Source organism: Podarcis raffonei, chromosome 10 (assembly GCF_027172205.1).
Source record: "Podarcis raffonei isolate rPodRaf1 chromosome 10, rPodRaf1.pri, whole genome shotgun sequence".
Taxonomy (NCBI): Eukaryota; Metazoa; Chordata; class Lepidosauria; order Squamata; family Lacertidae; genus Podarcis; species Podarcis raffonei.
The window spans coordinates 64,958,130-65,015,091 of NC_070611.1; the positions used below are offsets into that span (position 1 = coordinate 64,958,130).

General features: G+C 47.2%; 2 protein-coding genes across 3 annotated transcripts; one reads left to right on the forward strand and one right to left on the reverse strand.

The window, feature by feature from the left end:
- The first annotated feature begins 14,182 nt into the window (after nucleotides 1-14,182).
- LOC128422081 (sulfotransferase 6B1-like) lies at nucleotides 14,183-27,309 on the forward strand. Its single transcript, XM_053405651.1, has 6 exons — nucleotides 14,183-14,453; nucleotides 18,329-18,513; nucleotides 20,399-20,525; nucleotides 24,032-24,126; nucleotides 25,900-26,083; nucleotides 27,052-27,309. Exons 1-6 carry the CDS (start codon nucleotides 14,309-14,311, stop codon nucleotides 27,168-27,170), a joined length of 855 nt encoding a protein of 284 aa, XP_053261626.1. The 5' UTR covers nucleotides 14,183-14,308; the 3' UTR covers nucleotides 27,171-27,309.
- Nucleotides 27,310-32,240: 4,931 nt separating this feature from the next.
- CMAS (cytidine monophosphate N-acetylneuraminic acid synthetase) lies at nucleotides 32,241-49,089 on the reverse strand. Of its 2 annotated transcripts, none has more exons than XM_053405707.1 (8): nucleotides 48,819-49,081; nucleotides 46,861-47,003; nucleotides 45,965-46,120; nucleotides 40,763-40,896; nucleotides 38,702-38,796; nucleotides 35,570-35,741; nucleotides 33,703-33,856; nucleotides 32,241-32,517 (listed from the first exon to the last, which is right to left on the reverse strand). In XM_053405707.1, exons 1-8 carry the CDS (start codon nucleotides 49,028-49,030, stop codon nucleotides 32,321-32,323), a joined length of 1,263 nt encoding a protein of 420 aa, XP_053261682.1. In that variant the 5' UTR covers nucleotides 49,031-49,081; the 3' UTR covers nucleotides 32,241-32,320. The 2 variants fall into 2 exon arrangements, with proteins under 2 accessions (XP_053261682.1, XP_053261683.1); XM_053405708.1 differs by lacking the exon at nucleotides 32,241-32,517 and adding an exon at nucleotides 33,308-33,339 and having other exon boundaries at nucleotides 48,819-49,089.
- Between the last annotated feature and the right edge of the window lie 7,873 nt (nucleotides 49,090-56,962).

Sequence of the window (56,962 nt, forward strand, 5' to 3'; positions counted from 1 at the left end):
TGCCCTACCTTTTGCCAACCTGGACTATGGCTGTAGACACTGGTAGAAAATGACGCTGTGGTCTGTTTTCGCTCACTCACGACTCTGTTTTTTGCTTGTGGACCATCGCTTCATGCTCATTGGGCTCAACCGATATATCAGCGCCGAGAACAATCATTTCCAGCTGCTTCCCCACCACATATGAATCACTCCTGGTCTGACAGAATGATATTTCTTTCAAGAGTATCTTTCAAGGCTTGAGGAGGCATTGCAAAGCTTTTTAAAAAAGAAAAGGCAAATGTAAGTAGAGAAGTGATTAAAATATGCGATCATTTAAATAATGTTGATATAGCAAGAAGGATGCATTTTCAATCATCTCTGTGTGTTTGATGACACAGAACTCTTTCTGATGTATTTATGCAACTCTCTCTAAGTGCCAGCTTCCTTCAACAGTGGGATGAATCTCAGCTGCCTACATTTTAGTTTCACATATAGCCTTCCAACAGTTTGGATTTCAGAGTCTGATCTGGTCTGAGACATCATGCGTCTCCTTGGGTAAACCTGTAGCACCTCATCCTATTTAAAATTTATATATATATGGGGAATGTTGCCTGTTTGTTGATGGAAACAATGAACCGTTGACCATTTGAAGTATGTGAAATGGGGTGCAATCCACAGGCCAGGAGGAGCATTGAAATACAGTTTGCCCAGTTTCCAGAATGTGTGCCAGGAGAGCAGGTGTGGCGTTTGCCTCCTAGGATGGGTCATAAGGAAAGGGTTAAAATAGGTGTGATGTGATTGGCCAGTGAGAATGCAAGGGGGGAATAAAAGTTGAGGTTTGGGAGTTGAGAGTTGAGGCTTGGGAGTTGAAGAAGGAAGAGGGAGGTTTAGGTGTGGGTTGGTAGAGTTGTATTGTGAGAGAGTGAGAGGAATTGTTAGGTGGAGTCAGATAAGTAGTTGGGAATAATCAGTTTGAAGTTGTTAGGAACTAAGATTAAGAAACTGTCAAGAAAAACTAACTGAAACCATAAGCTTGTTCCTGCATTTAAAAATAAACTTGATTATTTGTTTATGTTAACAACTGACTGGACTCCATGTGTCCCCGTGAGATACGGGTTGGTGGCAGCGGAAAAAGCAATCGCAGTGGCGGCACAGGGCCATTAGACCGTCAAACGTCCGGGGGCCTTGTGTGTGATCGTCACAGCGGGGAACTTGCATTTTTTTAGATAAGAAAAGAATTCAAATGAAGGTGACCATAAGCTGTGTCAGTGTTTGTAAAAGAAAAAGTTCTGACCTCCTTTTCACTCCTTTTTCTAGTCCTCAGACCTTAGTTGGCACAAAGAGTCCGTAAGAAAGAGTACTTTGCAGAATGCTGCTTTTATTCTTAAAAAGTCTCCTTCTCCAACCACGACCGACAGCTTTATACACACACCAAACGCAACCAGCTTTCTACCGTACAACCAACCCACACCACACCACACTAACATTAACCACTCTATATATACAGGTACAATTTGGTGAAAGGTTGCACGAGTCATTGTAGGCCGCTGACTCATGCTGGCTCAGTTCTTTTAGCATTAAAGAAACAGCGGCCAATTTTTAGCCGTGACAAGCTGTGAGTCAGTGCGATGCAGCAGTGAAAAAGGCTAATACTATTCTAGGGTCCATCAACAGTCCAGAGCAAGGGAAGTAATAGTACTGTTCTATTCTGCCTTGGTCTGCGCATGCGCAAGCAGCGAAACCCAGAAGTAACGCGCTCCGTTACTTCCGGGTTGCCACGGAGCGCAACTCGAACGCGCTCAACCCGAAGCGCATTCAACCCAAGGCATGACTGTAACTTGGTGAGCTCCTGATCATTCCCCAGTAATAGAAAATGTATGACCTCCAGCTCTGGTTTTCATTTGGGGATACAGAGTTGATCTAGAAATGGCTGACAGAGATCAGCATATGGTTTACAATTAAGAAGCATATGTGATAGGGTTTCCACCAGGTGCTCTTCACATGGGCAAGTTCTTTCTCCTTCCACCCTGCCTGAGAACCTTCCCCAAAGGAGTTTTGATGGATTTGGGTTTTTCCTTTGCAGGGGTTGGGCGGAAAAGCAGAGTAAGAAAAATTGACCCCCTGCAATGCAGGGACCAATGGACTCTTGTATGTAATTTTCCTTCCCATGGCATCAGTCCCTTTGCTCAATGCTGGTAGTGCAACAGTCCTTTCAAGCAAGACAAATTGCGCCTCCTTTCACCCTATGGAGGTTTGGGGAGTGGGGTGAGCACAGCGCAAACCTCCTACTGATCTGCTTCTCAAGAGCTCTTTGAGAGAGAAGTTGCTGCAAAAGTGACTCATTCTGTAATTGCCTCATGCACTTAATCCACCCCCCTTGAAACTATTCATTCAGTACCTCAGGCAGCGCCATCCCAGCGAGGTGGCATGTGTTTTAGCATCGACTGGCTGAAAAGAAATAAAAGCCAAACCTCATATGCTCTCGCAACCTTTCAATGCCTCCTAATTCCTCGGTTGTACAAAGGAAAAACACTTCCCGCTTGCCAGCGGCATGCCAAGCCATGAAAATGGATCATAATAGCACACTCAGTGCCAGCCATTAAAGCATTTACTCTGCTGTTTGCCCTTAAACACTCCCATGTAGTTAACAGCACAGGCCTTGGCTTCAGGAAGGCTCCGTTTGCGATGGGGAGAACCTCAGGAAGCTGCCACATAAGGAGTCAGAAACATTGGCCCATCCAGCGCAGCATTGTATCAAAGGAGCAAGATCTCTGCAGGATTTCAGGGAGGGTATTTCTCCCAACCCTACCTGGAGGAACAGAGGGGTTGATCCCGGGATCCTCTGCATGCAATGAAGATTATCTGCTGCTGAGCTAGGCACCAGCGACTTCTTCCTCCCAGCACTAAATACCCAGCCACAGGATTGCCAAAACAGAGGGTTTGTTTTGTGACTCCATTACTTCAGATGGCAAGGACAACTCAGGGCCACCGTTCAAAAAGTGATGAGGTCCAGCACTCTTGAGATGTCAGGTTAACAGCATCCTCAGAACAGACACTCCTTCAGAGACCTGAGCAATGGCATAAGAGGCATTTATAATATTTTAACTAAGATTTATATATTGCAGTATTTGAAGCAAGAATTTGGTAATATTACAGGTTATGAAAATTATTCTTTTCTTTTCTTTTTTCTTTTCTTTTTCTTTATATCTTCTATTTTTCCTTTCCTTTCTTTCTTTTTTTATTAGTTTTCATTTTGGAAAATATGTACATAAGTGTGTTTACAGTGTTACGTATTGTTCTTTGCTTAATTTCTATTTCTTGAAAAATTTAATAAAATAAAAATAAAAAATAAAAAAGAGAGGCAATGACTGAGTACATAGAATCGTGGAATTGTGGAGTTGGAAGGGGACCCCAGGGGCATCTAGTCCAACCCCCTGCAATGTAGGAATCTGAACTAAAGTATCCATAACGGATGGCCAGCCAACCTTTGCTTAAAAACCTCCAGTGGAAGAAAGTCCACTACGCCCCAAGGGAGTCCATTCCACTATTGAACAGCTCTTACTGTCATAAAGTTCTTCCTGTTAGAATTCCTGCTCCGTGATTGCAGTCATGGGATTTTTGTCTATCACATGACGGTGTATGTTTTGACTCCACAGAGTGGGAAGTGACGGAGATAGGATGTTTGTGTTACTGTGTTCCGTGAAGTGGGACTATTGTCCTTTGTTCTTTTTCTCTTTGCTGTCTGATGCTAGAGAGAGGGAGCCATGTTGCAGTGCTCCGTGTGTGTTTATATGTAAATAAATTAGATTAGCCAAAATGCTGGGGTTCTGTTACGCAAGTGCGCAAACTCTGCTGATCCCTAAACGTGCCAGTGTCTGTTGGCATCGGTCGCTGTCATGTTTGGGCTGAAGAAAGCTTTTGAAGCTCCCGAATGATCGACCAGGAGAGAGAGAACATGCCAGTCGGGCATGTGTCTCTGCCAGGGTCCTACTCGAGTGTAGGCTGAACTCCTGACACTTCTTGGTGTTTAGTGGAATTTCCTTTCTTGTAACTTGGAGCCACTGTTTCAAGTTATGGTACAGAACGGCTTGGGTCTCATCCATCCTACTTCTATTTAAAAGGATCACAAGTGGGTCAGGAAGGACCTTTGCTAAAGGATGTGGAGAGCTGTTGCTTGTTGGAGTAGACCAGGATGGCTAACCTATGCTCCCTGAAATGTTTTTTGGACTGCGACTTCCATCACCCCGTCCATTGACCCTTCTGGCTGGAGCTGATGGGAGTTGGACCCTGACAACGTATGAGGGTCTGTTGGTCAGCCACCCCTGGAGAAGACTCTACTGAACTAGAGGGACCAATGAGCTTGGGGTAGAGTAAGGTAGCTTCCTACAATAGCCCAGAGATCTTCTCTCCCTCCTGCTTCTCTCTGACATCACAGCAGCTAAGCCAATCACAAGCAGTGCATTATAATTTAGATAGGGGCTGTCTCTGGGTGGGGTGGGGGGTCTGATAACCCCACACTTCCCTCAATGCTGGGTTAATATTCTGATCAATTGCCGAGTGAGATATGCACCTCGGTGAAATTGCAATGACTCTGTGATGCACCATTAAGAAAACCATCTTACTGGTTTTCTATGCCACAGTAGTCACAAGGAAAGAGATCGAGAACAGGCATGGGTCCATTGGTGAGTAAAGAGGGAGCTGTTGTGATGTAATTGTGTCTCTGCTCCTAACACATCTGTCAGAGGAGAGCCAGGTTGTCACAGGAAACGCCTCCCCAATCATTCAGTTTGTACAAACTTGACACACACACGACATATGCTACGCTTCTGTTATAAATTCATAGAAAATCAACCATACATCAGATCTGCACCGTTCCACTTTTATTTTACTCCATGAAGGAAGGACTACAAAATGGGGAAGGTTTGATACAGGCCAGCCATAATCCCTTGAGCATACCAGCACATACACAGGAGCCCTGCCCAGTTGCTATGCCAGCCCTGATGGTCCTTGACAGAAGACCATCAGGGTCACAAAGAACTTGCATATAGGAGTGGATTCAGCACGGACTGGAACGAAGGACAATGATCAGATCTTCCCTCTGGGGGCAGGAAACTGCAAACTCCCTTTTGCCCTCTGGAAATGACTCATGGGGAGGGGGAGAGGAGGAACCAGCCAGGTGACAAGATACTCAGGTTACCTCCACAACTCCTCTCTTGACCCCTCCTTTTTGTGATGTGTCAATGATGTAGTCATGATGTAGTTGTGATGTAGTTCTAGGGGTGTAGTTTGGGGGATTAGTAACTAATAAAAGTTGGGGTCTTCTTTTGTTCTGGGCTTCCATTTTGTTTCACCTGGTGGCGGGTGGGAGTCCTGTCGCGACAGTCTTCAATAAAGACCAAGCCTACTGGCTGCTGTTTTGCTCTGGTATTCCTGGCTGGTGTCCTTGTTTTTTTGTCCAAGGGAGCCCTCGGATTTCTCAGTTAACAAGGTGAAATACAGATGAGATTTGTCTCATCTCGATCTCCTTCCTGGCTCGACACACTGCAGGGAACATTGAAGATGTTGGCGGCAATTGATCAGAACTAAGGAAGGAGCCTCTTGATGAATCGGCCATGCTTGTTTACCAGAATAAAGTCGCCTGCTTTGTCCTGCGCAGCTGCAATTTCACAGTGGGGGAAGACATAGGTCAAATGAACCCGGTCCTGCCTTTGGAACCGCATCAGCCACAAACGACACACCAATGTGGTTCGCCTTCAAACAAGAAGAAGGAAAGCAGGGGGGAACTTTGTGTGGTCAACTCCCATGCCAGATTTTCCTTTGACATTTCCCCCCTCTACATCATTTCCATGTTGTGTGTCAGGCACATGAGAGTGCTGTGAAAGAGCTCCTGTTGTTGTTGTTTAGTCGTTTAGCCGTGTCCGACTCTTCGTGAACCCATGGACCAGAGCACGCCAGGCACTTCTGTCTTCCACTGCCTCCCACAGTTTGGTCAAACTCATGCTGGGAGCTTCGAGAACACTGTCCAACCATCTCATCCTCTGTCATCCCCTTCTCCCATCAGGGTCTTTTCCAGGAAGTCTTCTCTTCTCATGAGGTGGCCAAAGTACGGGAGTCTCAGCTTCATGATCTGTCCTTCCAGTGAGCACTCAGGGCTGATTTCCTGCAGAATGGATAGGTTTGATCTTCTTGCAGTCCATGGGACTCTCAAGAGTCTCCTCCAGCACCATAATTCAAAAGCATCAATTCTTCTGCGATCAGCCTTCTTTATGGTCCAGCTCCTAGAATGCTGCAAAGAAAGGGGGAAAAAACCCTCATCCAAATCTACAACTGAATAACTAAACTCTTATCTGTATACATCACAGAGGAGTGTGCCCACTGCATCTCTGTATGATGCCTTGGCCTGACTGCATTTCCAACTTCCCTGGGCTAGGAGAGGTTGCCGAACTGTAATTCCCAGAATCCCTGATTATTGGCCATGCTGGTTGGTCTCAACAACGTCTAGATTTACAGGCAGGCAAACTCAGCCCTCTAGAGATTTTAGGGCTACAATTCCCATAATCCCTGACCACTGGTCCTGTTAGCTAGGGATCATGGGAGTTGTGGTCCAAAACATCTGGAGGGCCGAGTTTGAGGAAGTCTGACCTAGAAGGTCACAGGTTCTCCTAGACTGAGACTGCAGGAAGAGGTTGTAAGTGTGGGACGGTTGCTTCTTTCCCTCTCTCCCTCCTTTCTCCTTTTACAAAGTTTCAGGGTTCCCTAGGTCTTCTCCATCTCAAATATGGATAATGTCATTTTGGCCCCATAATGGTCCACACTAGGAACACGAAATTCACTGTTAGCATGAAGGCTGCCCCAGCCAAAGTAGGGAAATGGTTCGTTTTCCTATTTCCTGCATATGAAAGTGCATTATATATGGGGAAATTGCTTTGCAGAAGATCGCCCACAAAGATGTTTATGTTCAGAGAAATTTGCACTAAAATAGACAAATTCATGCTTCCTTACTCAACAATAGTCCTTGACCACTTTGAAAATAAGGCTGGAGTGAATTTCATTTTTTAAAAATCTTTCCTCTTTAGATAGTTTTTAATTTATTTTCTCATTAATTCAAAGATTTAGGCAGAGGCCTTCTTGGTAGTGGTGCCCACCCTGTGGAACGCCCTCCCATCAGATGTCAAGGAAATAAACAACTATCTGACTTTTAGAAAACATCTGAAAGCAGCCCTGTATTGGGAAATTTTAAACGTCTAATGTTTACATTTTTAAAAATGTGCTGTAAGCTGCCCAGAGTGGCTGGGGAAACCTAGCCGGATGGGCGGGATATAAATAATAAAATTATTTTTTTTATTATTATTCATAGAATTGCTCATCTGGAAGGAACTCCAAGGGTCAAGTAGTCCAACTCCCTGCAGTGCAGGGATTACAGCTAAATAAATCCCTGAAATATGGCCAGCCAACCTCTGTTTAACACACACACACACACACACACACACACACACACACACAGGGTTCAGCACCTTCCAAGGCAGTGTACTCCACTGTTGGACATCTCTTACCATCAGAAAGTTCTTCCTCATGTTAGTTGGAATCTCTTGTAACTTGGATCTGTTAGTTTGGGTCCTACCCTCTAGAGCAGCAGAAAACACATCTTCCATGTGACCACCCTTTAGATATTTGAAGATGGCGGTCATATCACTTCCCAGTCTCCTCTTCTCCAAGCTAAACATTCCTAACTCCATCATAAGGCTTGGTTTCCAGACCCTTGATCATCTTGGTTGCCCTTCTCTGCCCATGTTTCAGCTTGTCATCATCCGTAAATTGTGGTGCCCAGGACTGGACACAGTATTTCAGGTGTGGTCTGAATAGGCTGAATAGAGTGGTACTATTGCTTCCTTGAGCATACAGTGATATCTTGGTTCTCAAACTTAATCCATTCCAGAAGTCCGTTCCAAAACCAAAGCGTTCCAAAACCAAGGCGCCCTTTCCCATAGAAACGGATTAATCCGTTACAGACTTTTAGAAACAACCCCTAAAACAGCAATTTAACATGAATTTTACTATCTAAAGGGATGCGGGTGGCAATGTGGTCTAAACCACTGAGCCTAGGGCTTGCTGATCGGAAGGTCGGTGGTTCAAATCCCCGCGACGGGGTGAGCTCCTGTTGCTCAGTCCCAGCTCCTGCCAACCTAGCAGTTCGAAAGCATGCCAGTGCAAGTAGATAAATAGGTGCCGCTCTGGCGGGAAGGTAAACAGCATTTCTGTGTGCTGCTCTGGTTTTGCGAGAAGCAGCTTAGTCATGCTGGCCACATGACCCAGAAAAACTGTCGGCGGACAAACGTCAGCTCCCTTGGCCAGTAAAGCGAGATGAGCACTGGAACCTCAGAGTTGTTCGCGACTAGACTTAACTGTCAGGGGTCCTTTACCTTTACCTTTTTTTTACTAGCTAATGAGACCATTGAGCCATAAAATGAAAGCAATAATCAATGTACTGTACTATAAAATAAATAAGACAGTATTGTATATGATAAAAAAGTTATAATTTTTTCTTACCTGCACGGATGATAGTTGTTGTTTGGATGGAGGGCTTTTATCCATTTCCGCAGTTACACAATCAATCAATCAATCAATCAATCAGTAGCTGAACTGGGTTCCACACAGTCACAAAACAAATTAACTGGAAAAGCCTCAAAAACAAAAACGCAAAATAAATAGCAAAAACAAAAGTGCCAAATTCTGTACAGCGGTACCTTGGGATACAGACGCTTCAGGTTACAGACGCTTCAGGTTACAGACTCCACTAACCCAGAAATAGTACCTCAGGTTAAGAACTTTGCTTCAGGATAAGAACAGAAATTGTGTGGCGGTGGCGTGGCAGCAGTGGGAGGCCCCATTAGCTAAAATGGTGCTTCGGATTAAGAACAGTTTCAGGTTAAGAACGGACCTCCAGAACGAATTAAGTTCTTAACCTGAGGTACCACTGTATTTAAAAAAGATTCCCTTTTCCTTAACAACAGTTGCTAAGACTGCCCAGAGTGGTCTCACCTTTAACTTCTTATATTTAAGGTAAAGGTAAAGGTACCCCTGCCCATACGGGCCAGTTGTGACCGACTCTAGGGTTGTGCGCTCATCTCACTCAAGGGGCCGGGAGCCGGCGCCATCCGAAGACACTTCCGGGTCACGTGGCCAGCGTGACGAAGCTGCACTGGTGAGCCAGCACCAGTGCCGCACACGGAAACGCCGTTTACCTTCCCGCTATAAAGCGGTACCTATTTATCTACTTGCACTTAGGGGTGCTTTCGAACTGCTAGGTGGGCAGGAGCTGGGACCGAACGATGGGAGCTCACCCCGCCGCGGGGATTCGAACCGCCGACCTTACGATCAGCAAGTCCTAGGCACTGAGGTTTTACCCACAGCGCCACCCGCGTCCCATGCCACCCGCGTCCCATTTCTTATATTTAGTCACTCCCTATTTTCTCTCCGGCCTTTATGAAACATGACATCTGAAACAGAGACAGTAAACAAAGATCTCATCACAAACTCGTGTGGATAAACATACGTCATCTGCTATAACCGAGAGCCTGTCAACACCACCAGCAGATGAGTGTTGGGTCCCTCTGACGCTCAATGGATCTATAACGGTCCCGTAATAGGCATGTCTAAGCTCAAGATGTTTTCCATCAGCAAAACAAGAGTCACTCGAAGCTCCTATTTCCCCTCCACTTCTGGCGCTTTCCATAATATTTCAGCCGCCGATACCTGCCAGGTTCCACACCTGGGAGCAAGTATACCTGTCAATTGTAATCGAAGCCATGTGGCGGATCTGCTTGGGAGCAGATGTTCCTTGCCTCCATCCTTCAAACAGAAACAGTCGCCGCTGTGCTGTAAGCCTGTGGCAAAATTCTGCAGACGTGGCGTTGCTCAAAGAGCTGCTTTTACTTCCTTCCCTCCTTTTGCTTTGCTGAAGCTCAGTGAACCAAACTGTGGTCTCGGTAGGGACAGCGTCATGGATTAAAAGGGTGTAAAACTGTGGAGTAAAATGGAGCCTAACTCCAAAACTACGAGGCCCATTATTAGTGTGGCCAGCGGCATGTATGCAAGCAGGTGGCCTGACCACAGGGAACAGTAAAGGTAAAGGGACCCCTGACCATTAGGTCCAGTTGTGATTGACTCTGGGGTTGCGGCACTCATCTCGCTTTATTGGCCGAGGGAGCCGGCGTACAGCTTCCGGGTCATGTGGCCAGCATGACTAAGCCTCTTCTGGCATACCAGAGCCGTGCACGGAGACACCGTTTACCTTCCCGCCAGAGCGGTACCTATTTATCTACTTGCACTATGACGTGCTTTCGAACTGCAAGGTTGGCAGGAGCAGGGACCGAGGAACAGGAGATCACCCCGACATGGGGATTCGAACCGCCGACCTTCTGATCGGCAAGTCCTAGGCTCTGTGGTTTAATCCACAGCGCCACCCACATCCCACACAGGGAACGGTAAGAACCACATAAAGGGGAAACTGATGACTGACGGTTAAATTGAACTAACAACTCCCTATAAGGTACAAGGAGGGTTCTGACATGTATAGTACAAAACGGATTGAGTAAATTGTATTTCCTGGGCTACTGCTGGATGTGAGATGGTGAAGTGATGGGGTGGCAGGAAGTGGTTGGATGGACAGCTAAGATGCTGTATATTTGTCTTTTTTAAAAAAAACACACCAATTTTTTATTTGATTTTTCAAAACATAAACATACAACAACAAAATGAATTCTGAATCTAATTATCGAGATTACTCTGAATCTCCTGACTTCCCACCATCCCTTCCATGGGTCCCATTGATCCTATTTTCAATTGCATATCAATGCTTCTCCAGTTGTTGTTTTTTAGAACGATGACAAACCTAGACAGCATCTTAAAAAGTAGGGACATCACCTTGCCAACAAAGGTACGTATAGTTAAAGCTATGGTTTTCCCAGTAGTGATGTATGGAAGTGAGAGCTGGACCATAAAGAAGGCTGATTGCCGAAGAATGGATGCTTTTGAATTATGGTGCTGGAGGAGACTCTTGAGAGTCCCATGGACTGCAAGAAGATCAAACCTCTCCATTCTGAAGGAAATCAGCCCTGAGTGCTCACTGGAAGGACAGATCCTGAAGCTGAGGCTCCAATACTTTGGCCACCTCATGAGAAGAGAAGACTCTCTGGAAAAGACCCTGATGTTGGGAAAGATGGAGGGCACAAGGAGAAGGGGACGACAGAGAACAAGATGGTTGGACAGTGTTCTCGAAGCTACCAGCATGAATTTGACCAAACTGCGGGAGGCAGTGGAAGACAGGAGTGCCTGGCGTGCTCTGGTCCAGGGGGTCACGAAGAGTCGGACACAACTAAACGACTAAACAACAACAAAGGTTATCTATACATTATGTTACATTACAAGTGTGTTTAAAATCCTGCTAATGTTTTGACCTGTTTACATTAATTTTGTATATACGTTATAAGCATTTCCCATTCTTTTTGAAATTTCTTGTCTTCTTGGTTGCTGAGCTTCCCAGTTAGTTTTGCCATTTCGGCATAGTCCATCAATTTGGTTTGCCATTCTTCTCTGGTCTGGGTTGTTTCTTCCTTTGATCTCTGGGCTAGTAACATCCGAGCGGCTGTTGTCGCATACATGAACAGTTTCCTCTGGTCCTTTGGGAAAGATGCTGTATATTTGTCTATATAAATTTGTCCTGATGGAAACGCTCTTGCAGACTCCTTGGACTCTTTCCTGTAATAAAATCTTCTTGATTGGGAATTTGATGTAAACCTCCATACTTGAACCCCTACAAGGGAATTGCCCCACCATAGGAGGTGTTCTGAACGTTCCCTGATTCTGCTTTAATGGAGACTCTTCATTTTATTTAAAAATGTCTCAGGTATAAGAGTGATGCATACTTACAATTTATTTATTTATTTTAAAGCACGGCTCAATATCAGAGCTTTGGGAAATTCTGGCCTAGTGCAGTTTTAGGGACACAATTCATCTCCTTCTTCCTGAAAGAGGAGATTATGGAATTCACCTGAATCCAGAAGTGAAATTGCCCTGGCATTGTAAAGCTACTGTTCTTTATCTCAGACTTCACACATATTTCCTCCTCCGTTTAGTACATTATGCAAAACTAATGGGAACACGGTGGCATGATTGCAGTATTGCAGATTAGCAAGTGTCTGATTAGGATGAAGACATCTCATTGAACTGAATGCCCTTCCATCAGACTTTCTCCAACTTTTTGACGTTGGCCCCAACTTCTAAGCTTACCCTACCTTCTGGGGCCCCCAGAATTTGGCACCAACAACCTGCTTCACTGGAAGGGAAGAGAGGAATTGCAGGACAAATGCCAGGAAATGTAGGCTTAAAAGCAGGGCTTTTTTCCCCAGCTGGAACTCAGTTCCAGCACCTCTCAGGAGGGCACCATTGCCATTCTAACAAGAGAGGTGTTCATGATGAGTTCTGGCACTTCTTTTTCTAGAGAAATATCACTACTTAAAAGATTGTGCTTCAGATTCTCCAAGTGTCCCTATTTTCCAGGGATAGTCCTGAATTTACAGAAGTCATCCTGGTTTCTGATTTGATCCCAGAATGTCCCGCTTTTCCTTAAAGGTAAAGGGACCCCTGACCATTATGTCCAGTCGTGGCCAACGCTGGGGTTGCGGTGCTCATCTCGCTTTATTGGCCGAGGGAGCCGGCATACAGCTTCCGGGTCATGTGGCCAGCATGACTAAGCCGCTTCTGGTGAACCAGAGCAGCGCACAGAAACACCGTTTACCTTCCCACCGGAGCGGTACCTATTTATCTACTTGCACTTTGACGTGCTTTCGAACTGCTAGGTTGGTAGGAGCAGGGACCAAGCAACGGGAGCTCACCCCATCGCGGGGATTCGAACTGCCAACCTTCTGATTGGCAAGTCCTAGGCTCTGTGGTTTAACCCACAGCGCCACCCGCATCCCCCCGCTTTTCCTTAGGATGTCCCAATTTTCATCAGAGAAATGTTGTAGGGTATGGTAGGAAGTCCCTATGGAGTTATCCGACCCCTGAGCCATATGAAGGCAGCCCTGTATAGGGAAGTTTGAAATGTTTAGTAATAATAATAATAATAATTTATTAAAATACAATAATTCATCAAATATTAAAAGCTTCCCTAAACAGGGCTGCCTTCAGATGTCTTCTAAAAGCCAGGTAGATGTTCATTTCCTTGACATCTGGTGGGAGGGTATTCCACAGGGCGGGTGCCACTACCGAGAAGGCTGTCTGCCTGGTTCCCTGTAACTTCGCTTCTCGCAATGAGGGAACCGCCAGAAGGCCCTCAGTGCTGAAACACATGTATGTTTTTATATATATTGGAAGCTGCCCAGAGTAGCTGCGGCAACTCAGTCAGATGGGCAGAGTAGCAGCAGTAATAATAATAATAATAATAATAATAATAATAATAGAAGAAGAAGAAGAAGAAGACATCCTTCTTTTCATCAGAGAATTGTTGGAGGGTAGGCTCCTATCCTCGCTGACTAGGGATGGGCAAAATTGGCAGTTTCAGTTATCTATGCTGCTTATTTTTTTCATTGAGATCTGCCCTCAGTGCTATCATGGGCAGCAGTTACATCCTTTGAACTTAGGAAAATACTTCGTATTGACTCCATTGGGTCCATCTAACTCCATACTGTCTGCACTGACTGGCAGCATCTCTCCAGGCTTGGAGATGCTGGGGGTTGAGCCTGGGACCTGCCTACTCAAAGCAGGTGCTGTGCCACCAAGCTACGACCCTGCAGGGGAGTGTGCTTGCCACTGGGCACCGCAAATTCTCCAACTTCATTTCCTCCTTCAGGATTTACTGTGACGGGAGAGAACACAGTGCATTTCTACAGAGCTATGGTGCTATTAAGGACACACACACACACACACATGCTCATTAGGAACTCATTAACCTCCTGAGACAACACGCCACTCACACCGAGAGTCCCATTTGTTAATGAGTGCACCGCAATCATTTGTGCAATTACAGTCCTGGTTATTTTCCACTGTTGCGTTTTCGCTCATTTCTGTGCCAGAAGCCAAGTTTCAGTGAACCACCTCCCGGATTTGCTATTTATCTGGATAACCTTTCTGTTCCTTTGCATTTATTGTAATCCATAAAGATAAGCCCCCAAATGCCTCTTCGAGATGTTACAAAGTGCATAAATGGGTCTTTTCCAGCTCCTTTCTTGCTCAGTCGCTGCTAATAATTGCTCGGCTGGCCAGAGGTTTCCTTCTCTCCTGGTTTGGGAAGAAGCGTCCAGTTCAACTGAGACCACCCCCGAGACACCAGATGTCGTCGCGCAGTGAAGACGATCTCATGCACACTTTCAATGGCATCACTTTCACCATCAGGACTTCGCCTGAGCTCTTGAAATCCCTGGACACATTTGACGCTAGAGAAGACGACATCCTTTTGGTTTCGTACCCAAAGTCTGGTAAAGTCTCGCTTGATTCGGAATGGGGAAAGAATCCTAATCTACGCCTTCTTATTCCAGGCTTAGTTAACTAGAACAAGAAATTCTGTGTGAGCGAGAGAGAGAGAAGTGGAGAAGAGAGGAAGGGGAATTGAGATCCAAGCTTGACTTAACTCTGAGAAGCGATACAAAAACTAAACCAGAGAGAGCTGTGGTGGTCTCGTTTGTTTATTTATTTAAAGCATTTACATGCCGCTCTTTTGCCAAAAAGCCTTCCCGGTGCAGCTTACAAGAATCAGTAGTGAGACAGTCCCTACTCCTCACGCTTACAATTTAAAATACACGGCACGTGAGGAAAAAGGAATGGGGAGGGAGGAGGAAAAATGCAGGTTGTTACACCTGTTCTTAAGGTTACAGTTCTTATAATATAGTCCTATATAGTTCTGTTTACAGGAATACTGGCTGTCTTTGAGAGTACCCCCTAAGTCTCAATCAGATCTGGTTTTTGATGATTCGTGGTGGGATCACGAGACCAGTAGGGCTGGTAGTTACTGTGCAAAGTATCCTTGGTATTGACTCTGTATTTGTTGTGAACCCTCTAGAAAGGGTTGTTTTTTTTAAAAAAAAAACCTTGACTTTTCTCCCCCACCACAACCCCTGGCATGACTGGATTAGTCAGCTGGAAGACTTAATTGCTTAGTAAGTGTGCAATTAATCAACTCAAACATTAATGGGCAGCTTTAAGGACTCATGAGTTAATCATGCAAGTCATTGGCCTCGCTGTCAATTGTCGGAAGCGATTAACAAACTTTGTTCATAGAGTCAATCAATGACTCCATGATGACAACACTCTACTTCCACTGGGTCAGAGACACAATGCTTTTCCAGTTTCTGAGCATTGCTGGTACAAAGATTGCTGTTGCGCCCAGGATGTGCTATTATTATTATTATTATTAGTAGTAGTAGTAGTAGCTTCCCATAAGTAGCTCACTGGCCACTGTGAGAACAGGATGCTAGGTTGTTGTTGTTTAGTCGTTTAGTCGTGTCCGACTCTTTGTGACCCCATGGACCAGAGCACCCCAGGCACTCCTGTCTTCCACTGCCTCTCGCAGTTTGGTCAAACTCATGCTGGTAGCTTTGAGAACACTGTCCAACCATCTTGTCCTCTGTCATCCCCTTCTCCTTGTGCCCTTCATCTTTCCCAACATCAGGGTCTTTTCCAGGGAGTCTTCTCTTCTCATGAGGTGGCCAAAGTATTGGAGCCTCAGCTTCAGGATCTGTCCTTCCAGTGAGCACTCAGGGCTGATTTCCTTAAGAATGGATAGGTTTGATCTTCTTGCAGTCCATGGGACTCTCAAGAGTCTCCTCCAGCACCATAATTCAAAAGCATCAATTCTTCGGCGATCAGCCTTCTTTATGGTCCAGCTCTCACTTCCATACATCACTACTGGGAAAACCATGGCTTTAACTATGCGGACCTTTGTTGGCAAGGTGATGTCTCTGCTTTTTAAGATGCTGTCTAGGTAAGATGGGCTAAAAGAGTGTTCCCCAAACTTGGCCCTCCAGCTGTTTTTGGACTACAGTTCCCACCATCCCTGACCACTGGTCCTTCTAGCTAGGGGTGATGGGAATTGTGGTCCAAAAACAGCTGGAGACCCAATTTGGGAAACACTGGGCAAAAGCATAACATGCTAAAGGCCAGGTAGAATAATTGATGGCAGTATATATGTTCATTCTTCTTGTCCTGAAGTAGTCTTGGAGGTGTGGGAACAGCCTTTAAAAAAAGATTCAGCAAAGCAGGTTTGCATGAGTACACCAACCATGAGGTGCAGTGAGGCCTCAGGGAGCCAGTGTGGTGTAGTGGTTAAGAGCAATAGACTTGTAATCTGGGGAACTGGGTTCGTGTCTCCGCTCTTCCACATGCAGCTGCTGGGTGACCTTGGGCTAGTCACACTTCTTTGAAGTCTCTTAGCCTCGCTCACCTCACTGAGTGTTTGTTATGGGGGAGGAAGGGAAAGGAGATTGTTAGCTGCTTTGAGACTCCTTAGGGTAGTGATAAAGTGGGATATCAAATCCAAACTCCTCCTCTTCTTCTCTTCTTCAGGGCGGCAGGTTCCCAATGATAGGTCCTGCTCACTGATGAGGCAAGGTGTGCTGCCTCTGCTGCCCGAGCTTGTGGGATTTCAGCAAGATCTTGCATGAGATCTTGTGAGATTTCTCATAATATCCTGCCAGAAGATAACTTTGGGTTAGCAAATATTAGAAACTAAAAAACAGTAAAGGTAAAGGTAAAGGGTCCAGTCGTGACTGACTCTGGGGTTGCGGCGCTCATCTTGCTTTATTGGCCAAGGGAGCCGGCGTACAGCTTTTGGGTCATGGGGCAGCATGACTAAGCCGCTTCTGGTGAAACAGAGCAGCGCACGGAAACACCGTTTACCTTCCCGCTGGAGCGGTACCTATTTATCTACTTGCACTTTGATGTGCTTTCAAACTGCTAGGTTGGGAGGAGCAGGGACCGAACAACGGGAGCTCACCCCGTCATGGCGATTCGAACTGCCGACCTTCTGATTGGCAAGTCCTAGGCTCTGTGGTTTAACCCACAGCACCACCCGCGTCCCTAATAAACAGTAGTATTTAGATAATATTTGGGATACGAAGGGAAAATGCAGAACTGTCTTCAGAACTGTGCCGGACAATAAATTAGCTGCCACCCACACAGATAAGAAAGGCACGGCAGTGGGGTTGCTGTGAGGCTTAAAAATGGCAAATTGATGTGGAGAACTGAACTCAAAAGAGTGGAAAAATGAGGAACGGATAGAAACTGAAACTGACAGATCTACCTCTTCCTTGCTAATTCTGAGCTATTGCAAGTGACTTGCAAGGTTCCTTTTGTACAGTAATTTTGAGGAGCACCCTCACGGGCACTGCGGTTTGAGGAATGCTCTCCTCCTGCCCCAAGTGGGGCGGGGGTGTTTAGGAACCATATCCCTTCCCAGTTAGGACAGGATGAGCTCCCACTATCAGTAAACGTACAGGGAGCCCTTTAAAAACCAAAGAGCCTGCAAAACCTTGCTTCTTTCTCTTGTGGAGCAAATTCCAGCATTCAGTATTTCCCCCCTTCTCTTCTTCAGAAATGAAATCAACCAGATCCAAAGTTGTTAGTCAAACAAACCCATCCTTTTACTTCTGGTTTCATCAGCTTCATTGCTCTTTAGAGAGGAGCATCTTCAATCTGTCCTCAATCTGCCTCAATCTGGAGGCAATTATTTCTTATCCTTGGCAATTAGACTGTTTATGGTCCTCCTGTGTACATAACCTCCATCACCCAGTTTATCAAGCCATATATATTCAACACTTTGCCGGTACAGTGGTACTTTGGGTTACATACGCTTCAGGTTACAGACTCCACTAACCCAGAAATATTACCTCAGGTTAAGAACTTTGCTTCAGGATGAGAACAGAAATCGTGCTCTGGCAGCGCAGCGGCAGCGGGAGGCCCCATTAGCTAAAGTGGTGCTTCAGGTTAAGAACAGTTTCAGGTTAAGAACGGACCTCCGGAACGAATTACCGTATTTTTCACTCTATAAGACGCACCAGACCACAAGAAGCACCTAGTTTTTGGAGGAGGAAAACAGGAAAAAAAAATATTCTGAATCTCAGAAGCCAGAACAGCAAGAGGGATCGCTGCGCAGTGAAAGCAGCAACCCCTCTTGCTGTTCTGTCTTCTGGGATAGCTGTGCAGCCTGCATTCACTCCATAAGATGCACACACATTTCCCCTTACTTTTCAGGAGGGAAAAAGTGAGTCTTATAGAGCAAAAAATACGGTAAGTTCTTAACCTGAGGTACCACTGTATTGTTCATGCTTTCCCCCCTTTCTTTTCTCCTTTCTCACAGGCACTCACTGGCTGGCCGAGATCCTCATGCACCTCTATGCACCCAGAGTGTCTTTAACATCTCCGATTGAATTTGGAGATCTTTCCAGACTGGACCAACTGGACCGTCTTTCAGGCAAGAGAATCATTCCAACCCATTTGGACGGCAGCATGCTGCCACCCGCTTTTAAACTCAAGCAATGTAAGGTGAGATATGGGCACGGTATTATTTCAGGCACTGGGGAGGAAATAATAATAAAAAAAGGTTCCCGAATGAGCCTCCCAGTGAAATCTGGTAGGCAGCCCTGGTTTTGCATCTTGATCTCAAAATGATATTTTTACAAGCCGCCCCAAACTCTGCCGAGCAGTGCATGAGATTCCTCGGGTCTCGGTCCTCAACCAGGGTCTGTGCCTCTTCAAAAGACTCTAGGGTGCTCATCCCGCTTTATTGGCCGAGGGAGCCGGCGTACAGCTTCCGGGTCATGTGGCCAGCATGACTAAGCCGCTTCTGGCGAACCAGAGCAGCGCACGGAAACGCCGTTTACCTTCCCGCCAGAGCGGTACCTATTTATCTACTTGCACTCTGACGTACTTTCGAACTGCTAGGTTGGCAGGAGCAGGGACAGAGCAACGGGAGCTCAACCCATCGTGGGGATTCGAACTGCCGACCTTCTGATCACCAAGTCCTAGCTAGGCTCTGTGGTTTAACACACAGCACCACCCGTGTCCCTTTTTTACTCAGGGTAGACCCATTGAAATGAATGATCTGGGGGCTGGACTAGATGTTTGCTGGGAAGGAATGGGGCAGAATTCAATGGGGTGCTGTGGAGGTGAGAAGCAGAGGCACTGGACTAGATGTTTCTCGTGATCCCTTCCAACTCTACAATTCGATGAATTGATGATTCTATGATCAGGACTAAGGGCTCAGCCATACTTCATTTTGTGCCCTGATTTGTAGGCGCACACCTGTGCTTTCAAGGGTCTGAGTCAGGTCACTCTGCTTTCCATGGGAAAAACCTGCCGTTTACTGCTGAATCGGAACAAACATAAACCCGCAAAAACCCTGATTGACATTTGTTCCAATTCAGTGATAAACAGTAGGATTTCTTGGTGGGACGAAAAACCCAAATGCTTGGACCTGTCGCTGAGAAGCATGCGCCTGCACGCACAACTTGTGGTACAAAAGGAAGTCTGGATGAGCCCTTATCTACGATCAATCGTTTCAACAGGTCTGCATTGAATAAAACTTATCTCTGCTGTGATTTGGGGGGAAGACAGTAGCTCAGCAGTAGAATTCACACTTTGCCTTGCAGGAAGTCCCAAGATGAATTCCTGGCAGCTCCAAGTCTCCAAAACTCACCGCTAGTCAGTATAGCCTTCGGCAACCTGGTGCTCTCCAAATGTTTTGAACTACAACTCCCATCAGCCCCTGCCAGTATGGTCATTGATTGGGGATGATGGGACTTGTAGTCAAACAACACAAGGTTGGTGTGTGTGTGTGTGTAGAGATCATATTGAGCACTAGCTGGTGGCTGGTGCGCCTTGGGATCAATATGGCAGATGCTAGGCAGGGGTCTGCAAGGTTTACCTCGCCTGGGCCGGTTCACTCCAGCGGAGATCCCTCCATGGGGTGGATCACGTGCACCCCCACGATTTCTGGTGTCTACAACTGCGCAAACGCAATTTCCAGCATCTGTGCATGCGCAGACAAGATTTGCGGCGCTACGGAAGCGAGTCCCCGCACCTTGCTTAGATGCGCTGGCTGGTTTAGTGCAGCGTGCAGGGACTCACTGAACGGGCGGCTCGGTTCGTTGGCTGCTCACGGGCTGGTTAAACGACCCCTGTGGGCCGTTTGTGGGCCATGGGCCTTAGGTTGCCTACCCCTGTGCTAGGGAGACCAGGAAATGGTGGCTCCCTAGTCAATTTTAAGCAGATCTACTCCTTGACTGGTTGTAAGAAGGCAGGCAGGTGGGGCATTGAGAGTGGTGGGGGCAATGCCCCATTCACTCTGAGGAGCTTCCCATTGGCCTGACTTGGTAATAGAGCACCTTTGGATTTCACCGCCTTATTAATGTGTTGTCTTCGTTTGCAGGCTATCTACATCATCAGAAACCCAAAAGACATTGCGGTTTCCATGTATCATTATTACAGAGACAATCCAAACCTCCCCACCATCGATTCCTGGCCTGTTTTCCTGGAGATGTTCTTAAGAGGAGACGGTAAGAAGACTGAATAGCACCTTTCCTCTCTCTCGCCTTGCAAATTCTAGTGCATAGTGACAACCCCAAGTGAAAATAATACGAATTTCCCCTCCGTGGTGGCTGCCTGTATTGCTGCAAATGAGAGAGTAAGTTAAATGCTTCTGAAGACCAGTTGTGGGAAACCTCTGGAAGAGCGAGTGCTCTTGTGCTCAGATCCTGCTAACTGGTTTCCCACAGGCATCTGGTTGGTCAAGGTGAGAACAGGATGCTAGACCAGGTGGGCCATTGGCCTGATCCAGTAGGTGTTCCTTATGCTCCTGTTTTCCCAAGAGATCATCAGCTGGATTATTGGCTTCTGTTTCCCGCTTGCTCCCCAGAAGCTCCAAGTCCTTAGAGGGTTTTTGGACTTGTATATGTAGAAACCCCCTACCTTTTGTTGTTTAGTCGTGCCTGACTCTTTGTGACCCCATGGACCAGAGCACGCCAGGCACTCCTGTCTTCCACTGCCTCCCACAGTTTGGTCAAACTCATGCTGGTAGCTTTGAGAACACTGTCCAACCATCTCGTCCTCTGTCCTCCCCTTCTCCTTGTGCCCTCCATCTTTCCCAGGGAGTCTTCTCTTCTCATGAGGTGGCCAAAGTATTGGAGCCTCAGCTTCAGGATCTGTCCTTCCAGTGAGCACTCAGGGCTGATTTCCTTCAGAATGGAGAGGTTTGATCTTCTTGCAGTCCATGGGACTCTCAAGGGTCTCCTCCAGCACGATAATTCAAAAGCATCAATTCTTCAGCGATCGGCCTTCTTTATGGTCCAGCTCTAATTTCCATCCCCCTACCTTAGGTTGGTTATTTTGGAATGCCAGATCCAAGTTCTGAAGACCACAAGGCAGACACTCTGATTGCAGCTGCATTAACCCTCGGCTGAGGTCAAGGGCATGAGGCTCTGGTTCCTGTTATCAAAACATTGGTCACATCATTTTACTGTATGGCTGTAAAAAGAAAAAGGAAAAAAAGTTCCCACAAAGCTGGAGATCCAAAGATCAACCGAGCAACAAATTGAATTGGTGTCATTAACAAAGGAACGCAAATTGATGCTGTGATTTGTAGGATAAGGATCAAAATAGTAATTTGAAGTGTGACTTGAGATGCCTTCCTTTCTTCCTTTTTGTACCTTCGCTGTCCGTGATTGACTTAAAAGCAATAAGTGGACTTTAGCTGGATAAGACAACCGGTCCATTTAAGGCAGAGTTGGGGAATTTTTATTTTTATTTATTAAATTCCTATGCTGCCCTTCACCTGAAGATCACAGGGTGGTTTGCAATATAAAAACACAAAAATACATGCCGTAAGTACAAACAGAAACAATAGTACCCCTGCCCACAATATTATTATTATAGATGCTGCTGAACTCCAGTTCACATCAACAACAGCCAATGGTAAGGGATGATGGGAGTTGTAGTCCAATTGCATCTGGAAGGCTGCAGGTTCCATATTCTTGCCTGAAGGATTGGTAACTGTTCACAGCAACAGAGAAAGTGTAAAGGGCAGGGGAATCTTTGGGCCTCTAGATGTTGCTGTGCTATGATTTCAATCTGGCCCAGACAGTATGGATAATGGTAATAATAATAATAATAATAATAATAATAATAATAATAATAATAATTTATTATTTATACCCCACCCATCTGGCTGGGTCACCCTGGGCGGCTTCCAACAAAGTATTAAAATACAGTGGTCTGTTAAACATTAAAAGCTTCCCTGAACAGGGCTGCCTTCAGATGTCTTCTAAAAGTCTGGTAGTTGTTGTTCTCTTTGACATCTGGTGGGAGGGCATTCCACAGGGCGGGTGCCACTACCGAGAAGGCCCTCTGCCTGGTTCCCTGTAGCTTTGCTTCTCGCAATGAGGGAACCGCCAGAAGGCCCTCGGTGCTGGACCTCAGTGTCCAGGCAGAACGATGGGGGTGGAGACGCTCCTTCAGGTATACTGGGCCGAGGCTGTTTAGGGTTTTAAAGGTCAGCACCAACACTTTGAATTGTGCTCGGAAACAACATCATTAGTCCAACAACATCTGGAAGGTGACATGTTCCTCACTCTTGTCCTAGACTATAGGACAAGACTTTTTATTTTTATCTGTCTCTCCTCTCTGGTGGATTGAGTGGGTGAGACCAATAGCGAACCCAATGGTCAAGAAGGCAGTTTCTACACGTGCCGTAGAGGGAAGTCAAGGGCAGATGGGGCTCATCAACCTGGCAAGAGAACTCATCTAGGAGAAGGAAATCCTGACCCCAAACATCCACTGCCTTGTGGAATATCTTCGGGAAAAGAATAGGCTAAGGAGTATAAACCCTACACAAATCCGGTGCAGAGTCCAGAAGAAGAAGAAGAAGAAGAAGAAGAAGAAGAAGAAGAAGAAGAAGAAGAAGAAGAAGAAGAAGTTATTATTTATACCCCACCCATCTGGCTGAGTTTCCCCAGCCACTCTGGGCGGCTCCCAATCGAGTGTTAAGAACAATACAGCATTAAATATTAAAAACTTCCCTAAACAGGGCTGCCTTCAGATGTCTTTTAAAAATAAGATAGCTGCTTATTTCCTTCACATCTGTTGGGAGGGCGTTCCACAGGGTAGGTGCCACTACCGAGAAGGCCCTCCGCCTGGTTCCCTGTAACCTCACTTCTCGCAATGAGGGAACCGCCAGAAGGCCCTCAACGCTGGATCTCAGTGTCAGGGCTGAATGATGGGGGTGGAGACGCTCCTTCAGGTATACAGGACCAAGGCCGTTTAGGGCTTTAAAGGTCAGCACCAACACTTTGAATTGCGCCCGGAAACGTAATGGGAGCCAATGTAGGTCTTTCTGGACCAGTGTTATATGGTCCCGGCAGCCACTCCCAGTCACCAGTCTGGCTGCCGCCTTCTGGATTAATTGCAGTTTCTGTGTCACCTTCAAAGGTAGCCCCACATGGAGCATGTTGCAGTAATCCAAGTGGGAGATAACTAGAAAAAGGTTGGATGGCACCTTGTACGCCTCCTTCCGGCAACTCCTGCAGCCAAGCTGGTGCCAAACGTCTTGCTCTGCTTTCCTTTGAATCACAGGTCGAGAGGGGAGTCTTGTCGTCTGGTATCCCAAGACCTCCATACACACTGACAACACAGCAATTTGACTTCACCCTCAGAGGTTCACTCCATTGTCTCTCGAGACAAACAGATGCCAGCAACCTCTCTGACTGGGTACTGAATGCATGACAGCCTGAAAGAAGCCAAAATTTGACTGTGGCTATACATAATCTTTAGGAGGGCCTATCTTCCTCTTGTATGAGAATTTCACTCCATCCTTCTGGCTGTGCAGAGTTCATGGAAATTTATGTATTTATTTTATTACATTTACACTCAACCTTTCCTCCATTTTTCTCCCCTCCCCCATTTTATGTTCACGACAGCCCTGCGAGGTAGGTTAGGCTGAGTGGGGGATTTGAACACTGGTCCAGCAAATGCCTCCAATAATAATCTCATTTTTGCTCTCCCTTCCTAGTTGTTTGTGGGTCCTGGTTTGATCATGTCTTAAGCTGGGAGAAACACACCGATGACAAAAACACTCTGTTCTTGTTCTACGAAGACATGAAACAGGTAAAACTAAAATCTGCCTTTTTCCCAAGTAGGAAGAGAAAAGCAAGGCAAATCTAAACTCAGCAAACGCCTAAATTCCCGTGAAAGTTAAATTTATGATGCTCAGGTAGCAAACAGTTAAAAGACATTTATCCCACCCTTCCTCCATAAAAGATCAGAGTAGCATATGTGATCCTGCCTCTACTTTGACCTGAATTGGGAGCAGGTGGCGCTGTGGTCTAAACCACTGAGCCTCTTGGGCTGGCTAATCAGAAGGTCGGCGGTTCGAATACCCGCAACGGGGTGAACTCCCGTTGCTCTGTCCCAGCTCCTGCTAACCTAGCAGTTCGAAAGCATGCCAGTACAAGTAGATAAATAGGTACCACTGCAGCAGGAAGGTAAACAGTGTTTCCGTGCACTCTGGCCTCCGTCACAGTGTCCCGTTGCGCCAGAAGCGGTTTAGTCATGCTGGCCACATGACCTGGAAAACTGTCTGTGGACAAACGCAGGCTCCCTCGGCCTGAAAGCGAGATGAGCGCTGTACCCCATAGTTGTCTTTGACTGGACTTAACTGTCCAGGGGTCCTTTCCTTTAACTTTTTGTTACTTTGACCTGAACAACAACCTTGCGAGGTATGTTAGCCCCAAAGGTTACCCAGTGGGGTTTGTGGCCGAGTAAGAATTTGAACCCAGATGTCCTTTATTAAATGCCAACATAGCATCCTGAGAGGGAATAAATGTGGAATGTTTTGTCCCCCCACTCATATGTCCTTGCAAGGTAAATAAATGTAACGGGACCCCTGACCATTAGGTCCAGTCATGACCGACTCTGGGGTTGGGGCGCTCATCTCGCTTTATTGGCTGAGGGAGTACAGCTTCCGGGTCATGGGGCCAGCATGACTAAGCTGCTTCTGGCAAACCAGAGCAGCTCATGGAAACGCCGTTTACCTTCCCGCCGAAGTGGTACCTATTTATCCACTTGCACTTTGAGGTGCTTTCGAACTGCTAGGTTGGCAGGAGCTGGGACCGAGCAACGGGAGCTCACCCCGTCGCGGGGATTCAAACCACCGACCTTCTGATCGGCAAGTCCTAGGCTCTGTGGTTTAACCCACAGCGCCACCCACATCCCTTCCTTGCAAGGTAGCACCTGTGTTAATGCTGCCAGCGGAGCTTGGGCGATTCAGTACCAGGAAGATGGGTGGGAAGCTTCTGTTCTGCTCATCTTTATTTAGGCATGACAACCAAGAAGTAGCTGAGTTCGGATCCCCCTTCTGATCCCTCTTCGGATCTTGACAACAAAATTTAAAATTCAGCTTTGTAATTCGGAATTTATGTGATGTGATTTGATTTGATTTGATTGGCCGGTTAATAAAAATTATTTTTTTAAAAAAAGAAGTAGCTGAGTTCATTAGTGCTTCCTTCCTGGTAATTCTGTAGAGCAGAAGTGGGAAATCTGTGGTCCTCCAGATATTATTGGACTCCCAACTCCCTTCATTCCCCAGTCAGCTTGGTCAAGGCACAGGGATGATGGGAATTGTATTCTAGCAAAATCCAGAGGTCCGCAGGTTCCCCATCCTTGGTTCATCGAATTACTGTCTTGGGTTCTTCCATGATTCAGGTGCAAAATTGTGCCTGCTTCAAAACAACCCCCCCCCAAAAAAACCCCACCCATAGCCCTGCCCAGTCTTTGCCGAAAAGCACAAAAACGGCTACAATTTGGTGTGCTCCCCATTCACTTCAATGGAGCAGGTGCCTGCAGCAGCTCACCCGATCCTCTGCTGTTTGCGTTTCCCAGGACCTCCCAAAGGTTGTGAAGAAAGTCAGTGCTTTCCTGGCGCTCAACACCAGCGAGAGCAGGATCCACGAGATCTGCAAGAAATCCTCGTTCAGCGAGATGAAAACCAACACGGAGAAGGAGAACGATCCGAACCACACGGTCTGCGCGCTCACGTCCAACCGGAAGCTGGTATTCCGAAAAGGTAAGGGGAGGTGGAGGAGGGTTGAGCAAAACTGGTCCACTCTCTCATTTCTCCAGCCTCCAGGCCACTTCATTGCTGCTGCGTTCGTTTGCATTTTTTAAAAAATAAATAAATGTCCTCATGGAAACCAGCAATTTAGTGCATGCTTCTCATAAATAGCCATGTTTCCAAGCAATTTTCCTTTTGCCGTGCCCTATGGAGCACTAGAATAACCAACTGGTGGGATGCTATAGACAGGATCCTCTGTTTACTCCCAGGGGCTGCGTTTTCCAGGTGAATGAGGACTCCAGCCCCCCCCCCTTATCTCCCTTATCTTATCTTAATTTCCATGCTTCTCTCCTGCTTGCCAACACTCCTATAGTCCACCCAGCCAGTATTGCAGGACAAAGTGTCTGGGATTATCTGAAACCAAACAGGGGCCAGACACAGCGAAGAAAACAAGAACATCGTGAACAGGTGAAAGGGTTGACAGGGTGGCAGCCTGAAGAAAACCTCGGCTGGAACGGGTAGAGGCGAAGCCTTTAACGTAGGACGTCCCAAGTTCAGTCCCAGGGTGAAGTTTGCTCCGGCATCATGGCTGGGATGGCAAGAGCCTTGGGGGCTGTGGAGAGTAGTCAGCACTGAGCACAATGCACCAGGGAGCAAAAAATAAATAAATGTTTAGAGTTGAGAAGACACCTAGCTCAAACCACTGCTCAATGTAGGATCTGCAAGGCAGGATGCAGCTGCGGCAATCCAATCTGTACAAGGATTGGTTGGAAAGAGAGGAATGGTGAGAGGAACCAGCCGGGGAACCCCCAAGTGGAAAAGACTCAAAGCCAAGGGGTTGATGGTGGGATGACCATGAGTGGTCAGAAGACTGGGAGAAGGATGAGGCATTGGAGGCTGAAGAGGCAATAGGGTTTAGTGAGCAGTCAGAATCTGCGACAGAGCGCAGTTTTAATTTTTTCCCATCGCTCATTCTCCAGGTGCCGTCGGCGACTGGAAAAACCATTTCACCCCCAAACAGAACCGGATGTTCGAAGAGACATTTAACAAGAAAATGAAATTTAGTGAAGTGGCAAAACATCTTGTCTACGAGTTCTGATTGTGATGGCAACCAGCCACCAGCTGGCGACTGTATGGAAACGTTTGTTGGGGAGGTCTGTATATATTTAAAAAGGCTTGAATTCTCCAGACTTTGGGGTTATGTCTCTTCTAAAAAGGAAAGGGGAAAGTGTAAATGTGCGAAAGGGTGACCAAATGTTGCAGTTTATCTGTCCATAATCTGAAGCCTCTCCACTCCATTTCACTTACGCCCATTTTCTGTTTTCTCCTCCTCCCTCCAAACAGTCTGTCCCCACTTGATCACTGGGGTTCCTGTTCCTTCTGATTTGACAACACTGCAAACGTTTGGCTTTGGTATCACCTGCTAATATTGACTTCTTGTGTATTGGCAGTGGCAGTGTAGTGGTTAGAGTTCTGGACTCTGACCTGGGATACCAGGGATCAAATCCCCACCCAGCCATAAAAGAGACCTACTGCAAACGAGTCTGTCAAGCATGAAACTAGCCATTTAAGAGGCTAAAATAAAGTCACAGCACAAGGAGAAATTGTTTGACCCTAGCAGCCATTTACAAATTGCAGGGGAAGAAATGGCACTTTTCCATAATGTCAAATTTGCAGAACTAGATAGACATGTTTTGCTAATGAGAAGATTGGAAAACGTTTATTGAATATACGGGGGGAAATTGTGTACACTTGAAAACATTGGCAGCATTAAGATAAATTCAACAGTGTAAATAAGTTTTGATGGATGCAATAATGGAATCCTGAATGGTTTAGTTTTTGTGAAATATGCAGGGATTTATGATATGCAAAATGAACCGTGGAAAGAGAAGAAGCGAAGTCAATGATATTTTAAGGATGTTTAAATGAGTGTTTTAAACTGTAAAACAGAAAATTTAATAAAAATTATATACAAAAAAGAAAAAAGAAATGTAAAATGCAGAAATGTAAGACTCCAGTTTATATCTGCAAAAAGGCAAAACTGTGAGATGGGGAACTTGCGGCCGTACTGATGTTTGCTGGTCTCCTGAGAACGTAAGGAGAACCCTAACCCTAACCCTTCCCTCCATCTAATCTTCTGAAGCCACCCAAATGGATGGCCAACACTGGCTCTTGTGGGAGTGAGTTCCACAGTCTAACTAAGCACGGACCATTATCTTGGACCCTGGCCTATGCCGACTGCAGCTGATGGAAACAAAAACTCCACAACATCTAGAGGCGAGAGGTATTGTACCCCTCTGAGATTGGGCGCGTTCTTACGGATAGACCGACCCCTCTTAGACAGCCATTTATCGGGCCATGATGTGTGCGATGTCAATATCCCCAGCCTGCAGTCGCTTATCTGCGCTTAGAATTCAATCCCTCTGCCACAGAGGATTTTAAAAAGAAAGCAGGGAAAAAATATGTATCGCTCCGTGGGGACTATTCTGGCAGCCGTTTTTACGAGCGCGCCTGCAACCATTTAACAAATCGGCGTCACAAATTATAGCGGGGATGCGTAAGTGAAAAGAGCCGGAGGCTGCGATATGATCAAAACCCCTGGCAATTCTGTGCTTCTGGCTTTGGAGGAGGAAGGCGGCAGCAACATCTAGTGGCTGAAACAGGAGGCAGAGGGGAAGCACCTGATTTTTGCAGTTCTCAGGGCAGTTGTTTTCCAAGCAAACCCCGTTGATTTAAGACCATCCCTCGCTGAACCTTGCTAAGGGAGCACAGTTACCTTCGACTTCATCAGCTAGTTACCCCTGGATTGGTACAAATCATGCTTGTCTCTAGGGCAAAGGATCGCCAGTCCAGCTTATTAGTACACCCCCTCCACCTCTTATCCTCACAAGCAGCCAGTGAGGTAGGTTATTTATTTATTGCATTTACTGTATTTTTTGCACCATAACACTCACTTTTTTCCTCCTAGAAAGTAAGGGGAAATGTCTGTGCGTGTTATGGAGCGAATGCCTACGGGTTGCGGGGGGGATCTGTTGCAGTTGTGAGCAGAGGATCCATGGTTCCCTTTCCTTCCCTCCTCCGTGGCTCGCTTTGAAACAGCAAAGCGGGAGAAGAGCCGCTGAGTGGGGAGGAGAGAGGGACAGAGAGCCTGCTTCTTTAAAGGAGCAAAGCGGGAGAGGAGAGGAGCCACTTACACTCCTGTCCGGTTGGCTCCTTTAAAGCAAGCAGGCTCTCTGTCCCTCTCTCCTCCCCACTCAGCTCGTTAAATAGCATTATTAGCAGCATCCTTCTCCACCCACCCCACGCGTGCTCCTTGTCCCTTGAGTGCTTTTCCTTCCCTCCCCACTTAAAACGTGGTTACAAAGCACGGATCCACATGGATCCTCAGGATTTTTACACTGGGTCACCCCAAATTCACCATCAGATCACATAGCATGTCCATGGCTACATCTTGCACCAAAAAAATCACGCACCCACTGTTGCCTGGGGTCGCAGTGGTGCAAAAACGTGGTTACAAAGCATGGATCCACATGGATCCTCAGGATTTTTGCATTGGGCTACCCCAAACTCACTGTCAGATCACATGTCTGTGGCCACAGCATGAACCACAAAAATCATACATCCACTGTTTCGTTTAGAATATTTTTTTTCTTGTTTTCCTCCTCTAAAAACTATGTGCGTGTTATGGTCTGGTGCGTGTTATAGAGCGAAAAATATGGTATATCATAAGTGAGATAATATCCAAGGAGCTCAAGGTGGCATACGTGGTTTTCCTCCTCCTCATTTAATCCCCCACGACAACCATGCGAGGTAGGCCTAGAGGCAGTGACTGGCCCAAGGAAGAAAAACCAAACCAAACCAAATCACAGAAGTGTGTTTTTTTTAAAACCTTTTTTATTCTTGGATAGAAAAGCCAAGCCTACTCTGATTAAGATTTCTTTTAACCATTGGCAGCTCATTACCTGAGCTTATAAATAATCAACAAGACAAATCAATTATCATTCATATATATATATATATAAAGCCTTTTACCCAACCAAGCAACTGAGCAGTAGAAGTTCTCCATTTCCAGCTCCCAGAAATTTACTAAACACAAAGGACACAACATAACTCCACCCGCTGGAAGAAAATTTATCCTATACAGTATTTAAGCAAGTAAGAAGATTCCTGCTGCGGGAGGCCAAAGTCCATCTGTTGCTACCTGAGTGCAAATTCTGTTGCTACCTGAGTGCAAAAGCACTCTCCTGACTTGCAAGTCCCAGCACCTGGTAATTTTCTGAATACAACAGTCAGAAAACACTACAACCCACCCTCCGCTCACAAGTAATTCAATATAAATTCATTGCTCATCTTTCTGCTTAAGTGGTGAGGTCTCAGGAGAAAGGAAGACCATTCCTTTGGTACTAAATCGTCAACTCCTCTCCTGTCTCTTCCAAACTGGTCAAAATACACCCCAGTTCACACCTGGCTATTCCATTTTTGGGGGGTGAGGGGGAACAGAAGATAAATATAGCCAAACTTATTTGCAGGTATTCTGCTCACAAGGGGGTTTTCTTCCTCTGGAGAGGTGACCAGTTTTGAACGTGGAGAACCCCTAGGTTTTTAGAATTGGTTTCAGAGGTCCATATATCCAGTCTTGCCAGAAAGCGATTTCTGAGAAGAAGGTAGAAGACTGCAAAGCACATGGTTTAATCCAGTGTGTATTGGATCTATGCATAAATGTGACCCAGCCAACATTAAGCAAGGGTGGATACAAGTCTCTATGTGTGCGGTGCTTGCAAACAAACAGAGCACTTCCAGATTATGATTACTGGCCCCGAGTACATAGCAGCTAGCAAATGCCTCTATTGTCCTTTAAAACGAAGCACCCACTGTGCTGTTCATTGTGCAGTTAAGTGGTTTCAGGGGGAGCTTATCCTTCTGTTAAACTCAGCCCAAAAGGACAGGAGGGAAAACGTTCATCAGACTGTGTTACGTCTTGCTGCAGGTGAGGGAGCTGAATGTTTGAATGGTCAAACAAAAACCCAACCTATCCCTTGCCGATTCAGAATTCGGCATTTTGGGGAGAAGTGTTGACCCTAGCCTTTCCTCAGCATGCAAGCCACCTTCCCTCAATATATAATAATAATAATAATAATAATAATAATAATAATAATAATTTTTTATTATTCAGGACGGAAACCGGACTGAAATGCATCTAATGCCGATGGGTTATATAGGAAGGTTTATAAGGCAGAATTATCATATGCACCCTCCGGGGGGGACGGGGGATGGGGACGTTCTCCAATAAGGGAAGAGGGATGGGAGGAGAAAAAGAGAATCAGACCTTAAGACCAGACTCAAAAGGTAGCGTGGCCTATGAACCGTTGCAAAAGTCAAACAGATAGCCAACCAGACGGCATCTTGAGCAGCAACTAATGGAACCAGGGCAGCCTATCGCTGCCTTTGCGGAAGATTATGTGTCCATCAAGCCCAGGGTTTTTGATCAAGGGTCTACGGCCCTTTCACATTACCGCCCGCCTGATCCTATTAACTGGAGATGCCGGGGTTTGAATCTGGGAACTTTCCACACATGCCACCCCTGAATTATGGGCCCCCCGACTGTACAATCCAGAACAGCGGTGGGATTCAGTTTCTTGCAAACTTGAGAGTCCTTATACATAACCTTGCTGCAGGAGCACACTTCTTGAGAGTTAGACAGTGGAACGCCTGTATTCCTACTAGACAGGAGAGGGCAGACCCTTTCTCATGTAGAAGACCACTCCCTATTCTGTTGGGAGCCACCCAGAGTGGCTGGGGAAACCCAGCCAGATGGGCGGGGTATAAATAATAACTTATTATTATTATCTCTGCAAGGAACTGAACTTTGAAAACAATGGCCCCTTCTCGTTCCCATCAAATCCGTTCCTTGAGCAATAGCATTTGATACTGATAAAATCCTACATTTGCCTGAAAAAAACCCCAAACCACTAAGAATCACATTTGCCAAAGAAAAAAACCCCAGGTCCGCCCCAGGAAGAAAGACATGAATGTTGCAAACTTTAACATTCCAGCAAGACCCATGATGTTGATCTATATTGCAATATTGGCTTGATTTGGCTGGCTTTTTTTATGCCAGCATGGGACCACAACAGGAAACATGATGATTTGATTTAAATGCTTGGAAATCCAAAAAAGAGCACAGTGAGTGAACGATAAGAAATGAATTAGGAGACTGCTTCCCCAAGGCTGGCAGCTTTCAGAATTTTCTCAGCAGAGCTTCTTTCCAGCTGAATTCACCTTTTCCATTAGGAGGAATATGTGCTCTGCAAACTCCCGGATCGCGCCGCGGCCACCGTTGCATTTGCAGATGTAGCCGGTGGCTTTCTGGGCAGCAGGGCAGCCGTCGGCGGGGACGGCGCTCATGCCAGCTTTCTTCAGGCACTCCACATCCGATTCCTCATTTCCTGCAGCGACAGAGACACATATTCGATCAGGACCCTAACAACAAAAGCCCACCGCTAGTAGAAGACTGTTGATTCCAAGCATTCATTCATCGAAGCTTCAGAGTTTCTTTCCCAGGACAATGAAGGTGCTTGCAACAGTAGACCACAAAACCTAAGGTTTCATAGGCTCATAGGATTGGAGAGTTGGAAGGGACTGTGAGGATACCCAGAGCTTATAGGGTTAACAGCTCATGGGATGTTATGTCCTGTCACTGGGGGTGTGTTCGCATCTTTGTTATGTGAACGTTTTACTTTCTGTTTTGCTGCGACCGGAGAAGCACCATGCCTTCGCTCTCTCCTGGCCGAACTGTTTATTTTTGCTGCTGTACAATAAAGCTTCGTAGAATAGAGAAGCTGTTGTACGAGAGTTTTACTGCATGGCTGAGATTCCTTCCACACAGGCACACCACTGCGCAAGATACTCTGCTGGTAGCCAGGAGAAGCAGGTTGGCTCAGTGGAAGCGGACTGGACGCCACAACAGTCCCGCTGTTCACAGCCTAAACGGATGCTCAACGGAACAGAGACCCCCCCCCCAGGGGTCATCTAATCCAATCACCTGCACTGAAGGAATCACAGCTGAGCAGGAGAACATCCCAGCACATTGGGAACAGGAGCCTTTGCTTGGTAAGCGTCATAATTTTGCTTGTATTCTTCAGGAGAAGATGAGATTCTCTAGGGTGGCCAATCTGTGGCCTTCAAGATGTTGTTGGACTACAAATCTGATGGGAGCTGTATTTCAACAGTAGTTCAACAGTGTGTGGAAGGTCAAAGGATGGTCATCCCTAGATTAGACCAAACACATATAAAAAAAACACCAAACCCTTAAATGCAAACTTCGACTAGATCTGTCATAGATACTTTAGATCAGGGCAGACCAACCTTGGCATGGAACCCACGGGCTGCACCACTGCCTTGTTGTTTGTGCTGGAGGTAAGGCCAAAATTTGGCGCCCTTCCATCCCACATGCAATATAGTGTATGTAATAAAAGCTTGTGGGTTGGTTCTCCAGTTGTTGATGGACTCCAGCTCCCAGCAGCTCCAGCCAGTGCAGCTAATAACCAGGGATGATGGGAGTTGTAGTCCACAGGCTCCCGATCCCTGACATACAGCAGAGCCCAATTTTTCAGGTGGATATCAGGCCTCACCTAAATACGCCACTTCCTTCCAGCAAAGCCCCATTTCCTTCCTCCATTTCTCTACGACCAGCAGCTTGTCAGCCACGTTGACTTCCGCAGCACAGCCCAACTTCATGGCAGAAAGAGTCTTCGATGAGCAGTCCCTCTCGGAGATCAGCCGCACCTATGGACACAAGAGGAGCCTGCAGGATCAGGCCAATGGCCCACCCAGTCCAGCATCCTGTTCTCACAGTGGCCGACCAGGTGTCTGTAGGAAGCCTGCAAGGGGGACGTGAGCAAGAGGGACGTGAACCTCCATCCTTCTGCCCGGACACTGAGGTCCAGCGCCGAGGGCCTTCTGGCGGTTTCCTCGCTGCGAGAAGCCAAGTTACAGGGAACCAGGCAGAGGGCCTTCTCGGTAGTGGCGTCCGCCCTGTGGAACGCCCTTCCACCAGATGTCAAAGAAATAAACAACTACCAGACTTTTAGAAGACATCTAAAGGCAGCCCTGTTTAGGGAAGCTTTTAATGTTTAATAGGTTATTGTATTTTAGTCTTTTGTTGGCAGCCGCACAGAGTGGCTGGGGGGACCCAGCCAGAAGGGCGGGGTATAAATTAATAATAATAATAATAATAATAATAATAATAATAATAATAATATAGTACTATCCTGTCCTGAGCAACTTCCAGCAACTGGTATTCAGAACCATGGCTGCCTTCAATTGTGGAGGCAGAGCATGTTAGAGGCCAGAAGAGGAGTTCATTTCCTCTTGCAGGCCTCTCACAGAGCATAGCTTCCAGCATGGCTAGCCTGCTCCTCTTTGAAAGTCATCTAGGTTAAGAGATGGAAAGACAAAGTCCCTACCAGAGAAGAATGGCAAAATAAGCTGATGGACTACGATGAAATGGTAAAACTGACCGGAAAGCTCAGGAACCAAGAAGACCAAAACTTCAATAAAGAATGGGGAAAATACTGGAGAGACCACTATAAGTAGATGAAAACACTATAACACTTCTAATGTAGAATATACAGTGGTACCTCGGGTTACATACGCTTCAGGTTACAGACTCCGCTAACCCAGAAATAGTGCTTCAGGCTAAGAAGTTTGCTTCAGGATGAGAACAGAAATCATGCAGCAGTGGCGCGGCAGCAGCAGGAGGCCCCATTAGCTAAAGTGGTGCTTCAGGTTAAGAACAGTTTCAGGTTAAGAACGGACCTCCGTACTTAACCTGCAGTACCACTGTACTGTGGATAAAAAGGAAAAGACATCAAATTTGGATGATGAAATAATATGCAGTTGAAAAGGTTTATAATAGGGCCCATGGAGGGGAAAGGTGGGAAGTCTAGAGATTCAAAGAAATCTCTATATATGGATATGTATTTTGTATTGTTATAACTCTGTACTTGTAAAATCAAATAAAAATTATTTCCACAAAATAATAAGAATAGAAATATCCAAAAAAAGAAAGAAAAAAAAAGTCGCCTGGGTTGGTTGGTACCACTTTTTTCTGGGGGAGTGAATTTTATCTTGTTATTTTTACAGGAGCTTTACACAATAGTTTTGCAACGTGAAAAGCTCCTGTAAAAATAACATGATAAAATCATGTTGGAACAAATCTTATTGCAGCAATTTGGGATGTTTCCTTTTTGAGAACTCATATGTGCAGTTCCTGAGTTTAGCGGGAGATGGGAGAAATGGCCGCATTTAATCAGGGCAACAAAGCCCCACTAAGCCCCTTCTAAAGTCCCAACAACACTGAGCCATATGGTTTTGAGGTTCTCTCCCCGAAACGCTGAGATCTAGAAACTTGCTTTCCTTACAACAAAAGGCAAGTTCCTTCTGGCAACCCTGACGGGTGAATCAGCCGCAAGACAGCTGAAAGAAGCGAAGACACACCTCAACACCTCTTTTCTGAAGCAGGCAGATTCCAGTCGCATCCCTGACGTCGTAGGAAAGAATCTCCTTCTCGTCTCCCGAGACGTAGATGTGGCCTGTGGTGAGGCATCCGTCAATGGTACAAACCAGCAGCTTCACCTCTTTCAAGGCCTCTTTACCGAAGTAGCCATACCTGGAAAGATGGATGTGGCAATCATAAGTAAGGGGCTGGCGTCTGTGTGACATTTGCCTCTGCTATGCAATCTCACATGACTGGGGAAAGGGGAAACAAATGAGACAGTAAGAACTTAATTCTCACTGAGGTTGCAAACCTGCCTCTGGGCTGCACCACTTCTGTCTTCTTTGGCAATCACTCGTAGCCAAGTAAGATTGTCTTCCATAAACATGGTTTTAACAGTGAGTCCGTAAGTGACTTTGGAGGCCAATTCTGGACCCACACGTCCTTCCACAGTGGGGACATTGGTTTCTGGGTAGAAGTTGATGAGGGTCTGTCAAGCGTGCCTTCTTCCTCTTAGCACATTTCTCCCTTTCTCCCTTGAGCGTCTTCAAAGCCCATGACACCTCTGGTAATGGCTGTTCTCCAATTGGAGCACTTGCAGGCCAGTGTTTTAAGATTTGCCTTGAGAGTGTCTTTAAACCACCCAATATATTTTTCCTCTAATATGATTCCCTGAACAAGCAGGTGTCAGCAATAAAGGAAGCTAGGCTAGCCTTCTGTGACGTTAACAGATGAGAGTGCTGGAGGTGAAATAGTTAAACAGGCTACCCAATCAGAACGCAGGGGGGTGGAGTCAGTGGGACTATAAAACCAGCTCTGGGAGGGGCAAAGGGGAGAGTTAATTGGGATAGAGTTGTGGGTAGGTTGAGTTAGTGTAACGAAATAGGCTGAGTCAGTTAGGGGCTAGGCAGACAAGTAAATATCAGAGAGGTGGTTTAGTGAGTGAGAGCAGGTAGCGAAAGTTATAGGACTGGATAGGCACCCCATGAATGTAATTGACTGATAGTTTATGAAACCACACGCTTCTTAAACTGCAATAAATAAACAAAAGTTTTTGTTTAAATTTAACCCTGACTGGACTCAGCGAGAAATAAAGTGGTGGTAGAGGGATCAACAGACGGTGAAACGTCCGGGGACCCTGTGTGATCGCCACACCTTCTACCTGATTTTTTTTTCCTTTGAAGAGGGCATTTTTGCATATAGGAAGTATTTGATCGTGTGAATCCCCAATCGCAGGATGGAGTGGTATAGCCCAGGCACAGGTTTTCAACCTCAATGAAAACTGGGCCACAGTGTGGCCAGACATTTTAGGTATGTATTCCTTACATTAATAATAATAATAATAATAATAATAATAATAATAAATTTATTATTTGTACCCCGCCCATCTGGGTGGGTTTCCCCAGCCACTCTGGGCAGCTTCCACAGAGACCAAAAATACACTAAAATGTCACACATTAAAAACTTCCCTGAAGATTTCTTCTGAATGTCAGGTAGTTGTTTATCTCTTTGACATCTGATGGGAGGGCGTTCCAAAGGGTGGACGCCACTACCGAGAAGGCCCTCTGTTTGGTTCCCTGTAACCTCACTTCTCGCAATGAGGGAACTGCCAGAAGGCCCTCGGTGCTGGATCTCAGTGGGGGTGGAGACGCTCCTTCAGGTATACAGGACCAAGGCCGTTTTTAAATTTTATTTATGTTTTTATAGCACACTTGAATTCAAAAATTCATAAGGCAATTAACATTATTCATTTGCAAAAAATTCATTTTTGTTGTGGGCATCCGTATGTCTCGAGAGACAATGGAGTGCACATCTAGGGGTGAAGTCAAAGTGCTGGAGAAGCAGAGGACCTGCTCTGGCTGCAGAAACTGGTAAGTTGCCTTAGCAGCACCAAAGTGACCTTTCCTGGAGCTTGGACAGTGTGTGTGGAGGTCCTGGGCTGCCCAGACAACAAGATCCCCCCCAGCCTTGCTGATGTGCTCCAAAGGAAAACAGAGCAATACATTTGACACCAGCTTGGCTGCAGGAGTTGCTGGAAGGAAGCGTACAAGGCACCATCCAACAGTCTTAGGGACACCGGTCTGGATTTGTGTACTAGAATCATAGAATCATAGAGTTGGAAGAGACCACAAGGGCCATCGAGTCCAACCCCCTGCCAAGCAGGAAACACCATCAGAGCACTCCTGACATATGGTTGTCAAGCCTCTGCTTAAAGACCTCCAAAGAAGGAGACTCCACCACACTCCTTGGCAGCAAATTCCACTGTCGAACAGCTCTTACTGTCAGGAAGTTCTTCCTAATGTTTAGGTGGAATCTTCTTTCTTGTAGCTTGGATCCATTGCTCCGTGTCCACTTCTCTGGAGCAGCAGAAAACAACCTTTCTCCCTCCTCTATGTGACATCCTTTTATATATTTGAACATGGCTATCATATCACCCCTTAACCTCCTCTTCTCCAGGCTAAACATGCCCAGCTCCCTTAGCCGTTCCTCATAAGGCATCGTTTCCAGGCCTTTGACCATTTTGGTTGCCCTCCTCTGGACACGTTCCAGTTTGTCAGTGTCCTTCTTGAACTGTGGTGCCCAGAACTGGACACAGTACTCCAGGTGAGGTCTGACCTAGGGTTTCCTCCTCAGCCCTTTCTTCTCCCGTTGCCGCCCCACAAGGCAAAGGGTAAAAATTTCTATACCATCAACTTTAAGCAAAAGACTGCCATATGACGGTGAACAGCATAACGTGAACACTAAAATTATATGTGGGTTAAACCACAGAGCCTAGGGCTTGCCAATCAGAAGGTCAGCGGTTCGAATCCCTGCGAAGGGGGGTGAGCTCCCATTGCTCGGTCCCTGCTCCTGCCAACCTAGCAGCTCGAAAGCATGTCAAAGTGCAAGTAGATAAATAGGTACCGCTTCAGCGGGAAGGTTTACCAGAAGCGGCTTAGTCATGCTGGCCACGTGACCTGGAAGCTGTACACCGGTTCCCTCGGCCAATAAAGCGAGATGAGCGCCCCAGAGTCTGTCACGACTGGACCTAATGGTCAGGGGTCCCTTTACCTTTACCTTAAAACAAACACATGTAATACAAATTGGAGCAAACTGTGGAGGCGCCAAATAAATGAAATATACACATATATTACCGCAGGACTCTTTGCTCTGCAATGGGCCAGTCAATGTCAACATCTATATCCACGCTATGCTCGGCACGCATTTCGTAATAAGCCATTTTCCCACCCTAAGCAAAATTAAAAGAACACGCCAGTCAGTTTGGCTGAAGCAGAGAGGGAGGAAGGGGCAGAATATGCCAGCATGTGGTATTTCATGTCAAATGACCTCTGGGGCACATGCAACCACCTGGAGAGCAGCAGGGGCTTCTACCCAACCCTTTCTTCAGCAGCAGAAGGCATTCCCAACATGGAAGGAAGGAAGGAAGGAAGGAAGGAAGGAAGGAAGGAAGGAAGTCTGCCACTTAATGCTTCCTGGAAGGGTCTCAAGGAGACCTGAGCTTAAGCGCCTAAGCAAGGCAAACTGGTAGCTTTCTTAGCCAGGTGTGAATGCAAACTAAAGTCTCTCTGATCTTGCGCTACACTGGAGCCTCCTCCTACACCTTTCCACTTATTTATTTTGACTTGACAAGGTTTATATCTTGTCCACTAATTAAAAGTCTGGGAGCAAGCAATATCCCTCTGGCTGAAAATCCATTACAATCCTAAGGGACTGTTACCTTGCTTCCTGGCCGCAGTTCCCTATCCTCCTTGGCTTATGCAAATAACTAATAAGATCAAACAAATTGGCCTAAACCCTGAAAACCTTTTTATTGGAACTCTGAATAAGGCAAAAGCAATTATCACTCAGAGACTTTATGATGTCGAATTACAACAAGAAGACGCCCTACTCCCAGAGACGTATAGATGTTTAAAAGCTTGGCCTAATTTTGCAGCTGCCCCTTACTTAACTAACATCACTAACGAAGCTTATAGATGGGCTTTCTCTAGAGCCCGCTTTGAGACAATGCCCTCAGCAGTGCTGTATGGCAAATTCACGCGGGTACCAATGCATGCGCGTCTCTGCCCCTGTATGTCTAATAAGGTAGAATCTGTCATACACATCCTTCTATTTTGCGAATTTTATAGTGAAGAGCGAGTTCAACTTATTTTGCCGCTTTTATCAAAATCTATACCCCTACAACATTATTTGGAATCCTCCCCTGAAATTCTACGAAAATACCTTCTGGAAGATTCCTCAAGCTCAATATCATATGAGGTGGCCAAATTTTGCACTTTAGTAATCAGGAAGCGTAAATCTCCTCTGTTGAATGGCACACTGCGAAGTTCCCTTGTGTAATCCTTTTTTTTTTCTGATGCTGTTGTTGATTTCTTTTTGTTTGATCTTGTGGTGTTTAGTGTCACTGGCTTTTGCCGTAATAAAACTTGGATTGGATTGGATATCATGTCCACTGCACTCCATGAGCCAGCCCAGACTAGACTACTGCAATGTGCTCCACGTGGGGCTGCCCTTGGAGACGGCTAGGAAGTGTCAATTCAGGTCCAAAATGCAGCAGCCGGATTACTGGATATTGTATCATTAAAATCTCAGATAAGCACTGCTTTCAAACGGTTACCTTGCTGGGGAACCACAACTCAGGCAGGAAGTTCTAAACCTTCTCCCCTTTCAATTTTCCTGCCAAATCCTCCCCACAGCCAGCAAAAAAGGCTGGTGTTTGCCCAGAAGGTGCCATTGCAACATATTTGTTTATTACATTGATCCCCTTTCTCCCCATTTTATCCTCACAACCCTGTGAGGTGGGTTAGGTTGAGAAACGGCCTAAGGTGAGCTTCACTGCTGAGTTGGGACGAGAATTCCGGTCTCCCAGGTATCACTGCAACACTCTAAGTATTACACTACACAGGCTCTCAGTGGCACCTTTGGGGCAAATGGCAGCTTTGAAGGGGGATTTTTTTTGTGGGAAAATGGCACAGGAGAGAAGACAGCCTGCCAGGATTCTTTCCCATAATGTAGATGTTTAAAGAGCAATTAAGGGATCTGCATTGAAATAAGTGTTGTATAGTGTTAAGAGCGTTGGACTGAGACATGGGAGACAGGAGTCTCAAGCTCACCTTAGAACACGATTTCAAAAAAAAGAAGAAGAAAAACTGTTAAGATGGGAAGGACAAAATTCCCAGCTCAACATCTGCACCAACCTGCAAATACCCCTTTTCGATCAGGGGCCTTTTGGCAAAGTAGAAAGACCCGTTTTCATAGAGCTCTCCGTCCCAGTCCTGCCGGCGGGGGCGCTTGGCCGGATTCAGATTTTGAGGTACGGTCACTTCACTTACTGATAAAAGCAGGGGGCGGGGGGAGACGAGAGGCAAAAGAATAAGTCCAATGGCAGCTCGATTTTGAATCTCTGCTACCCTCGTCTATTATACACTATACCCTCGGGATTAATGCATGCAATGATGCTGTTTCCCACCTCTCTGAGACCTCTTCCTGTGGGGCTTTCACAGTCTCCAGGGTGGATAAAAATCAATGATTAAAATGAATAAATAAATAAAATTGATTTTTTTAAAAAAAAATTAAATCAGTTTTTTAAAATAAAATGCTTTTGGAGGAAAAATTACATTATAGTCCAAAGGCTATTCATCAGGAAATAAGGATTTGTTTTAAGTTTTTCATGTGTGCTAAAACTCAGTCTAAGGTTTTTGTTTTTTTAAAACCATTTAACCACATCAGTTAACAAACATGGATACATATTGTCAGCGCTGCCCAAGGTCCCAGCTCACACAAGACCAACGCTGCTTCTTGCTCAAGTTAAAAAGTCTTTATTGAAGTTCAGTCTCATTTCCAGACGCGCAGCGCGCAACGCTACATCTATCCGTCAGACCGTAGAAGTCCCATCTGAATCTCCTCCCCTACTCCTTTGGGACTCCCCTCTGGTTCCTTGTTTATGGATCGTCCCCCCTGGGACTCGCCTCGCCCTTACCATAGGCGCCCCCTCCTGGGAATCTTCTGATTCGCTGGAGAAGCTCATGGAATCTCTCGGTCCACTGTCATATTCCCCTACGCTCCCCTCTGATTCCTCTCCTCCGCTCTCTATTTGCTCTCTCCCCTGCTCTTCTGCTCCTGAGCCTCTGACATCCATCCCCCCCTCGAAGCCCCCCTTCCCCCCTCCCCCTCTTCGGGTGTGGGTTCCAGGTGCTCCAGCGCTGGGGGTGTGAGTGCTGGCTTCTGTTCTCTCCCCCTGGTGTGCAACCGGCCAGCAGGATCAGGCCCCCCCACGATGGGTTCGTCGACGTCGACTTCCTCTGCTTCCATTTCTCTGCTGTCGTGCTCAAAACCAAGATCCTCCCCCCACACGTCCATGTCCACTTCTCCACCCGGTCCCTCGGGTGAGGCTGTGTGCAAGGGCCCCCTCAGCAGTTCCCTGCTCCACCCCACTTCTGGTTGAGTGTCCCACCAATAGGAGCGGTCCGTGGCAAACCCCGAGAGCGACCCCTCCGGGGAGCTCATCCCCGGCGTCGGCTCCTCATCTGAGGAGAAACCTCGGAACGTGCTGGCTGACAGTCTCCAAGGGCAGCCCCACGTGGAGCTTGGCGGTCTGTTCCGCTGTGGCCACCTTCGCGCACGGAATGAAATGCGCCATCTTGGTGAAGAGGTCTACGACCACGAGTACCGCTGTTTTGCCGCGCGAACTGGGCAGATCCGTAACAAAGTCCAGGGCCACTTTCTCCCATGGTTCGAGCGGCGTCTGCAGCGGTTCCAGCAGACCCGCCGGCTTCCTGTGTACTGGCTTGGCCCTTTGGCAGGTGTCACACCTGGAAACGTAATCCGCAACTTCTCCCCACACCTTGGGCCACCAAAAGTCCCTGGTGACTAATTCCGCCGTCTTGTCCTTGCCGAAGTGCCCAGCGCTGGGCGCGTCGTGCAGCTGCTGCAAGACTCTCGCGCGAAGGTCGTCTCCCGGTACTTAGAGAGCCCCTTTGCGGAGGAGTAGTCCGTCGCGTATCTGGAACTCGTCGTCCCTCGCTGTGCCGTTTCGCACCTCCTCCATCTTGGTTTGCGCAAACGAATCCGCCTGTAGCGCGCGACGGACTGCGTCCAGGTCCACTGCGGCTGAAGCGCACGCCCACACCTCTGGTGCGAAAATGTGTTTGGCCGCTGCCGGTGCCGCTTCCTCGAGATACTGCGGCTTCCTGGATAGCGCATCCGCCATGACGTTGTTGTCTCCCGGGATGTATTCTATCCGGAAATCGAAATCTGCAAAGAACTCCGCCCAGCGGATGTGTCTCTGGTTCAGGAACTTCGCCGTGCGCCAGTACTCCAGGTTCTTGTGGTCCGTGCGAACCTGCACTGTGTGTCTGGCTCCGACGAGGAAGTGCCGCCACGCCTTGAAAGCTGCATGAATGGCCAGCAACTCCCTGTCCCAGATGGTGTAGTTCTGCTCCGACGTGCTGAGCTTCCTGGAGTAGAATGCGCACGGTCTCCAGTCCCCTTGCGGATCTTGCTGCAACAGGACCGCCCCCACCGCTCTGTCCGAGGCGTCCATTTCAACCCTCATCGGTTTGCTGGGGTTTACGTGTAGCAGCTGTTCTTCGGACGCGAAGAGACGCTTGAGCCTCCGAAAGGACTGCTCCGCCTGGTCCGTCCAGGTGAACTTCTTCTTCTTGGAGCTGAGGGTGTCCGTGATGGCCGCCGTCTCCTTCACGAACCCCTTGATGAACTTGCGATAAAAGTTGGCGAAACCGACGAACTTCTGGACCTCCTTCCGGTTGCGCGGGCTCTTCCAGTCCAACACTGAGCGGACCTTGGCGCTGTCCATGGCAAGTCCCTTGTCGGACAGCTTGTAGCCCAGGAAATCCACCTCTGTCGTGTCGAACTGGCACTTCTCCAGTTTGGCGTAAAGTCTGTGCTCCCGTAGTCTCTGCAGGACCTCCTTGACGTCCTCCTCGTGCGCCTCCTGCGAGTCCGAAAAGATCAGGATATCATCTAAGAAGCAGACGCACTTCTTGTAGAGGAGTCCCGCTAGCACGCGGTGCATGAAAGCTTGGAAACAATGGGAGCCATTTTGGAGACCAAACGGCATGACTCGGTATTCATAGGTTCCTAAAGGCGTAAACATGGCTGTCTTCCACTCGTCGCCCTCCCGCATGCGTATAAGGTTGTAGGCCCCTCGTAGATCCAACTTGGTGAAGATCCGTCCCTTCCTCACCGTCGCGAGCAGGTCGTCAATTTTGGGCATGGGGAATGCTGTGGGCTTTGTCCTGGAATTGATGATTCTATAATCCACTATGAGCCTCCGTTCGGGCGTGTCTCTCTTCTTCACGAAAAACACGGGACTGCCCCCCACTGCTTTGGATTCCCGGATGAATCCCCGCTTCAAATTGCGATCTATGAACTCCCTGAGTTCTTGCATTTCGTCTTCAGACATGGAGTACAGTCTCCCAGTCGGCAGCGTCGCCCCTGGCAGGAGGTCAATCTTGCAGTCGTAGGGTCTGTGGGGAGGCAGCTTGTCTGCTTCCTTCTCGCAGAAGACTTCCAAAAAGGCCTTGTACTTGTTGGGCACCGCTTGCACCATGCCTAGGTGTAGCTGCGATGCATCCTCTTGCCCCTCCTCTTCCTGGCAGGTCTGGATGCAATGCGCTGCGCAGTAGGAAGAGCAGAAGGTCAATTGCCGCTGGTACCACGCTAATGCCGGGCTGTGCCTATCCAGCCAACTCATGCCCAACACTATGGGCGTGTCCGACAGGTGGGTGACGTTGAAACTGATGACTTCACGGTGGTTCCCGTCAAAATGGGTCACAAGGCTCGCTCCCCTTTTCCCGAGGCCAACTCCCTCCGGCTTGGCTCCCAGCTGCCCCTCCTTTCCCCATCTGTCCCACCTGGCTTGCAGATCCTGGCAGAGCGCAGCTGTGTCTTCTTCTTTTTTCTTAGACGCAGCCAATTCTGCGTAGAGCGTTGAGACCGCTTCCTGCAATTGCTTGACTCTTTCCTCTGTAGTCATCTTTGCCTATCTTCGTGAGCTTGCAGAGATATTGAGATGGGACTTACTGTCAGCGCTGCCCAAGGTCCCAGCTCACACAAGACCAACGCTGCTTCTTGCTCAAGTTAAAAAGTCTTTATTGAAGTTCAGTCTCATTTCCAGACGCGCAGCGCGCAACGCTACATCTATCCGTCAGACCGTAGAAGTCCCATCTGAATCTCCTCCCCTACTCCTTTGGGACTCCCCTCTGGTTCCTTGTTTATGGATCGTCCCCCCTGGGATTCGCCTCGCCCTTACCATAGGCGCCCCCTCCTGGGAATCTTCTGATTCGCTGGAGAAGCTCATGGAATCTCTCGGTCCACTGTCATATTCCCCTACGCTCCCCTCTGATTCCTCTCCTCCGCTCTCTATTTGCTCTCTCCCCTGCTCTTCTGCTCCTGAGCCTCTGACACATATGCTATAATGTTATTGTTTTATTTAAATAAATTGTCTCTTTCCAATAAAGTACAGCAGGAAAGTTGTCCAAATATAAACAGTTAACTTATTAAACCTCACAATAACCTCATAATTATCTGACAATGTATTTCTAATAGTATAACCAAAATCAGTAATTTTTTATATAACTGCAAAAACTACTCTGAAAATTTATTATTCCAAAAATGAAACCTTCATCTGGTTGTAAATATTAAGATTATACCAGCAAGAATGAGTCTTTCTGTAAAAAAAATGATTGAAATCAAGTCTTACTGACTAGTGATTGAAATCGTGATTGAAATCGATTTGACTTAAATCAAATCTAACCTGGCAGTCCCAAAAGCAAATTAACGAGGCTTGAGGGGGGCTGGACTAGACGGAGCTTGGTGTTCCTTTCGACTCTACAATTCTATGATCCTAGGATCTCTAGGATGCTCTAAAGGTTGATTACTCAGAGCTGTCGGACAAAGCTGGTGTGGAAGACATGACGTTTGGCGTTTCCAGGCAAAAGGGCGTAAAAACCTCCAATGGCCCCAAAGGAGGAGAGGGATTCAAAGCAACTCACTGCCAAAATAAGACAGGCTCTAGCAAATGGCTGGACTGCTGCTCTGCAGCCACCTGAAGCTAAGGTTGAGTTAGTATCTGGTCGCAGAGCCGATATAATGCAAATGGCAAATGAAGCGCTTAACGCGAGCCTAACCACACAATCTGAACTGCAACCACTCAAAATGACCACTGAAGACCTAGAATTAAAGATTGAGGATCAGTCTAATAGGGATAGACGGGGAGCAGGATGTCTATGCAGGATTCTGGAATAGTAGGAAGGTAGGAGGTTTGGGTGTGTGACATGAGGACTGCATTGTGCTATGTATGGCACTTGTGCACATGTAATCATAATGAAAACAACAATAATTTATATTTGCTTGAATGCTTTTATGAGAAGCAATACCTCCTTTTTTTATTTCGCTCCACCGAAACTGATGCCGCCTGACGACGGAGAACACGGAATCAAAGCCATCCTCGCGGATCATTTTGGCCACCCTGGTAAGATCAGTGGGATGTAAACAAGGGGAAGTTGCTTGGATATTTCCTATGACATCAACCTCTGAAGTGGGGAGGGGAAAGGAGAAGAGAATGACACAGAGGAGATGAATATCACAGTGTTTAGGTAACAATGTGCAATATTACTCACAATGCATCAATAGCATTTCCAGCACCACATAAAAAAAAGTTCAGGCGGAGACATCAGAGGAAATCCAAAACATGAGCAGGCTATTATCTTTATCAGGACCAAATCTGAATTTAGCCAGTAGCCTGGTAACCACTGGCAACATGAAATTCCACACAGGTGAGCCAGAGGGGCAGAGCTCCATTCTTTGCTGGTCCCCAGAAGGCTAGTATATTAAAAACAAACAAACCAGAAACGAGCTAGTAACTTTTGCAGACTTGTTTACAAGGCTGAACTGAAAGTCATGAAATAGCAAGCTGATGGTGTGTGTGTGTGTGTGTCAATTCCTCCCCCCCATTTCATAAAATTATTTAGAAACAATGACTGCACACTAGTTGCAAATGCAATTATTAGGCATCCTTCACAGTTTCAAAGTGTTTAGCTTTGTTTACTAAATGCAGGTAAAATAAACATGCTGAATCAGAACAATTTCCAATGCAAACTCATTTTTTTTTCTGGTGCACGTCACTGTAATGTGAATTGCCTTATTTTGCCTCTTGCCTAAATTTTAAAGATGTTGATTTATTATTTGTTTTCAACATTTAAGATGCCTTGAGAAAGGCGGGGGGGGGATATAAAAATATAGATACTTTTTAAAACAAAGGTGGACGCCATACCATCGTGATACTGGAGGAACTCCACGATGGCATCTAGGGAGGTAGAGGAGTCTTTCGACACTTCCGAGCTTCTCCGGTGGACTTTTGCCCCAAACTGCTTGGCCACTTTCTCGATTTCGTCGTGGTCTGTGGAAACCCACACGCTGTCGGCAGGCAGAAGGCAGCAGCAACAAGTTATTGCCCAGACAGAGAAGAAGGATCAAAGCTATTTCCCCACAGGCCACCGAGAACGGCAGTCACAAGAAAAGAAAAGAAAAAAAACCCTTGCAAACATTGGACATGTAATGCAGCTGCATGATGTTCACATCTTCCTTTGTACCAATTAATAATAATAATAATAGTAATTTATTATTTATACCCCACCCATCTGGCTGGGTCTCCCCACCCACCCTGGGCGGCTTCCAACAAAGTATGAAAACACAATTGTCTATTAAACATTAACAGCTTCCCTAAACAGGGCTGCCTTCAAAGGTCTTCTAAAAGTCTGGTAGTTGTTTTTCTCTTTGACATCTGATGGGAGGGCATTCCACAGGCCAGGGGCCACTACCGAGAAGGCCCCATGCCTGGTTCCCTGTAACTTGGCTTCTTGCCAGAAGGCCCTCAGCACTGGACCTCAGTGTCCGGGCAGAACAATGGGGGTGGAGATGCTCCTTCAGGGATACTGGCCTGAGGCTGCTTACCTAGGACAGGGATGAGGAATCTACAGCCTTCTGAATGTCGTCGGGACCACTGCCCCCATCAATCTGTGACCGCTGGCCGGGCTGACAGGAGTTGGAGCCCAACAACATCTGGAGGGCCACAGGTTCTCCATTTCTCAGCCTTAGTGGCAGGCCTGTAAATAGCCAAGTAATTTGGTATCTCTTGAGTGGGAATAATATCCAAGAGGGGAGAATGGAAGACTCATGGGACGCCGACTTCAGTATAAAAAAAATGAGTTGTTAAATGCAACAGATAAGACAGACTCATCCTATGCATTTTTTTAAAAAAATATTTGTTTATTATTTTCAGCTGGAAAGGAAGGAGAGAGGAAGGTGCAGTGGGCAACGCCGCATAAAAGCGAGGCAACATTCATGTCCAAGAGTCTATCGCCAGAAAAAAAATCATAGAATTGTTGAGTTGGAAGGGACTCTGAGGGTCATCTAGCCCAACCTTCTCAAAAGAGCCCTGGGAACTTGACAATCACAGTGCTTCAACTGTGACATGGATAAAGGAAACAAAAGGCAACTAGGCCCATTCAAGCACAGCTGACTCACTGAAGTCCTTGTCACTCTCAACTTTTACACACCACTAAGCTCCAGATGCAGTTATACCAGTTCTGGAGAGGATTTCCACCCCAACCACTGCATATAGTCATTTGGGCATCCACCCAAAGGTGTGCCTTTGTGGAACAACTTTTGACTGTTTTTATATGTATGGGGTACTGTTCTGAAATGTTTGTGTTGTTTTAGATCTATCTATCAAATTGCTGGACTTTTATTTTATTTTAAAATAAATATTATTTGTGTGGCTGAAGCCATTGCAAAAGATAAAGTACACAAAACAGAATAAAACACATTGCACAGTTAAAATAATTATTTGAAGCAGACAATCTGGCACATTCTGCTCCCCTGAGCAATCAGATCGTCCCCACAAAACCTTTCTCCTTCGAATTGCCACAGAACAGGCCACTTTTCCAGAGGTGTAGGAGGAACTGTCCCTTAATAAAAAGTTAATCAAAGACCTAATCGATCTCCCAAGTGGGGGATTTAAGTGTCTGAATACGGCTGCTCTTAAGTCCTCCACTTTACAATCAAGCGGTATATAAATTTTGCGAAATAAATAAACACACACAAGAGCCATTGTTTTAAAAAAATGAAAAATCCACAAAAAAACCACAGCAATTTAATTTATATAAATTAAGCTAAAAAGCTTTGAAATTTGAAAGAAAAAAAGGAAATGGTAACCGCGCATGCGCACACCTCTGGAAGACGCCAGAGTCGAGGGCTGCCCTCAGCACCCAACCAATCAGCGGGACGCCGGCCAGGAGCTTAATGTTCTTCAGCGGGATTCCTTTGCTGCCGCCGCGAGCCAACACCAGCGCCGCCATATGCAGCGGCGGGCGGCCGGCATCTCCCGCCGGCTGGAGGGCGGCGGGCCCTCCCGAGGAGGAATCAGCGACTGGCGCGGCCATTGCCTGCTGAGGGGGCGGAAAAACCTTGGCGGCCACGTCAGTAGGCCGCGCCCCTTCGAGGAGCATGCCGGGAAGCATAAAGAGACGTAGCTTCAGGCAAGGGGTTCTGGGAATAAGGGTTGTGCGCCTGCGTGGCAGCTGCGCCGGGGATGATGGGAATTGTAGTTCGCTAAGGCGGGACGCATAAAAGGGGAAGCGCTTCTTCATCAGGATATGGTTAATCTGTGGAACTCCCTGCCACAGCAGCCAGTGGTGGCCACCGACTTGGATGGCTTTGAAAGGGGATCATGGAGGAGGAGAGAGCTGTTGATGGCCGCTGGCACCTGGGATAACTCTCCTGGGGATGGGGAGGGCCCCTGATCCCCAGCAGAGCAATAATAATAATATTTATTTATTATTATTTGGATATTTATTTATCCATTCTGAAGGAAATCAGCCCTGAGTGCTCACTGGAAGGACAGATCCTGAAGCTGAGGCTCCAATACTTTGGCCACCTCATGAGAAGAGAAGACTCCTTGGAAAAAACCCTGATGTTGGGAAAGATTGCGGGCACAAGGAGAAGGGGACGACAGAGGACGAGATGGTTGGACAGTGTTCTCGAAGCTACCAGCATGAGTTTGACCAAACTGCGGGAGGCAGTGGAAGACAGGAGTGCTTGGCGTTCTCTGATCCATGGGTTCACAAAGAGTCCGACACAACTAAACGACTAAACAACAACGATACATACATACCCTGCCCAACTGGCTGGGTTTTCCCAGCCACACTGGGCAGCTCCCAACAGTATAATAATAATAATAATTTATTATTTATACCCCGCCCATCTGGCTGGGCCTCCCCAGCCACTCTGGGCGGCTTCCATAAAAACCAAAAATACAGTAAAATATCACACGTTAAAAACTTTCCTTAAGATGTCTTCTGAATGTCAGGTAGTTGTTTATCTCTTTGACATCTGCTGGAAGGGCGTTCCACAGGGTGGGCGCCACTACCGAGAAGGCCCTCTGCCTGGTTCCCTGTAGCTTTGCTTCTCGCAATGAGGGAACCGCCAGAAGGCCCTCGGCGCTAGACCTCAGCGTCCGGGCAGAATGATGGGGGGTGGAGACGCTCCTTCAGGTATACTGGACCGAGGCCGTTTAGGGCTTTAAAGGTCAGCACCAACACTTTGAATTGTGCTCGGAAACGTACTGGGAGCCAATGTAGGTCTTTCAAGACCGGTGTTATATGGTTATATGGTATATTAAAAACACAATGTAAAAAATCAAATATTAAAAACTTCCTGATACAGGGCTGCCTTCAGATGTCTCCTAAAAGTCAGATAGTTGTTTATTTCCTTGCCATCTGATGGGAGGACGTTCCACAGGGCGGGTGCCACTACTGAGAAGGCCCTCTGCTGGCAAAGGAGCCCTGATGCTCCCCCCCCCGGCCATTCACCCATGAGTGGGGCACCACTGGGGATGGCTCTGCAGGGGATGGAGAGCCATCCCGTGCCCCAGCTGAGCCATACAAACAAGCTGCTTTGTTCCAGCCCACTAGCTGCTGGGGTGAAACCCCCTCCGTTCCCTTAGTGAGAGCTGCAGCAATTTCATCCGGTGCGTCGCAGGCTGAGGCGAAGCAGCTTGTTTTCTCAACATTGCGGTATATCGCCAAACCGCGATGTTCAGCTGGTGATATACCACGATGTTGAAAAACTGATCTCGCCCAGCCCTAATGGGGAGGAGAACTTATGTACATCATCTCGAGCTCTCTGGGCAAAAGGAGGGTTATAGATGTAACAAACACAGAGGTGGTCCTTGGCAAAGCACCTAATACAGGCCTGCAGCAGGGTTTATATTACTTTGGGGATGCGGAACTGGTGCCTTCCTGATCATAGCTGTCAACTTACAGATTTGAAAATAAGGGACCAGCAGCCGCAAAAATAAGAGATCAGCAGCCAAAATAAGGGATTTTCCGAACACGGGTATGTTCAACTTTTGAGCCCCTCCGAGCCAAAGGCAGAAAGCCCAGCCAGTAGCCAAACGAAGCCTCAAGTGGTGGTTCCCACAGCGTAGCAACCCGGCAAAGGGGATGCAGCAAGGAAAACCACCGTCACCTCTCTGCTGGGAAGCACTGAGCAAAGGCGAGTCCCCAGGCAATGCGGCCGATTTGATCGGCACAAGGTGTGCAAGCTCCACCCCCCCAGTCGTTCTTAGACTCCTTATTGGGTGAGCAATGCAACCAAGCAACACAGTTGGAGCCTCCCTCCTCCCTGGCCGGCAGGGAGGGAGGGAGAGGAGCTGCTTCGTTTGAAATCCGGGATATTTAAGGGGCATCATCAATAAGGGACAGCAGCGGGACATGGCGCTGGGATAAGGGACTTTCCCGCCAAATAAGGGACGGTTCCTGAGCTATGTTCCTGATGCTGTTGGACTCTGGCTCCCATCAGCTCTAGCAAGCATGGTCAGCGGTCAAGGATGATGGGAGCTGTGGTCCATCAACGTCCGGATGGCCACACGTTCCCCATCACTGCCCCAGTCTAAAGGAAGAGAGGGAGGGAAGTCTGGAGGTTGTGCCTTTAATCCACTGTGTCTCACTGCAACACAGCTTGTGTGATGCCCTCACCTTTTATCCTAGCAACCTCCCTGGGTTCTTATCCTCTCGTCATTCCTGCAGCAAATTTTCAAGTCCTGCAGAGTGCAGCCTGGCCACAAGGGGGCAGGGGGGAGCTTGCTTCTCTCTCTTACGGAGAAGGAGAATAGCAGTTCAGTGGCACCTCATCTCTGTTACCGTCCCGGGTTCAATCCTTGACAACTCTGGGTAAGGGTGGGAATGTCCTCTGCCTGAAACCCTGGAGAGCTACCAAGATGGAAGGCAGCATCCTACATTCCTCTCCCTTTCTCTCTGGAATCTCAAGGCCTGAGGGGCTTCTTGCCATCAGTTCCTGAAGGGTGATGGTCTCGCAAAATGTTGGTCTTTGAATCATAGCTGTCAACTTACAGATTTGAAAATAAGGGACCAGCAGCCTTGAAAATAAGGGACCAGCAGCCAAAATAAGGCCTCACCTGTTCCAGGCACTCCAGTCTTCCTGTCCTCCTGCAGTCTGGTCAAACTCATGCTGGGTAGCTTCGAGAACACTGTCCAACCAACTTTGTAACCAGAGGTTCAACTGAACAGAATCTGAATCACATGCACCACAAGGCCTATGCAGCCTCAACTTAAGATGGCTCCCCGGCCTGGCTTTGCACTGCAAAGTTTGCAGCAGCACGTGCAACAAAATGGCGTCCAGCATTCAAAAAACCCCTCAGCTTGCATTAACTAGCCACACACAAGGCATGCAAGCTCCATTCGTTCTTAGACTTCTTATTAGGTGAGCAACACAGCCAAGCAACACAGTTGGAGCCTCCCTCCTCCCTGGCCGGCAGGGAGGGAGGGAGAGGAGCTGCTTCCTTTGAAATTTAAGGGACATCATTTAAGGGACATTCATCAATAAGGGACAGCAGCGGAACATGGCGCTGGAATAAGGGACTGTCCCTTCAAATAAGGGACACTTGACAGCTATGCTTTGAATTCACCCAGTAGGGAGGTCTTGGTGCACCCTATGTTGGGTTGCTCCCCATCTACAAGGTCCATGTGAATTCTGTGCTTGATGTTTAAAAGAATCTCTTGTGCCCCAAGACTTGAGGGCAGGGAATGGGATATCGTGGGGTGGGGTGGAAAGAGAATCGGGCTGTTGTCCTCCACCTAAAGCTGTGCTAAATCATGGATTTTCCCATTAACTCCATAGGCAGCTCTCACTTTCTCCTCCAGGAGGCCAAAAGGGGAGCAAATTGAAAGCAAAAATTGGCCCTGCATCTCTGTCTAACTGAGCTACAGTGCAGGACTGCCATAATGATTCTTTCAGGGTCTATGGGTTTCAGAGTCCATTCCTGAGCTTTCTCCTGCACCATTCAGCTTCCACAAACCCAGTAGGACTCCCTATCTATCTTTCAGCCTCCTCTCTGAGAGGCTCTGGAGAGCCAGAAAATCTTAGCAAAGTGGCTGAACCTCATGATCCCTTGCAATGTTGCAGAGGATCCTGGGGCAAACAGCTCATGGATCAGTTGCTCTCTTTGGTTCTCTGTGCTTCTCTCCAAACAGGACAAGCATCCACTAACAATAGCACCTTGTTGGGATGCAGACTTGGTTTATTGGCCCTCACCAACCTGTTACAGCCTTGAGTCACTGGCCCAGTGCCTGCACAGCCTTGCCTGATTCGTATGGTAGAGCTGCATAACATTTGCATATTGATGACCCTGTGCTCCATATCCCCAGATGACATCTCTCTGTAGCTTCACAGGGATGTTAAAGAGAATGATGGACAAGGTGGAACCAAGGCGTAACTTCCATGGGGCAGAGAGAAATTCCCCTAATGCCTTTTTATTTTTTTTAAATAAGTCTTTATTGTTTTAAAATACAGTCATACAACAAAGGTAAGTATAACAATATTGGGTACAAATAAAGAAAAAGAAAAAAGAAGTCATCACATCAAAAAGGGCAAAAAAGGGTTTAAAGATATCGAAACAAAGGAAAAATAATAATAAAGAAAGAACCAGATATTTATACAACATCATGTCTTATCCGATAAAGTTTTCTGTAAAAAAAAACTTCCAATTGTTCTCATTATACTTTTTCTATTGTCATGGTGATGCACTATGTCATGCAGTTGGTTTTCTTGAAGACAAGAGTTGACCATTTGCTCCAGTCTGCTCTTATCTTCATGGGATTCAGATGTCGTAATAAGGGAAATATTATCCAAATGATCTTCTCACAGGATGATGGATATAGTAAAGTCACAAAACTTTGGGACGAGCCCTGTAAAAGAGGAAGGAACCTTCAGCTCGAAGGCCGCATTCTGTTCAGTGCAGCCTTCCAGGGACCAATGTCAGTGGGGGGCATTTTCCTTTCTCTCTTCCCCCAAATGCTGCCAAGGTATTCATGGTAGGGAGTTCAGTGAGAGGGGAAGAATTACCGTATTTTTCGCATGATTGGACGCACCGGACCATAGGGCGCACCTAGTTTTTTTGGGGGGAAATAAGCAGGTCAGGGAAACCGAACCAGGTCGAGGAACAGCGGGATAGTGGCGCTGCGCCTCCCTGCTGTCCCCCGAGCTTGTGGGGCTGGCTGATGTCTGCCTGGCGCGAGGGGCGCTCTGCTTCAGGGCGCCCCTCGCGCCGGGCAGCAGGCTGCTATCCGCAGCGTGGGGAGCCCTGCGGGGAACTCCTGCAAGGCTCCCCACGCTGCGGATGTGTTCCCGAAGCGCCGGGCGCTCTGCTTTCAGGGCGCCCGACGCTCTGGGAACCAGGCTGCTATCCGCAGCCTAGACATCCCTGCGGGACCTCCCGCAGGGTTGCCTAGGCTGCGGGTGTGTTCCAGAAGCGCCGGGCGCTCTGCTTTCAGGGCGCCCGACGCTCCGGGAAGCAGGCTGCTATCCGCAGCCTAGACATCCCTGCGGGATCTCCCGCAGGGTTGCCTAGGCTGCGGGTGTGTTCCCGAAGCGCCGGGCGCTCTGCTTTCAGGGCGCCCGACGCTCCGGGAAGCAGGCTGCTATCCGCAGCCTAGACATCCCTGCGGGACCTCCCGCAGGGTTGCCTAGGCTGCGGATGTCTTCCCGAAGTGCCGGGCGCTCTGCTTTCAGGGCGCCCGACGCTCCGGGAAGCAGGCTGCTATCCGCAGCCTAGACACGGCTAGCGGAGCGCTAATCCCGAAGCTTGGGGCTGCGGAGCTCAGCGCGCCCCAAGCTTCTGGGTGCCGGCAAGGTCTAGACGGCTAGCGGAGACCTTGCCAGCACCTAGAAGCTTGGGGCGCGCTGAGCTCCGCACACCCCAAGCTTCGGGATTAATGCAGCGCTCCGCTAGCCGTGGGAGAGCTGGGTCTCCCACGGCTAGCGGATAGCTTCCTGAAGCCTGGAGAGCGAGAGGGGTCGGTGTGCACCGACCTCTCTCACTTTCCAGGCTTCAGCGAAAGCCTGCATTCGCTCCATAGGACGCACACACATTTTCCCTTGCTTTTTAGGAGGGAAAAAGTACGTCCTATGGTGCGAAAAATACGGTATTTTACCTTCTCCGCCCCTTAGCAAACAACGGTTACCACTGAAAACCACATCCTCCTGTCACCGTAGTGCAGGCTTCCTCAAACTCGGCCCTCCAAATGTTTTTGGCCTACAACTCCCATGATCCCTAGCTAGCAGGTCCAGTGGTCAGGGATGATGGGAAATGTAGTCTCAAAACATCTGGAGGGCTGAGTTTGAGGAAGCCTGCCCTAGTGGAGCCAATTTTGGTGGAGCGTGCATTTGGCACTAAATTTAAGCAGAGCCAAGCACCAGCCCCACTGCAAAGCTGAAATATACTCAGAGTCGAGTGTGGATTTCATGCTCTTTATTCAGCTCATAGTAGTGAGGAATGGAAGTTCCCCCAAAATGTCTGCTTTATATACATTATTTACACAATGGGCCCCACATGATTGGCTAGTTCCGGGATTCTCCTGTAGGCCAACCAGGTTGCGGATTCACTTCCACCTGGAGCTGGATTGGGTGGCTCCTGCAGATCAATCAGACTGCTGCCTTCTGGATCCTATTGTTCTAGGACCAATCAGACTGCTGCAATTTGGATTCTATTCAACTCAGTACATAACAAAAACAATACAGTGGTACCTCTGGATGCGAACGGAATCCATTCCGGAGCCCCGTTCGCATCCTGAAGCGAACACAATGCACATCTGCGCATGCGCGGGTCACAATTTGCCGCTTCCATGCATGCGCGTAACGTCATTTTGAGCGTCTGCACATGCACGAGCGGCGAAACCCGGAAGTAACGCGTTCCGTTACTTCTGAGACGCCGCGGAGCGTAACCTGAAAACGCTCAACCTGAAGCATATTTAGTACAAACAAGCTTTCCAGGTCATGTGGCCAGCATGACTATACCACTTCTGGCACAAAGGAACACCGTGACGGAAACCAGAGCTCATGGAAACACTGTTTACCTTCCTGCCACAGCAGTACCTATTTACTTGCACCGGTGTGCTTTTGAACTGCTAGCTTGGCGGGAGCTGGGACAGAGCAACGGGAGCTCACTCTATCGCTGGGATTCAAATCACCAACCTTTGGATCAGCAAGCCCAAGAGGCTCAGTGGTTTAGACCACAGTGCCACCTGCTCCTGTGTAATAAAGAGGTCTATATGTACACACACTGTGCTCCACCACTTTGATGCACATACGTTCATACTGAATCTGAAACAAAACTCTTTAAATAGATAAACATTTAAGCATTGATAAAAATCTCTATAAATATAATATAAAGTATGCTAATAATGTTTCCTCAGCGGTGGAAAAGTTGTCAGGTAGTTCCAAATTAAACTTTTGTTCCTTATGACTTGACAAAGGGAAATCGTGTTTCTTTAAATTGCTGTTCCCACCACCCCATCTCCTAGTTTTCACTAGATCTGGATGTTTTGCCATTTTCACAACACCCTGTGAAGCCATCCTCTTTCAATGGGAATTTGAGCAGATCGCCATTTCACAGCAAATGATGTTTAGGCTGCATTTCATAGATTTCCAACTAAAGGGATATTAGTGGGTTGAACCTCATCTGAGATCGCCTTTAATCCCATATGTGTCTTTTCCGAGAGCACTTTAATTGTGTGGTCTTCCTTGCCTGTAATTTTCCTGTTGTGAAGCATCTTGCAACATACCTGTATGCTGGGCAGTATACAAATAAAAATAAATGCTATTTGCATTGAAAACTCTTAAAGAATATGCACATAATCCATTTAGATGTGCGTGCAAACCAGGAAACCGATAGCATGTCTAGTGTACCTATAGAAATCCAGCTGTGCCGATGTGTCTAATCTGCTCCAGCTCCACAGAAAGCGTTTTATTTTGCTTTCTTTTTTAAGCCAGAGAAGGAGAGTGCCCTCATCTCACCC

What these genes read in the sequence shown, in the direction of transcription:
- LOC128422081 (XM_053405651.1), top strand. Translation starts at nt 14,309, where the DNA reads ATGTCGTCGCGCAGTGAAGACGATCTCATGCACACTTTCAATGGCATC. An exon ending in TCTACGAAGACATGAAACAG is followed by an intron (nt 24,127 to 25,899) that starts GTAAAACTAAAA and finishes TGCGTTTCCCAG; the next exon opens with GACCTCCCAAAGGTTGTGAA. An exon ending in GAAGCTGGTATTCCGAAAAG is followed by an intron (nt 26,084 to 27,051) that starts GTAAGGGGAGGT and finishes CTCATTCTCCAG; the next exon opens with GTGCCGTCGGCGACTGGAAA.
- CMAS (XM_053405707.1), bottom strand. Translation starts at nt 49,030, where the DNA reads ATGGCCGCGCCAGTCGCTGATTCCTCCTCGGGAGGGCCCGCCGCCCTC. An exon ending in GACTCTGGCGTCTTCCAGAG is followed by an intron (nt 47,004 to 48,818) that starts GTGTGCGCATGC and finishes GCCTGCCGACAG; the next exon opens with CGTGTGGGTTTCCACAGACC. An exon ending in TCGAAAAGGGGTATTTGCAG is followed by an intron (nt 38,797 to 40,762) that starts GTTGGTGCAGAT and finishes AATTTTGCTTAG; the next exon opens with GGTGGGAAAATGGCTTATTA.